Source organism: Cervus elaphus, chromosome X, assembly GCF_910594005.1.
Source record: "Cervus elaphus chromosome X, mCerEla1.1, whole genome shotgun sequence".
NCBI classification, from domain to species: Eukaryota; Metazoa; Chordata; class Mammalia; order Artiodactyla; family Cervidae; genus Cervus; species Cervus elaphus.
Genome location: NC_057848.1, coordinates 66,998,460 through 67,069,543, shown reverse-complemented (window position 1 = coordinate 67,069,543; position 71,084 = coordinate 66,998,460). Strand labels below are relative to the sequence as shown.

General features: G+C 41.2%; 7 protein-coding genes across 7 annotated transcripts; all 7 read left to right on the top strand.

Annotated features, from left to right (window-relative positions):
- The first annotated feature begins 9,070 nt into the window (after nucleotides 1-9,070).
- Nucleotides 9,071-9,780, top strand: LOC122689072 (spermatid nuclear transition protein 3-like). Its single transcript, XM_043895181.1, has 2 exons — nucleotides 9,071-9,217; nucleotides 9,399-9,780. Exons 1-2 carry the CDS (start codon nucleotides 9,101-9,103, stop codon nucleotides 9,612-9,614), a joined length of 333 nt encoding a protein of 110 aa, XP_043751116.1. The 5' UTR covers nucleotides 9,071-9,100; the 3' UTR covers nucleotides 9,615-9,780.
- Nucleotides 9,781-18,942: 9,162 nt separating this feature from the next.
- LOC122689128 (spermatid nuclear transition protein 3-like) lies at nucleotides 18,943-19,487 on the top strand. Its single transcript, XM_043895291.1, has 2 exons — nucleotides 18,943-19,089; nucleotides 19,271-19,487. The coding sequence occupies exons 1-2, from the start codon at nucleotides 18,973-18,975 to the stop codon at nucleotides 19,484-19,486; spliced, it is 333 nt and encodes a 110-aa protein (XP_043751226.1). The 5' UTR covers nucleotides 18,943-18,972; the 3' UTR covers nucleotide 19,487.
- Nucleotides 19,488-28,814: 9,327 nt separating this feature from the next.
- Nucleotides 28,815-29,524, top strand: LOC122689068 (spermatid nuclear transition protein 3-like). The gene is made up of 2 exons (XM_043895177.1): nucleotides 28,815-28,961; nucleotides 29,143-29,524. Exons 1-2 carry the CDS (start codon nucleotides 28,845-28,847, stop codon nucleotides 29,356-29,358), a joined length of 333 nt encoding a protein of 110 aa, XP_043751112.1. The 5' UTR covers nucleotides 28,815-28,844; the 3' UTR covers nucleotides 29,359-29,524.
- Nucleotides 29,525-38,695: 9,171 nt separating this feature from the next.
- LOC122689066 (spermatid nuclear transition protein 3-like) lies at nucleotides 38,696-39,405 on the top strand. The gene is made up of 2 exons (XM_043895175.1): nucleotides 38,696-38,842; nucleotides 39,024-39,405. Exons 1-2 carry the CDS (start codon nucleotides 38,726-38,728, stop codon nucleotides 39,237-39,239), a joined length of 333 nt encoding a protein of 110 aa, XP_043751110.1. The 5' UTR covers nucleotides 38,696-38,725; the 3' UTR covers nucleotides 39,240-39,405.
- Nucleotides 39,406-48,577: 9,172 nt separating this feature from the next.
- LOC122689071 (spermatid nuclear transition protein 3-like) lies at nucleotides 48,578-49,287 on the top strand. The gene is made up of 2 exons (XM_043895180.1): nucleotides 48,578-48,724; nucleotides 48,906-49,287. Exons 1-2 carry the CDS (start codon nucleotides 48,608-48,610, stop codon nucleotides 49,119-49,121), a joined length of 333 nt encoding a protein of 110 aa, XP_043751115.1. The 5' UTR covers nucleotides 48,578-48,607; the 3' UTR covers nucleotides 49,122-49,287.
- A 9,177-nt stretch (nucleotides 49,288-58,464) lies between these two features.
- Nucleotides 58,465-59,174, top strand: LOC122689069 (spermatid nuclear transition protein 3-like). Its single transcript, XM_043895178.1, has 2 exons — nucleotides 58,465-58,611; nucleotides 58,793-59,174. The coding sequence occupies exons 1-2, from the start codon at nucleotides 58,495-58,497 to the stop codon at nucleotides 59,006-59,008; spliced, it is 333 nt and encodes a 110-aa protein (XP_043751113.1). The 5' UTR covers nucleotides 58,465-58,494; the 3' UTR covers nucleotides 59,009-59,174.
- A 9,179-nt stretch (nucleotides 59,175-68,353) lies between these two features.
- Nucleotides 68,354-69,063, top strand: LOC122689070 (spermatid nuclear transition protein 3-like). Its single transcript, XM_043895179.1, has 2 exons — nucleotides 68,354-68,500; nucleotides 68,682-69,063. Exons 1-2 carry the CDS (start codon nucleotides 68,384-68,386, stop codon nucleotides 68,895-68,897), a joined length of 333 nt encoding a protein of 110 aa, XP_043751114.1. The 5' UTR covers nucleotides 68,354-68,383; the 3' UTR covers nucleotides 68,898-69,063.
- The last annotated feature ends 2,021 nt before the right edge of the window (nucleotides 69,064-71,084 follow it).

Genomic DNA, 71,084 nt, shown 5'->3' with positions numbered 1-71,084 from the left:
TGGGATTCTGGATGGTCAACATCCACCAGGAGGTGGAGATCAGATCTCAGCCAGAGATCAGCTCCCCAGAAGAGACACATGGCACACCTGAGAAGGCACACCAGTTGTACACCCAGAAAACCGAGCAGCTGGGATGGGAGAGGTGATAAGACACAGCCCCCAAGTGGGGGCAACTGTGCGCGCCAAGCACCTGGTCACCTAAGCTGCTCCGACCTGGGAAGGGCACAAAACGCAGGCCCAACCAAGTCTGTGCCTTTGTGGAGTACCTGAGAACCTGAACCTGAGTGGCTTAGACCTGGGAAGTGCATGCAACCCAGAGCCTGCCTCAGCTCCCAGCAGAGCAACCTAGAGCCTCAACAGTGTAGACTGGGAAAGCACACATGCCATGAGCGGGGACAAACCCAGTGTGGCCGAGACATTGTGAGCACTCCCCACACATGCCAGTGATATGTTTGCAGTGTTCCTCCCTCCCCACAGCAGGACTGAACAAGAAAACCTAAAAAAGTGACCACCATCGCCCCTTTGTGTCAGAGCAGAAATTAGGCACTGAAGAGACCGGCAAACAGAAAAAGCTAAAATAAACAGAAGGAACCGTTTTGGAAGTGACAGGTGCAATAGATTAAAACCCTGAAGTTAGCACTGACTACATAGGAAGGGGCCTATAGACCTTGAGAATTATAAGCCGGATCAAGGAACTATCCGAAAATGAACTGACCCCACACTGTCCACAAAAACACCAGAGAAAGTCCTAGATATATTTTTACTATTATTTTTTAATTAATTTTTTTATATTTTTAAGTCCTCTATTGCGCCTTCAATTTTTATTTTTATAACCTATTATTACTTTGCAAAAAAGATCCTATTTTTAAAGCAAACTTCATATATATATACACATATATATTATATAATTTTTGTGACTTTGTTTTTTTCTTTAATATAATATTTTTGAGAATCTAAACTCTACTCTAGATTTTTAATGTTTGCTTTTTTGTATTTGTTATCAATTTTGTACCTTTAAGAACCCACTCTTCAGTACCCATTTTTACTTGGGAGCGAGATTACTGGCTTGATTGCTCTCTCCCCCTTTGGACTCTCCTTTTTCTCCACCAGATCAACTCTATCTCCTCCCTCCCCCTTCTATTCTCTAACTAATTCTGTGAATCTCTTTGTGTGTTCTGGGCTGTGGAGAACACTTAGCATACTGATTACTGGCGAGATCTGTCTCTCTCCTTTTGATTCCCCCTTTTATCCTCCTGGCCACCTCTGTCTCCTTCCTCCCTCTTCTCTTCTGTGTGTAACTCTGGGAACATCTCTGAGGGATCCAGACTGTGGAGAGCCCATAGGGAAGTGATTACTGGCTAGCTTGCTCTCTCCCCTTTTGATTCTTCTTCTTCTCGTCCTGGTCACCTCTATCTCCCTCCTCCATGTTCTCCTCTCCAGGTAATTCTGTGTACCTCTCCAGGTGCCCCTCACTGTGGAGAAACATTTCACCATTAACCTAGATGTTTTATCATTGGTGCTGTATAGATGGAGAAGTTTTGAGGTTACTGTAAGAATAAGACTGAAAACCAGAGGCAGGAGGCTTAAGTCCAAATTCTGAGAACACCAGAGAACTTCTGACTCCAGGGAACATTAATTGATAGGAGCTCATCAAATGCCTCCACACCTACACTGAAACCAAGCACCACCCAAGGGCCAACAAGTTTCAGAGGAAGACATACCACGCAAATTCTCCAGCAACACAGGAACATAGCCTTGAGCTTCAACATACAGGTTGCCCAAAGTCACACCAAATCCATTGACATCTCAAAACTCACTACTGGACACTTCACTGCACTCCAGACAGAAGAAATATAGCTCCACCCACCAGAACACCAACACAAGCTTCCCTAACCAGGTGACCTTGACAAGCCACCCGTCCAACCCCACCCACAGTGAGGAACCTCCACAATAAAAAGGAACCACAAACTGCCAGAATACGGAAAGGCCACCTCAAATACAGCAATATAAACAAGGTGAAAAGGCATAGAAATACCCAGCAGGTAAAGGAACAGGATAAATGCTGACAAGACAAAACAAAAGAGGAAGAGATAGGGAATCTACCTGATAAAGAATTTCAAATAATGATACTGAAAATCATCCAAAATCTTGAAAACAAAATAGAGTTAATGATAAATAGCCTGGAGACAAGGATCAAGAAGATGCAAGAAAGGTTTAACAAGGGTCTAGAAGAATGACTGGCTGAATGGATACAAAAACAAGATCCTTATACATGTTGTCTACAAGAGACCCACCTCGAAACAAGGGACACATACAGACTGAAAGTGAAGGGCTGGAAAAAGATATTCCACGGATATAGAGACCAAAAGAAAGCAGGATTAGCAATACTCATATCAGATAAAATAGACTTTAAAACAAAGGCTGTGAGTAGAGACAAAGGACACTACATAATGATCAAAGGATCAATCCAAGAAGAAGATATAACAATTATAAATATATATGTACCCAACATAGGAGCACCGCAATATATAAGACAAATGCTAACAAGTATGAAAGGGGAAATTAACAACAACACAATAATAGTGGGAGACTTTAATACCCCACTCACACCTATGGATAGATCAACTAAACAGAAAATTAACAAGGAAACACAAATTTAAATGATACAATAGACCAATTAGACCTAACTGATATCTATAGGACATTTAACCCCAAAACAATGAATTTCACCTATTTCTCAAGTCCACATGGAATCTTCTCCAGGAGAGATCACATCCTGGGTCATAAATCTAGCCTTGGTAAATTAAAAAAAAAAATCATTTCAAGCATCTTTTCTGAACATAATGCAGTAAGATTAGAGGTCAACTAAAGGAAAAAAAAACTATTAAAAACACAAACATATGGAGGCTAAACAACACACTTCTGAATAACCAACAAATCACAGAAGGAATCAAAATATGCATAGAAATGAGTGAAAATAAAAACACAACAACCCAAAACCTACGGGAGTCAGTAAAAGCAGTGCTAAGGGGAAGGTTCATAGCAATGCAAGCTTACCTCAAGAAACAAGAGAAAAATCAAATAAGTAACCTAACTTTAAACCTAAAGCAACTAGAAAAGAAGAAATTAAGAACTCCAGGGTTAGTAGAAGGAAAGAAGTCATAAATATTACAGCAGAAGTAAATGAAAGAGAAACAAAGGAGACTAGATAAAAAATCAACACAACCAAAAGCTGGTTCTTTGAGAAGATAAATAAAATAGACAAGCTACTAGCCAGACTCATTAAGAAAAAAAGAAGAATCAAATCAACAAAATTAGAAATGAAAATGTAGAGATCACAGAAGACAACACAGAAATACAAAGGATCATAAGAGACTACTATCAGCAACTATAAGCCAATAAAAGGGACAACTTGGAAGAAATGGACAGATTCATAGAAAAGTATAACTTTCCAAAACTGAACCAGGAAGAAATAGAAAATCTGAACAGACCCATCACAAGCACAGAAATTGAAACTGGAATCAGAAATCTTCCAGCAAACAAAAGCCCAGGACCAGATGGCTTCACACCTGAATTCTATGAAAAATTTAGAGAAGAGCTAAAACCTATCCTACTTAAACTCTTCCAGAAAATCTCAGAGGAAGGTAAACTTCCAAACTCATTCTATGAGGCTACCATCACCCTAATACCAAAACCTGACAAACATGCCACACAAAAAAGAAAACTACAAGCCAATATCACTGATGAACATAGATGCAAAAATCCTTACAAAGTTCTAGCAAACAGAGTCCAACAACACATTAAAAAGATCATACATCATGACCAAGTGGGCTTTATCCAAGGGATGCAAGGATTCTTCAATATCCATAAATCAATCAATGTAATACACCACATTAAGAAATTGAAAGATAAAAACCATATGATTATCTAAATAGATGCAGACAAAGCCTTTGACAAAATTCAACATCCATTTATGATAAAAACCCTCCAGAAAGCAGGCATAGAAGGAACCTACCTCAACATAATGAAAGCTATATATGACAAACCCACAGCAAACATTATCCTCAGTGGTGAAAAGTTGAAAGTTTTCCCCTAAAGTCAGGAAAGACAAGGGTGCCCACTCTCACCACTACTATTTAACATAGTTTTGGAAGTTTTAGCTACAGCAATCAGAGCAGAAAAAGAAATAAAAGGAAATCAGTTAGGAAATGAAGAAGTAAAACTCTCACTGTTTGCAGCTGACATGATCCTCTACATAGAAAACCCTAAAGACTCCACAAGAAAATTACTAGAGCTAATCAATGAATATAGTAAAGTTGCAGGATATAAAATTAACACACAGAAAACCCTTGCATTCCTATACACTAACAATGAGACAACAAAAAGAGAAATTAAGGAAACAATCCATTCACCATTGCAACAAAAACAATAAAATACTGAGGAATATATCTGTCTAAAGAAGCAAAAGACCTATATATAGAAAACTATAAAACACTGGTGAAAGAAATCAAAGAGGAGGCAAATAGATGGAGAAACATACCGTGTTCATGGATCAGAAAAATCAATATAGTGAAAATGAGTATACTACCCAAAGCAATCTATAGATTCAATGCAATCCCTATCAAGCTACCAACGGTATTTATCACAGAACTAGAACAAATAATTTCACAACTTGTATGGAAAAAAAAAAAAGAAAAACCCTCGAATGGCCAAAGCAATCTTGAGAAAGAAAAATGAAACTGGAGGAATCAACCTGCCTGACTTCAGACTCTACTACAAAGCCACAGTCATCAAGACAGTATGGTACTGGCACAAAGACAGAAATATAGATCAGTGGAACAGAGTAGAAATCCCAGAGATAAATCCACGAACCTATGGACACCTTATCTTTGACAAAGGAGGCAAGGATATACAATGAAAAAAAAGACAACCTCTTTAACAGAGGTGCTGGGAAAACTAGTCAACCACTTGTAAAAGATTGAAAATAGAACACTTTCTAACACCATACACAAAAGTAAACTCAAAATGAATTAAACATCTAAGCATAAGACCAGAAACTATAAAACTCATAGAGGAAAACATAGTCAAAACACTCTCCGACATGAATCACAGCAGGATCCTCTATGACCCACCTCCCAGAATATTGGAAATAAAAGAAAAAAATAAAGAAATGGACCTAATTAAAATTAAAAGCTTTTGCACAACAAAGGAAGCTATAAGTCAGTTCAATTCAGTCCAGCTGCTCAGTCATCTCTGACTCTTTGCGACCCCATGAATCACAGCATGCCAGGCCTTCCTATCCATCAGCAACTCCTGGAGTTCACTTAAACTCATGTCCATCGGGTCAGTGATGCCATCCAGCCATCTCATCCTCTGTCGTCCCCTTCTCCTCCTGCCCCCAATCCCTCCCAGCATCAGGGTCTTTTCCAATGAGTCAACTCTTCACATGAGGTGGCCAAAGTATTGGAGTTTCAGCTTCAGCATCAGTCCTTCCAATGAACACCCAGGACTGATCTCCTTTAGGGTGGACTGGTTGGATCTGCTTGCAGTCCAAGGGACTCTCAAGAATCTTCTCCAACACCACAGTTCAAAAGCATCAATTCTTCGGCGCTCAGCTTTCTTCACAGTCCAACTATCACATCCATACATGGCCACTGGAAAAACCATAGCCTTGACTAGACGGACCTTTGTTGGCAAACAAAGGTCTCTGCTTTTTAATATGCTATCTAGGTTGGTCATCACTTTCCTTCCAAGGAGTAAGCGTCTTTCAGTTTCATGACTGCAATCACCATCTGCAGTGATTTTGGAGCCCAAGAAAATAAAGTCTGACACTGTTTCCACTATTTCCCCATCTATTTCCCATGAAGTGATGGGACCAGATGCCATGATATTAGTTTTCTGAATGTTGAGCTTTAAGCCAACTTATTCACTCTTCTCTTTCATGTTTATCAAGAGGCTTTTTAGTTCCTCTTCACTTTCTGCCATAAGGGTGGTGTCATCTGCATATCTGAGGTTATTGATATTTCTCCCAGCAATCTTAATTCTAGCTTGGGCTTCTTCCAGCCCAGCGTTTCTCAAGCAAGATGAAAAGACAGCCATCAGGATGAGTGAAAATAATAGCAAATGAAGCAACAGACAAAGAATACAGAAAATATACAAGCAGCTCCTGCAGTTCAATTCCAGAAAAATAAAAAGACCCAATGAAAAAATGGGCCAAAGATCTAAACAAGCATTTCTCCGAAGAAGACATACAGATGACTAACAAACACATGAAAAGATGCTCAGCATCACTCATTATCAGAGAAATGCAAATCAAAACCACAGTGAGGTACCATTTCACGTTGGTCAGAATGGCTCCTATCAAAATGTCTACAAGCAATAAATGCTGGAGAGGGTGTGGAGAAAAGGCAACCTTCTTGCACTGTTGGTGGGAATGCACACTAGTACAGCCACTCTGGAGAACAGTGTGGAGATTCCTTAAAAAATTGGAACTAGAACTGCCATATGGCCGAGCAATCCCACTGCTGTGCATACACACTGAGGAAACCAGAATTGAAAGAGACACGTGTACCCCAACGTTCATTGCAGCACTGTTTATGATAGCCAGAAGATGGAAACAACCTAGACGTCCATCAGCAGATGAAAGGATAAGAAAGCCGTGGTACATATACACAATGTAATATTACTCTGCCATTAAAAATAATACATTTGAATCAGTTCTAATAAGGTGGATGAAACTGGAACCTATTATACAGAGTGAAGTAAGCCGGAAAGAAAAACACCAATACATTATGCTAAGGTATATATATGGAATTTAGAAAGATGGTAACAATAAACCTGTATACCAGATAGCAAAAGAGATATAGATGTATAGAACAGTCTTTTGGACTCTGTGGGAGAGATTGAGTGTGGGATGATTTGGGAGAATGGCATTGAAACATGTATATTATCATATGTGAAATGAATCACCAGTCCAAGTTCAATGCATGATACAGGAATCTCGGGGCTGTTGCACTGGGATGACCCAGAGGGATGGGATGGGGAGGGAGGTGGGAGAGGGGGTTCAGGATGGGGAACACATGTACACCCGTGGCAGATTCATGTCAATATGGCAAAACCAATACAATAATGTAAAATAAGTAGCCTCCCATTAAAATAAATAAATTTATATTAAAAAATAAAATAAAGTAAATTTTGGACTACTAGGCTGTCACTGATTGTATACTCTGCTTGACAGCTAGTTTAAATTAATGTAGACTGTTGTTGCCTCCTTCCTTATTCATTCTCTCCAATAAAATACTTGCCTTTTAAAGTTGATAAACCTACTGGAAAAAGACGAAAGCATAACACATTCCTTCAAAAATGATGTCAGGTTAATTCACTTTCCTTATCAGTTGGTATGTTGAGAAACATATAAGCAAGTTAATTACAGCTAAATATTTTTCATAAGCTTTAATTAATTCATTAGTGATTTGGAGAGTGTAGCCAGCACACCCACTGCTTTAACAATTAAAAATTAACGCAAGTCTTTTAAAACATATATCCTAGAGAATTAAATGGAGATATAGCTTTACATATCACCTCTATCTCTTTAAAATATATACAGCATACTAACACATATATATGGAATTTAGAAAGATGGTAACGATAACCCTATACGCAAAATAGAAAAAGAGACACAGAAATACACAACAGACTTTTGAACTCTGTGGGAGAATGTGAGGGTGGGATATTTCAAAAGAACAGCATGTATACTATCTATGGTGAAACAGATCACCAGCCCAGGTGGGATGCATGAGACAAGTGCTCGGGCCTGGTGCACTGGGAAGACCCAGAGGAATCGGGTGGAGAGGGAGGTGGGAGGGGGGATTGGGATGGGGAATACGTGTAAATCTATGGCTGATTCATATCAATGTATGACAAAACCCACTGAAATGTTGTGAAGTAATTAGCCTCCAACTAAAAAAAAAAAAAAAAAAAAAAAATCTGAGGTTGGAAAGGAGTCAGTCAAAAAGATGCCGGCACACTGGACCCAAAGTGTCCTTATGTAACAGAGCAACATGGGCAGAGCCCTTCGCAGGTAGCCCTTGCTGTGCCGTATTACTCCGCCTCCTGTTACTAGGCAACAGGACTTGCTCAGCCGTTGGTCAGTGCCTCACTGGCCCCACCCACAAGCAACCAACCATCAATGAGCTACCTACAGGTCCTTGCCCTGCTCAGCTATTGGTCAGCACTGCCATGGGCCCTACCTACTGATAACGGTGAAGGAGGAGTGACTAGGGAATTGATTCAGTCAAGAGTCAGTGGTGCACTGGTGAACTGACTCTTGACTTTGAGCACCTTCCTTTTTCAAAAAGCAAAAATCAGGAATTGATTTCTGCTAGATGGGGCCAGTTGAGATTCCCTACTCAATATGAGAGTTGAAGTGTCCCCAAAAATTTTAGTGGAGGAGACATTTAAAACTGTCTTTGCTCTGATGTGTAATCTTATGGAGACTGTGTATTGACCTTTGGGGAACAGACTGAGGATTCACCAAGTCTGGGGGTCGCTGAAGCTCATCACAGTAGATAAAATATCCAACTGTTCTTAATTACCTTTGTCCACTTAAAGTGCTTTCTCTTAAGTTCCCTAAGCCCTTCAAGAACCCCCAACAGGCAGAAGGTGATCTAGAGATGAAGTGCTTAGAGGACTCTGAAGGGATGAAGTGGGACAGAAAGGGTTCGGCAGATGTTCATGAAGGGATGAAAGAGGCATGAGTGTTGAAGTGGCACATATAAGTCAAAGGATAAAGGGAACGGAAAGGAAGTTTGAAAGTCATGAGGAGGAGCACCATGCCCCTGAATCACCACTCCCCAGAATCAGACACACAGCCATGTCAGCAGTGGGAAAGTTATATCACAGCCTCCCTCAGCATCCACTAGCCCATGTTGATGGGCACAGTGGTGCACTGTGATGTCTAAGCCCCCCAAACTACTATTGGCTGGCGCAGTGCCTAACGGACCAATCAGACTGAAGGGTGTGGCTCCTCATTGTCCTCAAAGGGTATAAATAGGGAGGTCAGAGGCTGAAAGTCTGGGTTAGGCCACTTCTTGGCACCATCATGACTAACGCAACCAGGAAGCCACGGCAGTCAAGAGGAGTTGCCATGCGGTTTGCTTCAAGGAAGAATGGAACAAAGAAGACCCTTTGTCAAAGGAGGGGCAGAGGCGGTGTCAAGGTAAGAAGATTCCAACTAAGCTTCCCATGTTCTCCATTGACTTTGCTGCCCAAGACCTCTACCCTGCCCATGCCTGCCACAAAAGCCCTCATTAGCCCACATCCCTTTCTCATGAAATCTCCCTTCCACCTCAGTTTTTATGTCCTTTCCTCAAAACTAATACCCTTGTCTTGTCTTCCAGGCACGAAATATGACCATGAGGGTCAGAAGACCTCTACAAGGTACCTTCAGAAAGAAAATCCGATCGTATGCTACTCAATCGACAAAGCTGAAGAAGACAAGAAAGGCAAACTGTTTCTTCTCTCGCTGTGGACGTAAGAAATCGAATCGAAGCCGGAAAAGCTACCAAACTGTGAGGCAGAGTCAAGGAAGGAGGCAGAATCCAAAGAGAAAATAAGCTCAGCCGCCGCCAAAGAAGAGACCCTGGAGAAGTACAACGTGGGCAGCCAGTAAGTGAATAGCAAATGTCAGACAGTTTAGAATTGTGGCTCCAGAGGTCTGCTTTGTTAGCAATGGCCAACCAAGAAAAGACTCTCACACTAACATAGTAAGCCGATGGCTGCAAATAAAAGAAACATCAAATGGTGAAAAGATGATACGTGTGTGTGTGTGAATTTTCTGATGGAAGGGAGGGAGAGAAGAGAAGAGGTGGGCACTGGAAACGGGAGGGATATGTGGTCCTGAGAGGTTGGGGAACAGACCCTGGGGTCCCCAGTTAGCCAGAGAGTAGAGGTGTGGAGTGGATCAGGAGTCTGCACTGATGATGGATAACTCTGCCTAACACTTGATTTCAAGGGCAAGGAGTAGTGGTGTGGTGTTCCTCCCTTTGTCTGGGGTGTGGAAAGACATTAGGGTCTAGATGCCAGACCCAGATGGGAAGGGGTTTTCACATGGGGGTGGAGAATGTGAAACTCCCCCTGAGAAAGGCAGGCAGAAATCACCTCCTGGCCACCTACCTCATAATGGGGTTTGTTGCATCACTCACCTATGCTGTCAGCTAAAGGGGCTCAGAAGGCACAAAGTGCTGATACAACTAAAACCCACAACTAGCACTCCCAGGGACTCAAATAATGTTTGGAGGGAACTAACCAAATATTGCTTAGGCCACATATTTGCTAACAAATTTCTGGGAGCATTGTATTCCCAAAGAAGGGCAGTGGTGGTGGCCCAATGCCGGTGCACGTTACAAACGGGATCACCCTGCACACAGAACTTTTTTTTTTTTTTTTTTGGTATGGGGGGCGGCTCTAGGTAGGTTTTGAAAGCGTAGTTCCCTGAACAGGGGTTGTATCTGCGCCATTCTAGTGTACCATGGAGTTCTATCCATTGGACAGACATGGAAGTCTGTACAGAGAATTTCCACATAAATACTAATATAAGACTGAGTGAAAATTGGTCTTGTAATTATCACCATATCCTAGGATTTCTAAACAACTACAGTCGTAAAACATTCTTCCCCAATAAAGTCTTTTGTTAGTCCAACTTCTACAAGTTTATCATGGTTTAAAAGAAAGAGTATGAAATATTTAATTTGGTGTTAACTTTCATTTTGAAAGGTTTTAAAAATTCCAAGGAGAAGTTAAACAAATATGGAGACATATAAGGCAGAGGCTCTGACGATGAGGATCCTGTGTGTCTTCAGAAAACTTTTTAGAAGCAACCAAAACACAGAGTTTCCCCAACAGCATCCAAAGAGTTGAGTTCAAAGTATAACTCAAAGATATGTTATCTTTGATCTGGACTGCAGCTGCCTAACTCAATCTTTCTGGCACTGTAACGCCTGGGAGACCCCATTGATGATTCAAAGTCAGTCACTGAATGTGATTTAAAATCTGTAAGAGTGAAAGACCCCCTGGGTGTGCTGCCCTTTATTTTTTTTTTTTAAGTTCTTTTATTTTCATTGATTTATTTCAATTGGAGGCTAATTACTTTACAATATGATAGTGGTTTTGCCATACATTGTCATGAGTAAGCCATGGGTGTACATGTGTTCCCCATCCTGTACCCCCTCCCACCTCCCTCCCCATCCCATCCCTCAGGATCGTCCCACCACAACAGCCCTGAGCACCCTGCCTCATGCATCCAAGCTGGACTGGAAATCTGTTTCACATACATGTTTCAATGCTCTTTGCTCAAATCGTTCCACTCTCGCCTTCTCTCACAGAGTCCAAGAGTCTGTTTTTACCTTTGTGTCTCTGTTGCTGTCTCACATATAGGGTCATTGTTACCATCTTTCTAAATTCCATTTATATGCCTTAATATACTGTATTGGTGTTTTTCTTTCTGACTTCCTTCACTCTATAATAGGCTCCAGCTTCATCCACCTCATTAGAACTGATGCAAATGCATTCTTTTTAATAGCTGAGTAATATTCCATTGTGCATATGTAGCACGGCTTGCTTATCCATTCGTCTGCCCATGGATATCTAGGTTGCTTCCATGTCCTGGCTATTATAAACAGTATTGTGATGAATATTGGGGTACACGCATCTCTTTCAATTCTGGTTTCCTTAGTGTGTATGCCCAGCAGTGGGATTCCTGGGTCGTAGGGAAGTTCCAATTCAAATTTCTGAGGAATCTCCACACTGTTCCTCCCCAGCATTTATTCTTTGTAGACTTTTTGATAGGAGCCGTTCTGACCAACGTGAGATGGTCCCTCATCGTGGATTTGATTTGCATTTCTCTGATAGTGAGTGATGTTGAGCATCTTTCTCTGTGTTTGTTAGCCATCTGTATGTCTTCTTTGGAGAAATGTCTGTTTAGTTCTTTGGCCCGTTTCTTGAGTGGATCGTTTGTTTTTCTGGAACTGAGCTGCAGGAGCTGCTTGCATATTTTTTAGATTAGTTCATTGTTCATTGCTTCATTTGCTATTATTTTCTCCCATTCTGAAGGCTGTCTTTTCACCTTGCTTATACTTTCTTTGTTGTGCAACAGCTTTTAAGTTAACTTGTGTCCTATTCATTTATGTTTTGCTTTTATTTCCATTCCTCTGGGAGGTGGGTCATAGAGGATCCTGCTGTGATTTATGTCAGAGAGTGTTTTGCCTATGTTTTCCTCTTGGAGTTGTATAGTTTCTCATCTTACATTTAGATCTTTAATCCATTTTGATTTTATTCTTGTACATGGGGTTAGAAAGTGTTCTAGTTTCATTCTTTACAAGTAGTTCACCAGCTTTCCCAGCACCACTTGTTAAAGAGATTGTCTTTTCTCCATTGTATGTTCTTGCCTCCTTTGTCAAAGATAAGGTGTCCATAGGTGGGTGCATTTATCTCAGGGCTTTCCATTTTGTTCCATTGATCTGTATTTCTGTCTTTGTGCCGGTATACTATACTGTCTTGATGACTGTAGCTTTGTAGTATAGCCTGAAGTCAGGCACGTTGGTTCCTCCAATTCCATTCTTCCTTCACAAAATTGCTTTGGCTATCCAAGGTTTTTTGGTTTTCCATACAAATTATGAAATTGTTCTAGTTCTGTGATCTCTATAGAACTTTCAGAATGTGTCCTCAGTCATGATGGAGCAAGTGAAAGGATGAAATACTTTCCCTTCTTACTAGTCCTCAGTTCCATTTGTCACTAAAAGGTTCTTCATTTCTGAAGAGCTATCATGGCTAAAATGGAAGACAGATTTCTTGTTTGTGATATATAATGTAGACATCAATGTTTTTTTCCTGCAGACTTCAATCTATTTTTAATTATACTGATACAACTACTGATGAATAATTTCTTTTTCTATGTAGATCAATACTAAGAATGATATGGATCCTTTCCATAATCTCATCCCCAACCTTTGAAACACTGCAGTTCTATACAGTATTGATGAAAGTCTGCTCCAACCTGAAATTACACCAATATCATCAGTATATTCCATGATTTTCTGATTGAACATTTCTCCAAAGCTCTTAATATAGGAATTTAATATGTGATAACACTTTCCTATTTATAGAAGCTCCATACCTAAGCATTAATTTTAAAAAAAAATCTTTAGATTTATAAAATGCTTACATTCAGCTCTACAAACATACCAGTACTTGACAGACGTGTGGCTGGCTGTCTTACCAAGAAACCCTGTCTATTCTGTAAATCAGTAGTCGAATTCCATGCATTTCTTTATGAAAATTATTTTTCAGAGATAGGGTCTTTTTCAAAGAGCAAAACAAGTAGAATATTTTCTATAGATGTATCCTATATATAGGATAAGGCCTATGTATACTATCTTGACTTACACAGAGATACTTATAAATGTATATATTGGCATATATATGGAAAACCAAACGTACATAGAAAAAGTAAAAACATCATATAGTTCTAGAAGAAAGCCATGCAGAAACTAATGTTCCTCAAACTTAGGCTCTCAAAAAGACATGTACTTTATGATTCCATGTACATGTGATTCTCAAAATGACAAAATTAGAGACATGGAAAAGAAATCAGTAGTCACAAGGGATTATGGAATAAGAATATAAGACTGTGGTATTAGGGAATTCCTTTAAGGTTACAGAACAGTTCTCTATCTTGAGGTGGTTATGCAAATACACATATATTTTTCATATATATATATATATATAAACACATACACACACATATACATCAATATTCATATAAAATATATTATAACCATAATACATAAGAGCTCTCAAACTCACTAATAAGAGAACAAGTAAACCAATTAAAATGTGGGAAAATATTTGAATAGCAATTGGTTGACATCAGATATGACATAAGTTGTACAGATGACTCATAAACACATACAATTTATTAAAATAATGAATAATTAGTACTGAATGCATATTAAGTTTGCAAATTGCATCTTGGATAAAAGGAATAAAATAATTGAGAACATAAACAACGCTCAGGAAAAGAGAGAAACTTAAACTCTCCTCAGTGACTCATAAGAATGCAAAATGATAAAGACACTTTGGGAAATGTTTTTCATTACTCATAAATATCTGCACACTGGAAAACTGTGTAATCCCATTCCTAAATAACTCCCACATAAAACATGAATTTCTGTTCACATAAAACCCTTCATGCCAATGGTTATTGTGGCTCTATTAATAATAGCCCCAAACTGGCAATAACTCAAATGTTATTCAACTGGTAAGCCAATATACAAATGGTGCATCCATCCGATGGAATACTATTCAACAAGAAAAAGGGACATGCTATTGATGATTGTAAGAACTTGAAAGTTTTTCAACTTAACAAGAACCAGATCAGAAAGACTACTGACAGTATGAGGTAATAGGCACATGGAAAAACACTGACCATCACTAATACTTAGAGAAATAGAAATCAAAATCACTAGGAGATATCACCTCACAGCTGTCAGAATGGCTATCATCAAGTCAAAAAGTCTGAAAATAACATATGGCAGCAAGGATGTGGACAAAAGGAAGCCCTTGTACATAATTGGTGGGAATGTAAATTTGTGCACTCACCTTGGAACACAACGTGGAAGTTTCTTAAAAACACTAAAAATAGAACTACCATGTGACCCAGCTATTCCACGCCTAGCTATACATCAGAAGAAAATGAACACTAATTTGAAAAGATACATGAACCCCAAAGTTTATTACAGCCTTGTTTACAATAGAAAAGATATGGAGGCAACCCGTGAGCAAGATGCACATGGTTCCTGTCCTCATAGCACTTGCCTGGAATATGAGATAAGCAAGCATTTGAACACCACAGTAATCCTCAGAAATACTGGTAGTTACATGTTTGTTGAGGTGGAAACATTCTCCCAGCATATGATATAGAAAAGGAAGGCTACAATATAGCATATAGATTGATTCAATCTGTATAAATTTTAAAAAAAAAATCACTGATGTACATATGCTCATCCAAAAATATGTGTATCATATGTATACATTTAGCATTATATAACATATAGAATATATATGTTATAAACATTTAGGTAGAACAACAAAGACAGAATATGAACAGTATACATGTCTATTGACACACTTATTGGTGTTCTCTAATTTCATTTGTATACTCCTTTTTGCAGTTTCCATACTGCTTTGCCTCGAGTATATATTTACAATTAGAAAACATTAATAATGCTCTTGCGAAGCAGGGTAACCCAGACATTAAATTAACATATGCCCAGGTGCCCCTTCAAGTTCTTCCCTCTTCCTCCAAGGCCATGTTTCTTCACAATTTCCCCATCATACCTTAGATTCCAGTTATATGCAAGGCATGTATAACCAGCTTTCTTGGGTCTCGGTGCCTTTGCAGGTTCTCCCCCACTGTCTGGGAAACACTTTCACAGCTTTCCACTTGCTGATCTATCTACTTTAGGTGGCTCAGGATTCATCTCGGGTGTCTTTACTGAAAAGTACCCCTCCCCCACCTCCTTGCCATCAGGCTATGACAAATGCCTCTCCTCTTTACCGCCACAGCCCTGTGTGGTTTGTGCACGGTGAACCAACTCATCATGTAAATGGAGAGATAAGTTTACTATTACATTCCTCCTTTTCCTGCCCTGTTCTCTCTCATCAGCAGCTCATCACTTTTTGGTCTCGTCCTCACTCACCTGGTCCCACTTGCACCAGCCTCTTGTTTTATTGAAAGGACATAGACAATGCCTTTTGGGGGCTTTTGCCCTGGCCATTTCCTTTCCCCAGTCTTTATTGCCCAAGATAGCCACAAAGTCACTCCCTCTTTTCTTTAATTAAGTCTTTGCTCAGATGTCCTGGATTCATAAGGCCTTCCGTCATTATTCTCTGGGGAGGAAAATCTCCCCATTTCTCATAACTCCTAAGGTTCTCTCTATAGTGTATAATTGACTATTTGTGGTTAGTATTAACCTTCCATCCTCACTGACTAGAATGTAAGCCCCATGAAACCAGGGTCCTGTGTATTGGCTCCCGTTGTGCACCGAGCACCCACAACAGTGCCCGAAATACCGCAGGGGGTGAATGAATACCTGTGAAGTGGGAAGTAAGCATTACACCAAAGAATTTATGTCCATTTTTGCAATTAAATAAAACAAATCCAGACTAATGTAAGAAGGAACTTGATTTGAGATGACTATGGCGATAGGGTCGTCTCACACACTACCTAAAAAATGCTGAGAATTCTCCAAGCTAGGCTTCAACCATACATGAACCAAGAATTTCCAGATGTTCAAGCTTGACTAAGAAAAGGCAGAGGAACAAGAGATCAGATGGACAGCATCCGTTGGATCATAGAAAAAGCAAGACAATTCCAGAAAAGCATCTGCTTCACTGACTAGGCTCAAGCACTGTCCTGTGTGGATCACAACAAACTCTGGGAAATCCTTAAAGAGATGGGAATACCAGACCCTCTTACCTGCCTCCTGAGAACTCGGTATGCAGGGAAAGCAGCACGAGTTAGAACCGGACATGAAACCTCAGACTGGTTCCAACATGGGAAAGGGGTATGTTAAGGCTGTATATTGTCATCCTGCTTATTTAACTTATATGCAGAGTACATCGTGAGAAATGCAAGACTGGATGAAGCACAAGCTGGAAGACTGCCGGGAGAACTATCAATAACTTCAGATATGCAGGTGACACCACCCTTAAGGCAGACACAAAGAGGAACTAAAGAGCGCTACAGCATGCAGTCCCCAGGCTATTCCGTGGGCCCTCCAGCTCACCCAACGGCCCAAGTCTGCGTGAGCTCCAGGGCCTCTGGAAGAAGGCCTGAATCTGCCTCTAATCTCAGTCTCCTCTTGATTGCCACCACACCACCCATGACTTAATCACTTCCCCAATGGTCCCTCACTGACAGTAACCTGTGGGCATTGCCCACTGCAGTGCTGCCCAATAGCTAAGCCAACAGTCACTCATTTACAACTGTTTGCTTGTGGCTGGGGCCCTCTGAGGCACCAAGCAATGGTTGGGCAACACCTGTTGCCTAGGAACAGGGTGGGTTGAAATGGAACACACCAATGGCTACCTGTCAAGGCTGTGCTCATCCTGCTCTGTTACACTGTAAAGAGAAAAAGAATCACTGTGAATTTAAGGTTTGTGAAAGTAGTTTTCAACGTGGGCTGGCCTGCACATTCTTGTTGGCTTTGAACTATTTATACTATATGCTGAACATGTGATCAAGTGGCAGTGGTTGGAGGGGCACAGAGATAAGTGCTGGTGACAGGAACGCCTGGGAATATAAGAAAAGGAATGATAGGCAAAAGTTAAATAAGTATGTGAAATAATCAGTCCTAATGTGATGGATGAAACTGGAGCCCCTTATACAGAGTGAAGTAAGCCAGAAAGATAAAGAACATTACAGCATACTCACACATATATATGGAATTTAGAAAGATGGTAACGATAACCCTATATGCAAAACAGAAAAAGAGACACAGAAATACACAACAGACTTTTGAACTCTGTGGGAGAATGTGAGGGTGGGATATTTCAAAAGAACAGCATGTATACTATCTATGGTGAAACAGATCACCAGCCCAGGTGGGATGCATGAGACAAGTGCTCGGGCCTGGTGCACTGGAAAGACCCAGAGGAATCGGGTGGAGAGGGAGGTGGGAGCGGGGATCGGGATGGGGAATACGTGTAAATCTATGGCTGATTCATATCAATGTATGGCAAAACCCACTGAAATGTTGTGAAGTAATTAGCCTCCAACTAAAAAAAAAAAAAAAAAAAATCTGAGGTTGGAAAGGAGTCAGTCAAAAAGATGCCGGCACACTGGACCCAAAGTGTCCTTATGTAACAGAGCAACATGGGCAGAGCCCTTCGCAGGTAGCCCTTGCTGTGCCGTATTACTCCGCCTCCTGTTACTAGGCAACAGGACTTGCTCAGCCATTGGTCAGTGCCTCACTGGCCCCACCCACAAGCAACCAACCATCAATGAGCTACCTACAGGTCCTTGCCCTGCTCAGCTATTGGTCAGCACTGCCATGGGCCCTACCTACTGATAACGGTCAAGGAGGGGTGACTGGGGAATTGATTCAGTCAAGAGTCAGTGGTGCACTGGTGAACTGACTCTTGACTTTGAGCACCTTCCTTTTTCAAAAAGCAAAAATCAGGAATTGATTTCTGCTAGATGGGGCCAGTTGAGTTTCCCTACTCAATATGAGAGTTGAAGTGTCCCCAAAAATTTTAGTGGAGGAGACATTTAAAACTGTCTTTGCTCTGATGTGTAATCTTATGGAGACTGTGTATTGACCTTTGGGGAACAGACTGAGGATTCACCAAGTCTGGGGGTCGCTGAAGCTCATCACAGTAGATAAAATATCCAACTGTTCTTAATTACCTTTGTCCACTTAAAGTGCTTTCTCTTAAGTTCCCTAAGCCCTTCAAGAACCCCCAACAGGCAGAAGGTGATCTAGAGATGAAGTGCTTAGAGGACTCTGAAGGGATGAAGTGGGACAGAAAGGGTTCGGCAGATGTTCATGGAGGGATGAAAGAGGCATGAGTGTTGAAGTGGCACATATAAGTCAAAGGATAAAGGGAACGGAAAGGAAGTTTGAAAGTCATGAGGAGGAGCACCATGCCCCTGAATCACCACTCCCCAGAATCAGACACACAGCCATGTCAGCAGTGGGAAAGTTATATCACAGCCTCCCTCAGCATCCACTAGCCCATGTTGATGGGCACAGTGGTGCACTGTGATGTCTAAGCCCCCCAAACTACTATTGGCTGGCGCAGTGCCTAACGGACCAATCAGACTGAAGGGTGTGGCTCCTCATTGTCCTCAAAGGGTATAAATAGGGAGGTCAGAGGCTGAAAGTCTGGGTTAGGCCACTTCTTGGCACCATCATGACTAACGCAACCAGGAAGCCACGGCAGTCAAGAGGAGTTGCCATGCGGTTTGCTTCAAGGAAGAATGGAACAAAGAAGACCCTTTGTCAAAGGAGGGGCAGAGGCGGTGTCAAGGTAAGAAGATTCCAACTAAGCTTCCCATGTTCTCCATTGACTTTGCTGCCCAAGACCTCTACCCTGCCCATGCCTGCCACAAAAGCCCTCATTAGCCCACATCCCTTTCTCATGAAATCTCCCTTCCACCTCAGTTTTTATGTCCTTTCCTCAAAACTAATACCCTTGTCTTGTCTTCCAGGCACGAAATATGACCATGAGGGTCAGAAGACCTCTACAAGGTACCTTCAGAAAGAAAATCCGATCGTATGCTACTCAATCGACAAAGCTGAAGAAGACAAGAAAGGCAAACTGTTTCTTCTCTCGCTGTGGACGTAAGAAATCGAATCGAAGCCGGAAAAGCTACCAAACTGTGAGGCAGAGTCAAGGAAGGAGGCAGAATCCAAAGAGAAAATAAGCTCAGCCGCCGCCAAAGAAGAGACCCTGGAGAAGTACAACGTGGGCAGCCAATAAGTGAATAGCAAATGTCAGACAGTTTAGAATTGTGGCTCCAGAGGTCTGCTTTGTTAGCAATGGCCAACCAAGAAAAGACTCTCACACTAACATAGTAAGCCGATGGCTGCAAATAAAAGAAACATCAAATGGTGAAAAGATGATACGTGTGTGTGTGTGAATTTTCTGATGGAAGGGAGGGAGAGAAGAGAAGAGGTGGGCACTGGAAACGGGAGGGATATGTGGTCCTGAGAGGTTGGGGAACAGACCCTGGGGTCCCCAGTTAGCCAGAGAGTAGAGGTGTGGAGTGGATCAGGAGTCTGCACTGATGATGGATAACTCTGCCTAACACTTGATTTCAAGGGCAAGGAGTAGTGGTGTGGTGTTCCTCCCTTTGTCTGGGGTGTGGAAAGACATGAGGGTCTAGATGCCAGACCCAGATGGGAAGGGATTTTCACATGGGGGTGGAGAATGTGAAACTCCCCCTGAGAAAGGCAGGCAGAAATCACCTCCTGGCCACCTACCTCATAATGGGGTTTGTTGCATCACTCACCTATGCTGTCAGCTAAAGGGGCTCAGAAGGCACAAAGTGCTGATACAACTAAAACCCACAACTAGCACTCCCAGGGACTCAAATAATGTTTGGAGGGAACTAACCAAATATTGCTTAGGCCACATATTTGCTAACAAATTTCTGGGAGCATTGTATTCCCAAAGAAGGGCAGTGGTGGTGGCCCAATGCCGGTGCACGTTACAAACGGGATCACCCTGCACACAGAACTTTTTTTTTTTTTTTTTTGGTATGGGGGGCGGCTCTAGGTAGGTTTTGAAAGCGTAGTTCCCTGAACAGGGGTTGTATCTGCGCCATTCTAGTGTACCATGGAGTTCTATCCATTGGACAGACATGGAAGTCTGTACAGAGAATTTCCACATAAATACTAATATAAGACTGAGTGAAAATTGGTCTTGTAATTATCACCATATCCTAGGATTTCTAAACAACTACAGTCGTAAAACATTCTTCCCCAATAAAGTCTTTTGTTAGTCCAACTTCTACAAGTTTATCATGGTTTAAAAGAAAGAGTATGAAATATTTAATTTGGTGTTAACTTTCATTTTGAAAGGTTTTAAAAATTCCAAGGAGAAGTTAAACAAATATGGAGACATATAAGGCAGAGGCTCTGACGATGAGGATCCTGTGTGTCTTCAGAAAACTTTTTAGAAGCAACCAAAACACAGAGTTTCCCCAACAGCATCCAAAGAGTTGAGTTCAAAGTATAACTCAAAGATATGTTATCTTTGATCTGGACTGCAGCTGCCTAACTCAATCTTTCTGGCACTGTAACGCCTGGGAGACCCCATTGATGATTCAAAGTCAGTCACTGAATGTGATTTAAAATCTGTAAGAGTGAAAGACCCCCTGGGTGTGCTGCCCTTTATTTTTTTTTTTTAAGTTCTTTTATTTTCATTGATTTATTTCAATTGGAGGCTAATTACTTTACAATATGATAGTGGTTTTGCCATACATTGTCATGAGTAAGCCATGGGTGTACATGTGTTCCCCATCCTGTACCCCCTCCCACCTCCCTCCCCATCCCATCCCTCAGGATCGTCCCACCACAACAGCCCTGAGCACCCTGCCTCATGCATCCAAGCTGGACTGGAAATCTGTTTCACATACATGTTTCAATGCTCTTTGCTCAAATCGTTCCACTCTCGCCTTCTCTCACAGAGTCCAAGAGTCTGTTTTTACCTTTGTGTCTCTGTTGCTGTCTCACATATAGGGTCATTGTTACCATCTTTCTAAATTCCATTTATATGCCTTAATATACTCTATTGGTGTTTTTCTTTCTGACTTCCTTCACTCTATAATAGGCTCCAGCTTCATCCACCTCATTAGAACTGATGCAAATGCATTCTTTTTAATAGCTGAGTAATATTCCATTGTGCATATGTAGCACGGCTTGCTTATCCATTCGTCTGCCCATGGATATCTAGGTTGCTTCCATGTCCTGGCTATTATAAACAGTATTGTGATGAATATTGGGGTGCACGCATCTCTTTCAATTCTGGTTTCCTTAGTGTGTATGCCCAGCAGTGGGATTCCTGGGTCGTAGGGAAGTTCCAATTCAAATTTCTGAGGAATCTCCACACTGTTCCTCCCCAGCATTTATTCTTTGTAGACTTTTTGATAGGAGCCGTTCTGACCAACGTGAGATGGTCCCTCATCGTGGATTTGATTTGCATTTCTCTGATAGTGAGTGATGTTGAGCATCTTTCTCTGTGTTTGTTAGCCATCTGTATGTCTTCTTTGGAGAAATGTCTGTTTAGTTCTTTGGCCCGTTTCTTGAATGGATCGTTTGTTTTTCTGGAACTGAGCTGCAGGAGCTGCTCGCATATTTTTTAGATTAGTTCATTGTTCATTGCTTCATTTGCTATTATTTTCTCCCATTCTGAAGGCTGTCTTTTCACCTTGCTTATACTTTCTTTGTTGTGCAAAAGCTTTTAAGTTAACTTGTGTCCTATTCATTTATGTTTTGCTTTTATTTCCATTCCTCTGGGAGGTGGGTCATAGAGGATCCTGCTGTGATTTATGTCAGAGAGTGTTTTGCCTATGTTTTCCTCTTGGAGTTGTATAGTTTCTCATCTTACATTTAGATCTTTAATCCATTTTGATTTTATTCTTGTACATGGGGTTAGAAAGTGTTCTAGTTTCATTCTTTACAAGTAGTTCACCAGCTTTCCCAGCACCACTTGTTAAAGAGATTGTCTTTTCTCCATTGTATGTTCTTGCCTCCTTTGTCAAAGATAAGGTGTCCATAGGTGGGTGCATTTATCTCAGGGCTTTCCATTTTGTTCCATTGATCTGTATTTCTGTCTTTGTGCCAGTATACTATACTGTCTTGATGACTGTAGCTTTGTAGTATAGCCTGAAGTCAGGCACGTTGGTTCCTCCAATTCCATTCTTCCTTCACAAAATTGCTTTGGCTATCCAAGGTTTTTTGGTTTTCCATACAAATTATGAAATTGTTCTAGTTCTGTGATCTCTATAGAACTTTCAGAATGTGTCCTCAGTCATGATGGAGCAAGTGAAAGGATGAAATACTTTCCCTTCTTACTAGTCCTCAGTTCCATTTGTCACTAAAAGGTTCTTCATTTCTGAAGAGCTATCATGGCTAAAATGGAAGACAGATTTCTTGTTTGTGATATATAATGTAGACATCAATGTTTTTTTCCTGCAGACTTCAATCTATTTTTAATTATACTGATACAACTACTGATGAATAATTTCTTTTTCTATGTAGCTCAATACTAAGAATGATATGGATCCTTTCCATAATCTCATCCCCAACCTTTGAAACACTGCAGTTCTATACAGTATTGATGAAAGTCTGCTCCAACCTGAAATTACACCAATATCATCAGTATATTCCATGATTTTCTGATTGAACATTTCTCCAAAGCTCTTAATATAGGAATTTAATATGTGATAACACTTTCCTATTTATAGAAGCTCCATACCTAAGCATTAATTTAAAAAAAAAAAAGCTTTAGATTTATAAAATGCTTACATTCAGCTCTACAACCATACCAGTACTTGACAGACGTTTGGCTGGCTGTCTTACCAAGAAACCCTGTCTATTCTGTAAATCAGTAGTCGAATTCCATGCATTTCTTTATGAAAATTATTTTTCAGAGATAGGGTCTTTTTCAAAGAGCAAAACAAGTAGAATATTTCCTATATATAGGATAAGGCCTATGTATACTATCTTGACTTACACAGAGATACTTATAAATGTATATATTGGCATATATATGGAAAACCAAACGTACATAGAAAAAGTAAAAACATCATATAGTTCTAGAAGAAAGCCATGCAGAAACTAATGTTCCTCAAACTTAGGCTCTCAAAAAGACATGTACTTTATGATTCCGTGTACATGTGATTCTCAAAATGACAAAATTAGAGACATGGAAAAGAAATCAGTAGTCACAAGGGATTATGGAATAAGAATATAAGACTGTGGTATTAGGGAATTCCTTTAAGGTTACAGAACAGTTCTCTATCTTGAGGTGGTTATGCAAATACACATATATTTTTCATATATATATATATATATAAACACATACACACACATATACATCAATATTCATATAAAATATATTATAACCATAATACATAAGAGCTCTCAAACTCACTAATAAGAGAACAAGTAAACCAATTAAAATGTGGGAAAATATTTGAATAGCAATTGGTTGACATCAGATATGACATAAGTTGTACAGATGACTCATAAACACATACAATTTATTAAAATAATGAATAATTAGTACTGAATGCATATTAAGTTTGCAAATTGCATCTTGGATAAAAGGAATAAAATAATTGAGAACATAAACAACGCTCAGGAAAAGAGAGAAACTTAAACTCTCCTCAGTGACTCATAAGAATGCAAAATGATAAAGACACTTTGGGAAATGTTTTTCATTACTCATAAATATCTGCACACTGGAAAACTGTGTAATCCCATTCCTAAATAACTCCCACATAAAACATGAATTTCTGTTCACATAAAACCCTTCATGCCAATGGTTATTGTGGCTCTATTAATAATAGCCCCAAACTGGCAATAACTCAAATGTTATTCAACTGGTAAGCCAATATACAAATGGTGCATCCATCCGATGGAATACTATTCAACAAGAAAAAGGGACATGCTATTGATGATTGTAAGAACTTGAAAGTTTTTCAACTTAACAAGAACCAGATCAGAAAGACTACTGACAGTATGAGGTAATAGGCACATGGAAAAACACTGACCATCACTAATACTTAGAGAAATAGAAATCAAAATCACTAGGAGATATCACCTCACAGCTGTCAGAATGGCTATCATCAAGTCAAAAAGTCTGAAAATAACATATGGCAGCAAGGATGTGGACAAAAGGAAGCCCTTGTACATAATTGGTGGGAATGTAAATTTGTGCACTCACCTTGGAACACAACGTGGAAGTTTCTTAAAAACACTAAAAATAGAACTACCATGTGACCCAGCTATTCCACGCCTAGCTATACATCAGAAGAAAATGAACACTAATTTGAAAAGATACATGAACCCCAAAGTTTATTACAGCCTTGTTTACAATAGAAAAGATATGGAGGCAACCCGTGAGCAAGATGCACATGGTTCCTGTCCTCATAGCACTTGCCTGGAATATGAGATAAGCAAGCATTTGAACACCACAGTAATCCTCAGAAATACTGGTAGTTACATGTTTGTTGAGGTGGAAACATTCTCCCAGCATATGATATAGAAAAGGAAGGCTACAATATAGCATATAGATTGATTCAATCTGTATAAATTTTAAAAAAAAAATCACTGATGTACATATGCTCATCCAAAAATATGTGTATCATATGTATACATTTAGCATTATACAACATATAGAATATATATGTTATAAACATTTAGGTAGAACAACAAAGACAGAATATGAACAGTATACATGTCTATTGACACACTTATTGGTGTTCTCTAATTTCATTTGTATACTCCTTTTTGCAGTTTCCATACTGCTTTGCCTCGAGTATATATTTACAATTAGAAAACATTAATAATGCTCTTGCGAAGCAGGGTAACCCAGACATTAAATTAACATATGCCCAGGTGCCCCTTCAAGTTCTTCCCTCTTCCTCCAAGGCCATGTTTCTTCACAATTTCCCCATCATACCTTAGATTCCAGTTATATGCAAGGCATGTATAACCAGCTTTCTTGGGTCTCGGTGCCTTTGCAGGTTCTCCCCCACTGTCTGGGAAACACTTTCACAGCTTTCCACTTGCTGATCTATCTACTTTAGGTGGCTCAGGATTCATCTCGGGTGTCTTTACTGAAAAGTACCCCTCCCCCACCTCCTTGCCATCAGGCTATGACAAATGCCTCTCCTCTTTACCGCCACAGCCCTGTGTGGTTTGTGCACGGTGAACCAACTCATCATGTAAATGGAGAGATAAGTTTACTATTACATTCCTCCTTTTCCTGCCCTGTTCTCTCTCATCAGCAGCTCATCACTTTTTGGTCTCGTCCTCACTCACCTGGTCCCACTTGCACCAGCCTCTTGTTTTATTGAAAGGACATAGACAATGCCTTTTGGGGGCTTTTGCCCTGGCCATTTCCTTTCCCCAGTCTTTATTGCCCAAGATAGCCACAAAGTCACTCCCTCTTTTCTTTAATTAAGTCTTTGCTCAGATGTCCTGGATTCATAAGGCCTTCCGTCATTATTCTCTGGGGAGGAAAATCTCCCCATTTCTCATAACTCCTAAGGTTCTCTCTATAGTGTATAATTGACTATTTGTGGTTAGTATTAACCTTCCATCCTCACTGACTAGAATGTAAGCCCCATGAAACCAGGGTCCTGTGTATTGGCTCCCGTTGTGCACCGAGCACCCACAACAGTGCCCGAAATACCGCAGGGGGTGAATGAATACCTGTGAAGTGGGAAGTAAGCATTACACCAAAGAATTTATGTCCATTTTTGCAATTAAATAAAACAAATCCAGACTAATGTAAGAAGGAACTTGATTTGAGATGACTATGGCGATAGGGTCGTCTCACACACTACCTAAAAAATGCTGAGAATTCTCCAAGCTAGGCTTCAACCATACATGAACCAAGAATTTCCAGATGTTCAAGCTTGACTAAGAAAAGGCAGAGGAACAAGAGATCAGATGGACAGCATCCGTTGGATCATAGAAAAAGCAAGACAATTCCAGAAAAGCATCTGCTTCACTGACTAGGCTCAAGCACTGTCCTGTGTGGATCACAACAAACTCTGGGAAATCCTTAAAGAGATGGGAATACCAGACCCTCTTACCTGCCTCCTGAGAACTCGGTATGCAGGGAAAGCAGCACGAGTTAGAACCGGACATGAAACCTCAGACTGGTTCCAACATGGGAAAGGGGTATGTTAAGGCTGTATATTGTCATCCTGCTTATTTAACTTATATGCAGAGTACATCGTGAGAAATGCAAGACTGGATGAAGCACAAGCTGGAAGACTGCCGGGAGAACTATCAATAACTTCAGATATGCAGGTGACACCACCCTTAAGGCAGACACAAAGAGGAACTAAAGAGCGCTACAGCATGCAGTCCCCAGGCTATTCCGTGGGCCCTCCAGCTCACCCAACGGCCCAAGTCTGCGTGAGCTCCAGGGCCTCTGGAAGAAGGCCTGAATCTGCCTCTAATCTCAGTCTCCTCTTGATTGCCACCACACCACCCATGACTTAATCACTTCCCCAATGGTCCCTCACTGACAGTAACCTGTGGGCATTGCCCACTGCAGTGCTGCCCAATAGCTAAGCAGGACAGCCAACAGTCACTCATTTACAACTGTTTGCTTGTGGCTGGGGCCCTCTGAGGCACCAAGCAATGGTTGGGCAACACCTGTTGCCTAGGAACAGGGTGGGTTGAAATGGAACACACCAATGGCTACCTGTCAAGGCTGTGCTCATCCTGCTCTGTTACACTGTAAAGAGAAAAAGAATCACTGTGAATTTAAGGTTTGTGAAAGTAGTTTTCAACGTGGGCTGGCCTGCACATTCTTGTTGGCTTTGAACTATTTATACTATATGCTGAACATGTGATCAAGTGGCAGTGGTTGGAGGGGCACAGAGATAAGTGCTGGTGACAGGAACGCCTGGGAATATAAGAAAAGGAATGATAGGCAAAAGTTAAATAAGTATGTGAAATAATCAGTCCTAATGTGATGGATGAAACTGGAGCCCCTTATACAGAGTGAAGTAAGCCAGAAAGATAAAGAACACTACAGCATACTCACACATATATATGGAATTTAGAAAGATGGTAACGATAACCCTATATGCAAAACAGAAAAAGAGACACAGAAATACACAACAGACTTTTGAACTCTGTGGGAGAATGTGAGGGTGGGATATTTCAAAAGAACAGCATGTATACTATCTATGGTGAAACAGATCCCCAGCCCAGGTGGGATGCATGAGACAAGTGCTCGGGCCTGGTGCACTGGAAAGACCCAGAGGAATCGGGTGGAGAGGGAGGTGGGAGCGGGGATCGGGATGGGGAATACGTGTAAATCTATGGCTGATTCATATCAATGTATGACAAAACCCACTGAAATGTTGTGAAGTAATTAGCCTCCAACTAAAAAAAAAAAAAAAAAAAAAAATCTGAGGTTGGAAAGGAGTCAGTCAAAAAGATGCCGGCACACTGGACCCAAAGTGTCCTTATGTAACAGAGCAACATGGGCAGAGCCCTTCGCAGGTAGCCCTTGCTGTGCCGTATTACTCTGCCTCCTGTTACTAGGCAACAGGACTTGCTCAGCCATTGGTCAGTGCCTCACTGGCCCCACCCACAAGCAACCAACCATCAATGAGCTACCTACAGGTCCTTGCCCTGCTCAGCTATTGGTCAGCACTGCCATGGGCCCTACCTACTGATAACGGTCAAGGAGGGGTGACTGGGGAATTGATTCAGTCAAGAGTCAGTGGTGCACTGGTGAACTGACTCTTGACTTTGAGCACCTTCCTTTTTCAAAAAGCAAAAATCAGGAATTGATTTCTGCTAGATGGGGCCAGTTGAGTTTCCCTACTCAATATGAGAGTTGAAGTGTCCCCAAAAATTTTAGTGGAGGAGACATTTAAAACTGTCTTTGCTCTGATGTGTAATCTTATGGAGACTGTGTATTGACCTTTGGGGAACAGACTGAGGATTCACCAAGTCTGGGGGTCGCTGAAGCTCATCACAGTAGATAAAATATCCAACTGTTCTTAATTACCTTTGTCCACTTAAAGTGCTTTCTCTTAAGTTCCCTAAGCCCTTCAAGAACCCCCAACAGGCAGAAGGTGATCTAGAGATGAAGTGCTTAGAGGACTCTGAAGGGATGAAGTGGGACAGAAAGGGTTCGGCAGATGTTCATGGAGGGATGAAAGAGGCATGAGTGTTGAAGTGGCACATATAAGTCAAAGAATAAAGGGAACGGAAAGGAAGTTTGAAAGTCATGAGGAGGAGCACCATGCCCCTGAATCACCACTCCCCAGAATCAGACACACAGCCATGTCAGCAGTGGGAAAGTTATATCACAGCCTCCCTCAGCATCCACTAGCCCATGTTGATGGGCACAGTGGTGCACTGTGATGTCTAAGCCCCCCAAACTACTATTGGCTGGCGCAGTGCCTAACGGACCAATCAGACTGAAGGGTGTGGCTCCTCATTGTCCTCAAAGGGTATAAATAGGGAGGTCAGAGGCTGAAAGTCTGGGTTAGGCCACTTCTTGGCACCATCATGACTAACGCAACCAGGAAGCCACGGCAGTCAAGAGGAGTTGCCATGCGGTTTGCTTCAAGGAAGAATGGAACAAAGAAGACCCTTTGTCAAAGGAGGGGCAGAGGCGGTGTCAAGGTAAGAAGATTCCAACTAAGCTTCCCATGTTCTCCATTGACTTTGCTGCCCAAGACCTCTACCCTGCCCATGCCTGCCACAAAAGCCCTCATTAGCCCACATCCCTTTCTCATGAAATCTCCCTTCCACCTCAGTTTTTATGTCCTTTCCTCAAAACTAATACCCTTGTCTTGTCTTCCAGGCACGAAATATGACCATGAGGGTCAGAAGACCTCTACAAGGTACCTTCAGAAAGAAAATCCGATCGTATGCTACTCAATCGACAAAGCTGAAGAAGACAAGAAAGGCAAACTGTTTCTTCTCTCGCTGTGGACGTAAGAAATCGAATCGAAGCCGGAAAAGCTACCAAACTGTGAGGCAGAGTCAAGGAAGGAGGCAGAATCCAAAGAGAAAATAAGCTCAGCCGCCGCCAAAGAAGAGACCCTGGAGAAGTACAACGTGGGCAGCCAGTAAGTGAATAGCAAATGTCAGACAGTTTAGAATTGTGGCTCCAGAGGTCTGCTTTGTTAGCAATGGCCAACCAAGAAAAGACTCTCACACTAACATAGTAAGCCGATGGCTGCAAATAAAAGAAACATCAAATGGTGAAAAGATGATACGTGTGTGTGTGTGAATTTTCTGATGGAAGGGAGGGAGAGAAGAGAAGAGGTGGGCACTGGAAACGGGAGGGATATGTGGTCCTGAGAGGTTGGGGAACAGACCCTGGGGTCCCCAGTTAGCCAGAGAGTAGAGGTGTGGAGTGGATCAGGAGTCTGCACTGATGATGGATAACTCTGCCTAACACTTGATTTCAAGGGCAAGGAGTAGTGGTGTGGTGTTCCTGCCTTTGTCTGGGGTGTGGAAAGACATGAGGGTCTAGATGTCAGACCCAGATGGGAAGGGGTTTTCACATGGGGGTGGAGAATGTGAAACTCCCCCTGAGAAAGGCAGGCAGAAATCACCTCCTGGCCACCTACCTCATAATGGGGTTTGTTGCATCACTCACCTATGCTGTCAGCTAAAGGGGCTCAGAAGGCACAAAGTGCTGATACAACTAAAACCCACAACTAGCACTCCCAGGGACTCAAATAATGTTTGGAGGGAACTAACCAAATATTGCTTAGGCCACATATTTGCTAACAAATTTCTGGGAGCATTGTATTCCCAAAGAAGGGCAGTGGTGGTGGCCCAATGCCGGTGCACGTTACAAACGGGATCACCCTGCACACAGAACTTTTTTTTTTTTTTTTTTTGGTATGGGGGGCGGCTCTAGGTAGGTTTTGAAAGCGTAGTTCCCTGAACAGGGGTTGTATCTGCGCCATTCTAGTGTACCATGGAGTTCTATCCATTGGACAGACATGGAAGTCTGTACAGAGAATTTCCACATAAATACTAATATAAGACTGAGTGAAAATTGGTCTTGTAATTATCACCATATCCTAGGATTTCTAAACAACTACAGTCGTAAAACATTCTTCCCCAATAAAGTCTTTTGTTAGTCCAACTTCTACAAGTTTATCATGGTTTAAAAGAAAGAGTATGAAATATTTAATTTGGTGTTAACTTTCATTTTGAAAGGTTTTAAAAATTCCAAGGAGAAGTTAAACAAATATGGAGACATATAAGGCAGAGGCTCTGACGATGAGGATCCTGTGTGTCTTCAGAAAACTTTTTAGAAGCAACCAAAACACAGAGTTTCCCCAACAGCATCCAAAGAGTTGAGTTCAAAGTATAACTCAAAGATATGTTATCTTTGATCTGGACTGCAGCTGCCTAACTCAATCTTTCTGGCACTGTAACGCCTGGGAGACCCCATTGATGATTCAAAGTCAGTCACTGAATGTGATTTAAAATCTGTAAGAGTGAAAGACCCCCTGGGTGTGCTGCCCTTTATTTTTTTTTTTTAAGTTCTTTTATTTTCATTGATTTATTTCAATTGGAGGCTAATTACTTTACAATATGATAGTGGTTTTGCCATACATTGTCATGAGTAAGCCATGGGTGTACATGTGTTCCCCATCCTGTACCCCCTCCCACCTCCCTCCCCATCCCATCCCTCAGGATCGTCCCACCACAACAGCCCTGAGCACCCTGCCTCATGCATCCAAGCTGGACTGGAAATCTGTTTCACATACATGTTTCAATGCTCTTTGCTCAAATCGTTCCACTCTCGCCTTCTCTCACAGAGTCCAAGAGTCTGTTTTTACCTTTGTGTCTCTGTTGCTGTCTCACATATAGGGTCATTGTTACCATCTTTCTAAATTCCATTTATATGCCTTAATATACTCTATTGGTGTTTTTCTTTCTGACTTCCTTCACTCTATAATAGGCTCCAGCTTCATCCACCTCATTAGAACTGATGCAAATGCATTCTTTTTAATAGCTGAGTAATATTCCATTGTGCATATGTAGCACGGCTTGCTTATCCATTCGTCTGCCCATGGATATCTAGGTTGCTTCCATGTCCTGGCTATTATAAACAGTATTGTGATGAATATTGGGGTGCACGCATCTCTTTCAATTCTGGTTTCCTTAGTGTGTATGCCCAGCAGTGGGATTCCTGGGTCGTAGGGAAGTTCCAATTCAAATTTCTGAGGAATCTCCACACTGTTCCTCCCCAGCATTTATTCTTTGTAGACTTTTTGATAGGAGCCGTTCTGACCAACGTGAGATGGTCCCTCATCGTGGATTTGATTTGCATTTCTCTGATAGTGAGTGATGTTGAGCATCTTTCTCTGTGTTTGTTAGCCATCTGTATGTCTTCTTTGGAGAAATGTCTGTTTAGTTCTTTGGCCCGTTTCTTGAGTGGATCGTTTGTTTTTCTGGAACTGAGCTGCAGGAGCTGCTTGCATATTTTTTAGATTAGTTCATTGTTCATTGCTTCATTTGCTATTATTTTCTCCCATTCTGAAGGCTGTCTTTTCACCTTGCTTATACTTTCTTTGTTGTGCAACAGCTTTTAAGTTAACTTGTGTCCTATTCATTTATGTTTTGCTTTTATTTCCATTCCTCTGGGAGGTGGGTCATAGAGGATCCTGCTGTGATTTATGTCAGAGAGTGTTTTGCCTATGTTTTCCTCTTGGAGTTGTATAGTTTCTCATCTTACATTTAGATCTTTAATCCATTTTGATTTTATTCTTGTACATGGGGTTAGAAAGTGTTCTAGTTTCATTCTTTACAAGTAGTTCACCAGCTTTCCCAGCACCACTTGTTAAAGAGATTGTCTTTTCTCCATTGTATGTTCTTGCCTCCTTTGTCAAAGATAAGGTGTCCATAGGTGGGTGCATTTATCTCAGGGCTTTCCATTTTGTTCCATTGATCTGTATTTCTGTCTTTGTGCCAGTATACTATACTGTCTTGATGACTGTAGCTTTGTAGTATAGCCTGAAGTCAGGCACGTTGGTTCCTCCAATTCCATTCTTCCTTCACAAAATTGCTTTGGCTATCCAAGGTTTTTTGGTTTTCCATACAAATTATGAAATTGTTCTAGTTCTGTGATCTCTATAGAACTTTCAGAATGTGTCCTCAGTCATGATGGAGCAAGTGAAAGGATGAAATACTTTCCCTTCTTACTAGTCCTCAGTTCCATTTGTCACTAAAAGGTTCTTCATTTCTGAAGAGCTATCATGGCTAAAATGGAAGACAGATTTCTTGTTTGTGATATATAATGTAGACATCAATGTTTTTTTCCTGCAGACTTCAATCTATTTTTAATTATACTGATACAACTACTGATGAATAATTTCTTTTTCTATGTAGATCAATACTAAGAATGATATGGATCCTTTCCATAATCTCATCCCCAACCTTTGAAACACTGCAGTTCTATACAGTATTGATGAAAGTCTGCTCCAACCTGAAATTACACCAATATCATCAGTATATTCCATGATTTTCTGATTGAACATTTCTCCAAAGCTCTTAATACAGGAATTTAATATGTGATAACACTTTCCTATTTATAGAAGCTCCATACCTAAGCATTAATTTTAAAAAAAAATCTTTAGATTTATAAAATGCTTACATTCAGCTCTACAAACATACCAGTACTTGACAGACGTTTGGCTGGCTGTCTTACCAAGAAACCCTGTCTATTCTGTAAATCAGTAGTCGAATTCCATGCATTTCTTTATGAAAATTATTTTTCAGAGATAGGGTCTTTTTCAAAGAGCAAAACAAGTAGAATATTTTCTATAGATGTATCCTATATATAGGATAAGGCCTATGTATACTATCTTGACTTACACAGAGATACTTATAAATGTATATATTGGCATATATATGGAAAACCAAACGTACATAGAAAAAGTAAAAACATCATATAGTTCTAGAAGAAAGCCATGCAGAAACTAATGTTCCTCAAACTTAGGCTCTCAAAAAGACATGTACTTTATGATTCCATGTACATGTGATTCTCAAAATGACAAAATTAGAGACATGGAAAAGAAATCAGTAGTCACAAGGGATTATGGAATAAGAATATAAGACTGTGGTATTAGGGAATTCCTTTAAGGTTACAGAACAGTTCTCTATCTTGAGGTGGTTATGCAAATACACATATATTTTTCATATATATATATATATATAAACACATACACACACATATACATCAATATTCATATAAAATATATTATAACCATAATACATAAGAGCTCTCAAACTCACTAATAAGAGAACAAGTAAACCAATTAAAATGTGGGAAAATATTTGAATAGCAATTGGTTGACATCAGATATGACATAAGTTGTACAGATGACTCATAAACACATACAATTTATTAAAATAATGAATAATTAGTACTGAATGCATATTAAGTTTGCAAATTGCATCTTGGATAAAAGGAATAAAATAATTGAGAACATAAACAACGCTCAGGAAAAGAGAGAAACTTAAACTCTCCTCAGTGACTCATAAGAATGCAAAATGATAAAGACACTTTGGGAAATGTTTTTCATTACTCATAAATATCTGCACACTGGAAAACTGTGTAATCCCATTCCTAAATAACTCCCACATAAAACATGAATTTCTGTTCACATAAAACCCTTCATGCCAATGGTTATTGTGGCTCTATTAATAATAGCCCCAAACTGGCAATAACTCAAATGTTATTCAACTGGTAAGCCAATATACAAATGGTGCATCCATCCGATGGAATACTATTCAACAAGAAAAAGGGACATGCTATTGATGATTGTAAGAACTTGAAAGTTTTTCAACTTAACAAGAACCAGATCAGAAAGACTACTGACAGTATGAGGTAATAGGCACATGGAAAAACACTGACCATCACTAATACTTAGAGAAATAGAAATCAAAATCACTAGGAGATATCACCTCACAGCTGTCAGAATGGCTATCATCAAGTCAAAAAGTCTGAAAATAACATATGGCAGCAAGGATGTGGACAAAAGGAAGCCCTTGTACATAATTGGTGGGAATGTAAATTTGTGCACTCACCTTGGAACACAACGTGGAAGTTTCTTAAAAACACTAAAAATAGAACTACCATGTGACCCAGCTATTCCACGCCTAGCTATACATCAGAAGAAAATGAACACTAATTTGAAAAGATACATGAACCCCAAAGTTTATTACAGCCTTGTTTACAATAGAAAAGATATGGAGGCAACCCGTGAGCAAGATGCACATGGTTCCTGTCCTCATAGCACTTGCCTGGAATATGAGATAAGCAAGCATTTGAACACCACAGTAATCCTCAGAAATACTGGTAGTTACATGTTTGTTGAGGTGGAAACATTCTCCCAGCATATGATATAGAAAAGGAAGGCTACAATATAGCATATAGATTGATTCAATCTGTATAAATTTTAAAAAAAAAATCACTGATGTACATATGCTCATCCAAAAATATGTGTATCATATGTATACATTTAGCATTATATAACATATAGAATATATATGTTATAAACATTTAGGTAGAACAACAAAGACAGAATATGAACAGTATACATGTCTATTGACACACTTATTGGTGTTCTCTAATTTCATTTGTATACTCCTTTTTGCAGTTTCCATACTGCTTTGCCTCGAGTATATATTTACAATTAGAAAACATTAATAATGCTCTTGCGAAGCAGGGTAACCCAGACATTAAATTAACATATGCCCAGGTGCCCCTTCAAGTTCTTCCCTCTTCCTCCAAGGCCATGTTTCTTCACAATTTCCCCATCATACCTTAGATTCCAGTTATATGCAAGGCATGTATAACCAGCTTTCTTGGGTCTCGGTGCCTTTGCAGGTTCTCCCCCACTGTCTGGGAAACACTTTCACAGCTTTCCACTTGCTGATCTATCTACTTTAGGTGGCTCAGGATTCATCTCGGGTGTCTTTACTGAAAAGTACCCCTCCCCCACCTCCTTGCCATCAGGCTATGACAAATGCCTCTCCTCTTTACCGCCACAGCCCTGTGTGGTTTGTGCACGGTGAACCAACTCATCATGTAAATGGAGAGATAAGTTTACTATTACATTCCTCCTTTTCCTGCCCTGTTCTCTCTCATCAGCAGCTCATCACTTTTTGGTCTCGTCCTCACTCACCTGGTCCCACTTGCACCAGCCTCTTGTTTTATTGAAAGGACATAGACAATGCCTTTTGGGGGCTTTTGCCCTGGCCATTTCCTTTCCCCAGTCTTTATTGCCCAAGATAGCCACAAAGTCACTCCCTCTTTTCTTTAATTAAGTCTTTGCTCAGATGTCCTGGATTCATAAGGCCTTCCGTCATTATTCTCTGGGGAGGAAAATCTCCCCATTTCTCATAACTCCTAAGGTTCTCTCTATAGTGTATAATTGACTATTTGTGGTTAGTATTAACCTTCCATCCTCACTGACTAGAATGTAAGCCCCATGAAACCAGGGTCCTGTGTATTGGCTCCCGTTGTGCACCGAGCACCCACAACAGTGCCCGAAATACCGCAGGGGGTGAATGAATACCTGTGAAGTGGGAAGTAAGCATTACACCAAAGAATTTATGTCCATTTTTGCAATTAAATAAAACAAATCCAGACTAATGTAAGAAGGAACTTGATTTGAGATGACTATGGCGATAGGGTCGTCTCACACACTACCTAAAAAATGCTGAGAATTCTCCAAGCTAGGCTTCAACCATACATGAACCAAGAATTTCCAGATGTTCAAGCTTGACTAAGAAAAGGCAGAGGAACAAGAGATCAGATGGACAGCATCCGTTGGATCATAGAAAAAGCAAGACAATTCCAGAAAAGCATCTGCTTCACTGACTAGGCTCAAGCACTGTCCTGTGTGGATCACAACAAACTCTGGGAAATCCTTAAAGAGATGGGAATACCAGACCCTCTTACCTGCCTCCTGAGAACTCGGTATGCAGGGAAAGCAGCACGAGTTAGAACCGGACATGAAACCTCAGACTGGTTCCAACATGGGAAAGGGGTATGTTAAGGCTGTATATTGTCATCCTGCTTATTTAACTTATATGCAGAGTACATCGTGAGAAATGCAAGACTGGATGAAGCACAAGCTGGAAGACTGCCGGGAGAACTATCAATAACTTCAGGTATGCAGGTGACACCACCCTTAAGGCAGACACAAAGAGGAACTAAAGAGCGCTACAGCATGCAGTCCCCAGGCTATTCCGTGGGCCCTCCAGCTCACCCAACGGCCCAAGTCTGCGTGAGCTCCAGGGCCTCTGGAAGAAGGCCTGAATCTGCCTCTAATCTCAGTCTCCTCTTGATTGCCACCACACCACCCATGACTTAATCACTTCCCCAATGGTCCCTCACTGACAGTAACCTGTGGGCATTGCCCACTGCAGTGCTGCCCAATAGCTAAGCAGGACAGCCAACAGTCACTCATTTACAACTGTTTGCTTGTGGCTGGGGCCCTCTGAGGCACCAAGCAATGGTTGGGCAACACCTGTTGCCTAGGAACAGGGTGGGTTGAAATGGAACACACCAATGGCTACCTGTCAAGGCTGTGCTCATCCTGCTCTGTTACACTGTAAAGAGAAAAAGAATCACTGTGAATTTAAGGTTTGTGAAAGTAGTTTTCAACGTGGGCTGGCCTGCACATTCTTGTTGGCTTTGAACTATTTATACTATATGCTGAACATGTGATCAAGTGGCAGCGGTTGGAGGGGCACAGAGATAAGTGCTGGTGACAGGAACGCCTGGGAATATAAGAAAAGGAATGATAGGCAAAAGTTAAATAAGTATGTGAAATAATCAGTCCTAATGAGATGGATGAAACTGGAGCCCCTTATACAGAGTGAAGTAAGCCAGAAAGATAAAGAACATTACAGCATACTCACACATATATATGGAATTTAGAAAGATGGTAATGATAACCCTATATGCAAAACAGAAAAAGAGACACAGAAATACACAACAGACTTTTGAACTCTGTGGGAGAATGTGAGGGTGGGATATTTCAAAAGAACAGCATGTATACTATCTATGGTGAAACAGATCCCCAGCCCAGGTGGGATGCATGAGACAAGTGCTCGGGCCTGGTGCACTGGAAAGACCCAGAGGAATCGGGTGGAGAGGGAGGTGGGAGCGGGGATCGGGATGGGGAATACGTGTAAATCTATGGCTGATTCATATCAATGTATGACAAAACCCACTGAAATGTTGTGAAGTAATTAGCCTCCAACTAAAAAAAAAAAAAAAAAAAATCTGAGGTTGGAAAGGAGTCAGTCAAAAAGATGCCGGCACACTGGACCCAAAGTGTCCTTATGTAACAGAGCAACATGGGCAGAGCCCTTCGCAGGTAGCCCTTGCTGTGCCGTATTACTCCGCCTCCTGTTACTAGGCAACAGGACTTGCTCAGCCATTGGTCAGTGCCTCACTGGCCCCACCCACAAGCAACCAACCATCAATGAGCTACCTACAGGTCCTTGCCCTGCTCAGCTATTGGTCAGCACTGCCATGGGCCCTACCTACTGATAACGGTCAAGGAGGGGTGACTGGGGAATTGATTCAGTCAAGAGTCAGTGGTGCACTGGTGAACTGACTCTTGACTTTGAGCACCTTCCTTTTTCAAAAAGCAAAAATCAGGAATTGATTTCTGCTAGATGGGGCCAGTTGAGTTTCCCTACTCAATATGAGAGTTGAAGTGTCCCCAAAAATTTTAGTGGAGGAGACATTTAAAACTGTCTTTGCTCTGATGTGTAATCTTATGGAGACTGTGTATTGACCTTTGGGGAACAGACTGAGGATTCACCAAGTCTGGGGGTCGCTGAAGCTCATCACAGTAGATAAAATATCCAACTGTTCTTAATTACCTTTGTCCACTTAAAGTGCTTTCTCTTAAGTTCCCTAAGCCCTTCAAGAACCCCCAACAGGCAGAAGGTGATCTAGAGATGAAGTGCTTAGAGGACTCTGAAGGGATGAAGTGGGACAGAAAGGGTTCGGCAGATGTTCATGGAGGGATGAAAGAGGCATGAGTGTTGAAGTGGCACATATAAGTCAAAGGATAAAGGGAACGGAAAGGAAGTTTGAAAGTCATGAGGAGGAGCACCATGCCCCTGAATCACCACTCCCCAGAATCAGACACACAGCCATGTCAGCAGTGGGAAAGTTATATCACAGCCTCCCTCAGCATCCACTAGCCCATGTTGATGGGCACAGTGGTGCACTGTGATGTCTAAGCCCCCCAAACTACTATTGGCTGGCGCAGTGCCTAACGGACCAATCAGACTGAAGGGTGTGGCTCCTCATTGTCCTCAAAGGGTATAAATAGGGAGGTCAGAGGCTGAAAGTCTGGGTTAGGCCACTTCTTGGCACCATCATGACTAACGCAACCAGGAAGCCACGGCAGTCAAGAGGAGTTGCCATGCGGTTTGCTTCAAGGAAGAATGGAACAAAGAAGACCCTTTGTCAAAGGAGGGGCAGAGGCGGTGTCAAGGTAAGAAGATTCCAACTAAGCTTCCCATGTTCTCCATTGACTTTGCTGCCCAAGACCTCTACCCTGCCCATGCCTGCCACAAAAGCCCTCATTAGCCCACATCCCTTTCTCATGAAATCTCCCTTCCACCTCAGTTTTTATGTCCTTTCCTCAAAACTAATACCCTTGTCTTGTCTTCCAGGCACGAAATATGACCATGAGGGTCAGAAGACCTCTACAAGGTACCTTCAGAAAGAAAATCCGATCGTATGCTACTCAATCGACAAAGCTGAAGAAGACAAGAAAGGCAAACTGTTTCTTCTCTCGCTGTGGACGTAAGAAATCGAATCGAAGCCGGAAAAGCTACCAAACTGTGAGGCAGAGTCAAGGAAGGAGGCAGAATCCAAAGAGAAAATAAGCTCAGCCGCCGCCAAAGAAGAGACCCTGGAGAAGTACAACGTGGGCAGCCAGTAAGTGAATAGCAAATGTCAGACAGTTTAGAATTGTGGCTCCAGAGGTCTGCTTTGTTAGCAATGGCCAACCAAGAAAAGACTCTCACACTAACATAGTAAGCCGATGGCTGCAAATAAAAGAAACATCAAATGGTGAAAAGATGATACGTGTGTGTGTGTGAATTTTCTGATGGAAGGGAGGGAGAGAAGAGAAGAGGTGGGCACTGGAAACGGGAGGGATATGTGGTCCTGAGAGGTTGGGGAACAGACCCTGGGGTCCCCAGTTAGCCAGAGAGTAGAGGTGTGGAGTGGATCAGGAGTCTGCACTGATGATGGATAACTCTGCCTAACACTTGATTTCAAGGGCAAGGAGTAGTGGTGTGGTGTTCCTCCCTTTGTCTGGGGTGTGGAAAGACATTAGGGTCTAGATGCCAGACCCAGATGGGAAGGGGTTTTCACATGGGGGTGGAGAATGTGAAACTCCCCCTGAGAAAGGCAGGCAGAAATCACCTCCTGGCCACCTACCTCATAATGGGGTTTGTTGCATCACTCACCTATGCTGTCAGCTAAAGGGGCTCAGAAGGCACAAAGTGCTGATACAACTAAAACCCACAACTAGCACTCCCAGGGACTCAAATAATGTTTGGAGGGAACTAACCAAATATTGCTTAGGCCACATATTTGCTAACAAATTTCTGGGAGCATTGTATTCCCAAAGAAGGGCAGTGGTGGTGGCCCAATGCCGGTGCACGTTACAAACGGGATCACCCTGCACACAGAACTTTTTTTTTTTTTTTTTTTGGTATGGGGGGCGGCTCTAGGTAGGTTTTGAAAGCGTAGTTCCCTGAACAGGGGTTGTATCTGCGCCATTCTAGTGTACCATGGAGTTCTATCCATTGGACAGACATGGAAGTCTGTACAGAGAATTTCCACATAAATACTAATATAAGACTGAGTGAAAATTGGTCTTGTAATTATCACCATATCCTAGGATTTCTAAACAACTACAGTCGTAAAACATTCTTCCCCAATAAAGTCTTTTGTTAGTCCAACTTCTACAAGTTTATCATGGTTTAAAAGAAAGAGTATGAAATATTTAATTTGGTGTTAACTTTCATTTTGAAAGGTTTTAAAAATTCCAAGGAGAAGTTAAACAAATATGGAGACATATAAGGCAGAGGCTCTGACGATGAGGATCCTGTGTGTCTTCAGAAAACTTTTTAGAAGCAACCAAAACACAGAGTTTCCCCAACAGCATCCAAAGAGTTGAGTTCAAAGTATAACTCAAAGATATGTTATCTTTGATCTGGACTGCAGCTGCCTAACTCAATCTTTCTGGCACTGTAACGCCTGGGAGACCCCATTGATGATTCAAAGTCAGTCACTGAATGTGATTTAAAATCTGTAAGAGTGAAAGACCCCCTGGGTGTGCTGCCCTTTATTTTTTTTTTTTAAGTTCTTTTATTTTCATTGATTTATTTCAATTGGAGGCTAATTACTTTACAATATGATAGTGGTTTTGCCATACATTGTCATGAGTAAGCCATGGGTGTACATGTGTTCCCCATCCTGTACCCCCTCCCACCTCCCTCCCCATCCCATCCCTCAGGATCGTCCCACCACAACAGCCCTGAGCACCCTGCCTCATGCATCCAAGCTGGACTGGAAATCTGTTTCACATACATGGTTCAATGCTCTTTGCTCAAATCGTTCCACTCTCGCCTTCTCTCACAGAGTCCAAGAGTCTGTTTTTACCTTTGTGTCTCTGTTGCTGTCTCACATATAGGGTCATTGTTACCATCTTTCTAAATTCCATTTATATGCCTTAATATACTCTATTGGTGTTTTTCTTTCTGACTTCCTTCACTCTATAATAGGCTCCAGCTTCATCCACCTCATTAGAACTGATGCAAATGCATTCTTTTTAATAGCTGAGTAATATTCCATTGTGCATATGTAGCACGGCTTGCTTATCCATTCGTCTGCCCATGGATATCTAGGTTGCTTCCATGTCCTGGCTATTATAAACAGTATTGTGATGAATATTGGGGTGCACGCATCTCTTTCAATTCTGGTTTCCTTAGTGTGTATGCCCAGCAGTGGGATTCCTGGGTCGTAGGGAAGTTCCAATTCAAATTTCTGAGGAATCTCCACACTGTTCCTCCCCAGCATTTATTCTTTGTAGACTTTTTGATAGGAGCCGTTCTGACCAACGTGAGATGGTCCCTCATCGTGGATTTGATTTGCATTTCTCTGATAGTGAGTGATGTTGAGCATCTTTCTCTGTGTTTGTTAGCCATCTGTATGTCTTCTTTGGAGAAATGTCTGTTTAGTTCTTTGGCCCGTTTCTTGAATGGATCGTTTGTTTTTCTGGAACTGAGCTGCAGGAGCTGCTTGCATATTTTTTAGATTAGTTCATTGTTCATTGCTTCATTTGCTATTATTTTCTCCCATTCTGAAGGCTGTCTTTTCATCTTGCTTATACTTTCTTTGTTGTGCAAAAGCTTTTAAGTTAACTTGTGTCCTATTCATTTATGTTTTGCTTTTATTTCCATTCCTCTGGGAGGTGGGTCATAGAGGATCCTGCTGTGATTTATGTCAGAGAGTGTTTTGCCTATGTTTTCCTCTTGGAGTTGTATAGTTTCTCATCTTACATTTAGATCTTTAATCCATTTTGATTTTATTCTTGTACATGGGGTTAGAAAGTGTTCTAGTTTCATTCTTTACAAGTAGTTCACCAGCTTTCCCAGCACCACTTGTTAAAGAGATTGTCTTTTCTCCATTGTATGTTCTTGCCTCCTTTGTCAAAGATAAGGTGTCCATAGGTGGGTGCATTTATCTCAGGGCTTTCCATTTTGTTCCATTGATCTGTATTTCTGTCTTTGTGCCGGTATACTATACTGTCTTGATGACTGTAGCTTTGTAGTATAGCCTGAAGTCAGGCACGTTGGTTCCTCCAATTCCATTCTTCCTTCACAAAATTGCTTTGGCTATCCAAGGTTTTTTGGTTTTCCATACAAATTATGAAATTGTTCTAGTTCTGTGATCTCTATAGAACTTTCAGAATGTGTCCTCAGTCATGATGGAGCAAGTGAAAGGATGAAATACTTTCCCTTCTTACTAGTCCTCAGTTCCATTTGTCACTAAAAGGTTCTTCATTTCTGAAGAGCTATCATGGCTAAAATGGAAGACAGATTTCTTGTTTGTGATATATAATGTAGACATCAATGTTTTTTTCCTGCAGACTTCAATCTATTTTTAATTATACTGATACAACTACTGATGAATAATTTCTTTTTCTATGTAGCTCAATACTAAGAATGATATGGATCCTTTCCATAATCTCATCCCCAACCTTTGAAACACTGCAGTTCTATACAGTATTGATGAAAGTCTGCTCCAACCTGAAATTACACCAATATCATCAGTATATTCCATGATTTTCTGATTGAACATTTCTCCAAAGCTCTTAATACAGGAATTTAATATGTGATAACACTTTCCTATTTATAGAAGCTCCATACCTAAGCATTAATTTTAAAAAAAAATCTTTAGATTTATAAAATGCTTACATTCAGCTCTACAAACATACCAGTACTTGACAGACGTTTGGCTGGCTGTCTTACCAAGAAACCCTGTCTATTCTGTAAATCAGTAGTCGAATTCCATGCATTTCTTTATGAAAATTATTTTTCAGAGATAGGGTCTTTTTCAAAGAGCAAAACAAGTAGAATATTTTCTATAGATGTATCCTATATATAGGATAAGGCCTATGTATACTATCTTGACTTACACAGAGATACTTATAAATGTATATATTGGCATATATATGGAAAACCAAACGTACATAGAAAAAGTAAAAACATCATATAGTTCTAGAAGAAAGCCATGCAGAAACTAATGTTCCTCAAACTTAGGCTCTCAAAAAGACATGTACTTTATGATTCCATGTACATGTGATTCTCAAAATGACAAAATTAGAGACATGGAAAAGAAATCAGTAGTCACAAGGGATTATGGAATAAGAATATAAGACTGTGGTATTAGGGAATTCCTTTAAGGTTACAGAACAGTTCTCTATCTTGAGGTGGTTATGCAAATACACATATATTTTTCATATATATATATATATATAAACACATACACACACATATACATCAATATTCATATAAAATATATTATAACCATAATACATAAGAGCTCTCAAACTCACTAATAAGAGAACAAGTAAACCAATTAAAATGTGGGAAAATATTTGAATAGCAATTGGTTGACATCAGATATGACATAAGTTGTACAGATGACTCATAAACACATACAATTTATTAAAATAATGAATAATTAGTACTGAATGCATATTAAGTTTGCAAATTGCATCTTGGATAAAAGGAATAAAATAATTGAGAACATAAACAACGCTCAGGAAAAGAGAGAAACTTAAACTCTCCTCAGTGACTCATAAGAATGCAAAATGATAAAGACACTTTGGGAAATGTTTTTCATTACTCATAAATATCTGCACACTGGAAAACTGTGTAATCCCATTCCTAAATAACTCCCACATAAAACATGAATTTCTGTTCACATAAAACCCTTCATGCCAATGGTTATTGTGGCTCTATTAATAATAGCCCCAAACTGGCAATAACTCAAATGTTATTCAACTGGTAAGCCAATATACAAATGGTGCATCCATCCGATGGAATACTATTCAACAAGAAAAAGGGACATGCTATTGATGATTGTAAGAACTTGAAAGTTTTTCAACTTAACAAGAACCAGATCAGAAAGACTACTGACAGTATGAGGTAATAGGCACATGGAAAAACACTGACCATCACTAATACTTAGAGAAATAGAAATCAAAATCACTAGGAGATATCACCTCACAGCTGTCAGAATGGCTATCATCAAGTCAAAAAGTCTGAAAATAACATATGGCAGCAAGGATGTGGACAAAAGGAAGCCCTTGTACATAATTGGTGGGAATGTAAATTTGTGCACTCACCTTGGAACACAACGTGGAAGTTTCTTAAAAACACTAAAAATAGAACTACCATGTGACCCAGCTATTCCACGCCTAGCTATACATCAGAAGAAAATGAACACTAATTTGAAAAGATACATGAACCCCAAAGTTTATTACAGCCTTGTTTACAATAGAAAAGATATGGAGGCAACCCGTGAGCAAGATGCACATGGTTCCTGTCCTCATAGCACTTGCCTGGAATATGAGATAAGCAAGCATTTGAACACCACAGTAATCCTCAGAAATACTGGTAGTTACATGTTTGTTGAGGTGGAAACATTCTCCCAGCATATGATATAGAAAAGGAAGGCTACAATATAGCATATAGATTGATTCAATCTGTATAAATTTAAAAAAAAAAATCACTGATGTACATATGCTCATCCAAAAATATGTGTATCATATGTATACATTTAGCATTATACAACATATAGAATATATATGTTATAAACATTTAGGTAGAACAACAAAGACAGAATATGAACAGTATACATGTCTATTGACACACTTATTGGTGTTCTCTAATTTCATTTGTATACTCCTTTTTGCAGTTTCCATACTGCTTTGCCTCGAGTATATATTTACAATTAGAAAACATTAATAATGCTCTTGCGAAGCAGGGTAACCCAGACATTAAATTAACATATGCCCAGGTGCCCCTTCAAGTTCTTCCCTCTTCCTCCAAGGCCATGTTTCTTCACAATTTCCCCATCATACCTTAGATTCCAGTTATATGCAAGGCATGTATAACCAGCTTTCTTGGGTCTCGGTGCCTTTGCAGGTTCTCCCCCACTGTCTGGGAAACACTTTCACAGCTTTCCACTTGCTGATCTATCTACTTTAGGTGGCTCAGGATTCATCTCGGGTGTCTTTACTGAAAAGTACCCCTCCCCCACCTCCTTGCCATCAGGCTATGACAAATGCCTCTCCTCTTTACCGCCACAGCCCTGTGTGGTTTGTGCACGGTGAACCAACTCATCATGTAAATGGAGAGATAAGTTTACTATTACATTCCTCCTTTTCCTGCCCTGTTCTCTCTCATCAGCAGCTCATCACTTTTTGGTCTCGTCCTCACTCACCTGGTCCCACTTGCACCAGCCTCTTGTTTTATTGAAAGGACATAGACAATGCCTTTTGGGGGCTTTTGCCCTGGCCATTTCCTTTCCCCAGTCTTTATTGCCCAAGATAGCCACAAAGTCACTCCCTCTTTTCTTTAATTAAGTCTTTGCTCAGATGTCCTGGATTCATAAGGCCTTCCGTCATTATTCTCTGGGGAGGAAAATCTCCCCATTTCTCATAACTCCTAAGGTTCTCTCTATAGTGTATAATTGACTATTTGTGGTTAGTATTAACCTTCCATCCTCACTGACTAGAATGTAAGCCCCATGAAACCAGGGTCCTGTGTATTGGCTCCCGTTGTGCACCGAGCACCCACAACAGTGCCCGAAATACCGCAGGGGGTGAATGAATACCTGTGAAGTGGGAAGTAAGCATTACACCAAAGAATTTATGTCCATTTTTGCAATTAAATAAAACAAATCCAGACTAATGTAAGAAGGAACTTGATTTGAGATGACTATGGCGATAGGGTCGTCTCACACACTACCTAAAAAATGCTGAGAATTCTCCAAGCTAGGCTTCAACCATACATGAACCAAGAATTTCCAGATGTTCAAGCTTGACTAAGAAAAGGCAGAGGAACAAGAGATCAGATGGACAGCATCCGTTGGATCATAGAAAAAGCAAGACAATTCCAGAAAAGCATCTGCTTCACTGACTAGGCTCAAGCACTGTCCTGTGTGGATCACAACAAACTCTGGGAAATCCTTAAAGAGATGGGAATACCAGACCCTCTTACCTGCCTCCTGAGAACTCGGTATGCAGGGAAAGCAGCACGAGTTAGAACCGGACATGAAACCTCAGACTGGTTCCAACATGGGAAAGGGGTATGTTAAGGCTGTATATTGTCATCCTGCTTATTTAACTTATATGCAGAGTACATCGTGAGAAATGCAAGACTGGATGAAGCACAAGCTGGAAGACTGCCGGGAGAACTATCAATAACTTCAGATATGCAGGTGACACCACCCTTAAGGCAGACACAAAGAGGAACTAAAGAGCGCTACAGCATGCAGTCCCCAGGCTATTCCGTGGGCCCTCCAGCTCACCCACCGGCCCAAGTCTGCGTGAGCTCCAGGGCCTCTGGAAGAAGGCCTGAATCTGCCTCTAATCTCAGTCTCCTCTTGATTGCCACCACACCACCCATGACTTAATCACTTCCCCAATGGTCCCTCACTGACAGTAACCTGTGGGCATTGCCCACTGCAGTGCTGCCCAATAGCTAAGCAGGACAGCCAACAGTCACTCATTTACAACTGTTTGCTTGTGGCTGGGGCCCTCTGAGGCACCAAGCAATGGTTGGGCAACACCTGTTGCCTAGGAACAGGGTGGGTTGAAATGGAACACACCAATGGCTACCTGTCAAGGCTGTGCTCATCCTGCTCTGTTACACTGTAAAGAGAAAAAGAATCACTGTGAATTTAAGGTTTGTGAAAGTAGTTTTCAACGTGGGCTGGCCTGCACATTCTTGTTGGCTTTGAACTATTTATACTATATGCTGAACATGTGATCAAGTGGCAGTGGTTGGAGGGGCACAGAGATAAGTGCTGGTGACAGGAACGCCTGGGAATATAAGAAAAGGAATGATAGGCAAAAGTTAAATAAGTATGTGAAATAATCAGTCCTAATGTGATGGATGAAACTGGAGCCCCTTATACAGAGTGAAGTAAGCCAGAAAGATAAAGAACACTACAGCATACTCACACATATATATGGAATTTAGAAAGATGGTAACGATAACCCTATATGCAAAACAGAAAAAGAGACACAGAAATACACAACAGACTTTTGAACTCTGTGGGAGAATGTGAGGGTGGGATATTTCAAAAGAACAGCATGTATACTATCTATGGTGAAACAGATCCCCAGCCCAGGTGGGATGCATGAGACAAGTGCTCGGGCCTGGTGCACTGGAAAGACCCAGAGGAATCGGGTGGAGAGGGAGGTGGGAGCGGGGATCGGGATGGGGAATACGTGTAAATCTATGGCTGATTCATATCAATGTATGACAAAACCCACTGAAATGTTGTGAAGTAATTAGCCTCCAACTAAAAAAAAAAAAAAAAAAAAATCTGAGGTTGGAAAGGAGTCAGTCAAAAAGATGCCGGCACACTGGACCCAAAGTGTCCTTATGTAACAGAGCAACATGGGCAGAGCCCTTCGCAGGTAGCCCTTGCTGTGCCGTATTACTCCGCCTCCTGTTACTAGGCAACAGGACTTGCTCAGCCATTGGTCAGTGCCTCACTGGCCCCACCCACAAGCAACCAACCATCAATGAGCTACCTACAGGTCCTTGCCCTGCTCAGCTATTGGTCAGCACTGCCATGGGCCCTACCTACTGATAACGGTCAAGGAGGGGTGACTGGGGAATTGATTCAGTCAAGAGTCAGTGGTGCACTGGTGAACTGACTCTTGACTTTGAGCACCTTCCTTTTTCAAAAAGCAAAAATCAGGAATTGATTTCTGCTAGATGGGGCCAGTTGAGTTTCCCTACTCAATATGAGAGTTGAAGTGTCCCCAAAAATTTTAGTGGAGGAGACATTTAAAACTGTCTTTGCTCTGATGTGTAATCTTATGGAGACTGTGTATTGACCTTTGGGGAACAGACTGAGGATTCACCAAGTCTGGGGGTCGCTGAAGCTCATCACAGTAGATAAAATATCCAACTGTTCTTAATTACCTTTGTCCACTTAAAGTGCTTTCTCTTAAGTTCCCTAAGCCCTTCAAGAACCCCCAACAGGCAGAAGGTGATCTAGAGATGAAGTGCTTAGAGGACTCTGAAGGGATGAAGTGGGACAGAAAGGGTTCGGCAGATGTTCATGGAGGGATGAAAGAGGCATGAGTGTTGAAGTGGCACATATAAGTCAAAGGATAAAGGGAACGGAAAGGAAGTTTGAAAGTCATGAGGAGGAGCACCATGCCCCTGAATCACCACTCCCCAGAATCAGACACACAGCCATGTCAGCAGTGGGAAAGTTATATCACAGCCTCCCTCAGCATCCACTAGCCCATGTTGATGGGCACAGTGGTGCACTGTGATGTCTAAGCCCCCCAAACTACTATTGGCTGGCGCAGTGCCTAACGGACCAATCAGACTGAAGGGTGTGGCTCCTCATTGTCCTCAAAGGGTATAAATAGGGAGGTCAGAGGCTGAAAGTCTGGGTTAGGCCACTTCTTGGCACCATCATGACTAACGCAACCAGGAAGCCACGGCAGTCAAGAGGAGTTGCCATGCGGTTTGCTTCAAGGAAGAATGGAACAAAGAAGACCCTTTGTCAAAGGAGGGGCAGAGGCGGTGTCAAGGTAAGAAGATTCCAACTAAGCTTCCCATGTTCTCCATTGACTTTGCTGCCCAAGACCTCTACCCTGCCCATGCCTGCCACAAAAGCCCTCATTAGCCCACATCCCTTTCTCATGAAATCTCCCTTCCACCTCAGTTTTTATGTCCTTTCCTCAAAACTAATACCCTTGTCTTGTCTTCCAGGCACGAAATATGACCATGAGGGTCAGAAGACCTCTACAAGGTACCTTCAGAAAGAAAATCCGATCGTATGCTACTCAATCGACAAAGCTGAAGAAGACAAGAAAGGCAAACTGTTTCTTCTCTCGCTGTGGACGTAAGAAATCGAATCGAAGCCGGAAAAGCTACCAAACTGTGAGGCAGAGTCAAGGAAGGAGGCAGAATCCAAAGAGAAAATAAGCTCAGCCGCCGCCAAAGAAGAGACCCTGGAGAAGTACAACGTGGGCAGCCAGTAAGTGAATAGCAAATGTCAGACAGTTTAGAATTGTGGCTCCAGAGGTCTGCTTTGTTAGCAATGGCCAACCAAGAAAAGACTCTCACACTAACATAGTAAGCCGATGGCTGCAAATAAAAGAAACATCAAATGGTGAAAAGATGATACGTGTGTGTGTGTGAATTTTCTGATGGAAGGGAGGGAGAGAAGAGAAGAGGTGGGCACTGGAAACGGGAGGGATATGTGGTCCTGAGAGGTTGGGGAACAGACCCTGGGGTCCCCAGTTAGCCAGAGAGTAGAGGTGTGGAGTGGATCAGGAGTCTGCACTGATGATGGATAACTCTGCCTAACACTTGATTTCAAGGGCAAGGAGTAGTGGTGTGGTGTGCCTGCCTTTGTCTGGGGTGTGGAAAGACATGAGGGTCTAGATGCCAGACCCAGATGGGAAGGGGTTTTCACATGGGGGTGGAGAATGTGAAACTCCCCCTGAGAAAGGCAGGCAGAAATCACCTCCTGGCCACCTACCTCATAATGGGGTTTGTTGCATCACTCACCTATGCTGTCAGCTAAAGGGGCTCAGAAGGCACAAAGTGCTGATACAACTAAAACCCACAACTAGCACTCCCAGGGACTCAAATAATGTTTGGAGGGAACTAACCAAATATTGCTTAGGCCACATATTTGCTAACAAATTTCTGGGAGCATTGTATTCCCAAAGAAGGGCAGTGGTGGTGGCCCAATGCCGGTGCACGTTACAAACGGGATCACCCTGCACACAGAACTTTTTTTTTTTTTTTTTTTTTGGTATGGGGGGCGGCTCTAGGTAGGTTTTGAAAGCGTAGTTCCCTGAACAGGGGTTGTATCTGCGCCATTCTAGTGTACCATGGAGTTCTATCCATTGGACAGACATGGAAGTCTGTACAGAGAATTTCCACATAAATACTAATATAAGACTGAGTGAAAATTGGTCTTGTAATTATCACCATATCCTAGGATTTCTAAACAACTACAGTCGTAAAACATTCTTCCCCAATAAAGTCTTTTGTTAGTCCAACTTCTACAAGTTTATCATGGTTTAAAAGAAAGAGTATGAAATATTTAATTTGGTGTTAACTTTCATTTTGAAAGGTTTTAAAAATTCCAAGGAGAAGTTAAACAAATATGGAGACATATAAGGCAGAGGCTCTGACGATGAGGATCCTGTGTGTCTTCAGAAAACTTTTTAGAAGCAACCAAAACACAGAGTTTCCCCAACAGCATCCAAAGAGTTGAGTTCAAAGTATAACTCAAAGATATGTTATCTTTGATCTGGACTGCAGCTGCCTAACTCAATCTTTCTGGCACTGTAACGCCTGGGAGACCCCATTGATGATTCAAAGTCAGTCACTGAATGTGATTTAAAATCTGTAAGAGTGAAAGACCCCCTGGGTGTGCTGCCCTTTATTTTTTTTTTTTTAAGTTCTTTTATTTTCATTGATTTATTTCAATTGGAGGCTAATTACTTTACAATATGATAGTGGTTTTGCCATACATTGTCATGAGTAAGCCATGGGTGTACATGTGTTCCCCATCCTGTACCCCCTCCCACCTCCCTCCCCATCCCATCCCTCAGGATCGTCCCACCACAACAGCCCTGAGCACCCTGCCTCATGCATCCAAGCTGGACTGGAAATCTGTTTCACATACATGTTTCAATGCTCTTTGCTCAAATCGTTCCACTCTCGCCTTCTCTCACAGAGTCCAAGAGTCTGTTTTTACCTTTGTGTCTCTGTTGCTGTCTCACATATAGGGTCATTGTTACCATCTTTCTAAATTCCATTTATATGCCTTAATATACTGTATTGGTGTTTTTCTTTCTGACTTCCTTCACTCTATAATAGGCTCCAGCTTCATCCACCTCATTAGAACTGATGCAAATGCATTCTTTTTAATAGCTGAGTAATATTCCATTGTGCATATGTAGCACGGCTTGCTTATCCATTCGTCTGCCCATGGATATCTAGGTTGCTTCCATGTCCTGGCTATTATAAACAGTATTGTGATGAATATTGGGGTGCACGCATCTCTTTCAATTCTGGTTTCCTTAGTGTGTATGCCCAGCAGTGGGATTCCTGGGTCGTAGGGAAGTTCCAATTCAAATTTCTGAGGAATCTCCACACTGTTCCTCCCCAGCATTTATTCTTTGTAGACTTTTTGATAGGAGCCGTTCTGACCAACGTGAGATGGTCCCTCATCGTGGATTTGATTTGCATTTCTCTGATAGTGAGTGATGTTGAGCATCTTTCTCTGTGTTTGTTAGCCATCTGTATGTCTTCTTTGGAGAAATGTCTGTTTAGTTCTTTGGCCCGTTTCTTGAGTGGATCGTTTGTTTTTCTGGAACTGAGCTGCAGGAGCTGCTTGCATATTTTTTAGATTAGTTCATTGTTCATTGCTTCATTTGCTATTATTTTCTCCCATTCTGAAGGCTGTCTTTTCACCTTGCTTATACTTTCTTTGTTGTGCAACAGCTTTTAAGTTAACTTGTGTCCTATTCATTTATTTTTTGCTTTTATTTCCATTCCTCTGGGAGGTGGGTCATAGAGGATCCTGCTGTGATTTATGTCAGAGAGTGTTTTGCCTATGTTTTCCTCTTGGAGTTGTATAGTTTCTCATCTTACATTTAGATCTTTAATCCATTTTGATTTTATTCTTGTACATGGGGTTAGAAAGTGTTCTAGTTTCATTCTTTACAAGTAGTTCACCAGCTTTCCCAGCACCACTTGTTAAAGAGATTGTCTTTTCTCCATTGTATGTTCTTGCCTCCTTTGTCAAAGATAAGGTGTCCATAGGTGGGTGCATTTATCTCAGGGCTTTCCATTTTGTTCCATTGATCTGTATTTCTGTCTTTGTGCCAGTATACTATACTGTCTTGATGACTGTAGCTTTGTAGTATAGCCTGAAGTCAGGCACGTTGGTTCCTCCAATTCCATTCTTCCTTCACAAAATTGCTTTGGCTATCCAAGGTTTTTTGGTTTTCCATACAAATTATGAAATTGTTCTAGTTCTGTGATCTCTATAGAACTTTCAGAATGTGTCCTCAGTCATGATGGAGCAAGTGAAAGGATGAAATACTTTCCCTTCTTACTAGTCCTCAGTTCCATTTGTCACTAAAAGGTTCTTCATTTCTGAAGAGCTATCATGGCTAAAATGGAAGACAGATTTCTTGTTTGTGATATATAATGTAGACATCAATGTTTTTTTCCTGCAGACTTCAATCTATTTTTAATTATACTGATACAACTACTGATGAATAATTTCTTTTTCTATGTAGCTCAATACTAAGAATGATATGGATCCTTTCCATAATCTCATCCCCAACCTTTGAAACACTGCAGTTCTATACAGTATTGATGAAAGTCTGCTCCAACCTGAAATTACACCAATATCATCAGTATATTCCATGATTTTCTGATTGAACATTTCTCCAAAGCTCTTAATATAGGAATTTAATATGTGATAACACTTTCCTATTTATAGAAGCTCCATACCTAAGCATTAATTTAAAAAAAAAAAAGCTTTAGATTTATAAAATGCTTACATTCAGCTCTACAACCATACCAGTACTTGACAGACGTTTGGCTGGCTGTCTTACCAAGAAACCCTGTCTATTCTGTAAATCAGTAGTCGAATTCCATGCATTTCTTTATGAAAATTATTTTTCAGAGATAGGGTCTTTTTCAAAGAGCAAAACAAGTAGAATATTTTCTATAGATGTATCCTATATATAGGATAAGGCCTATGTATACTATCTTGACTTACACAGAGATACTTATAAATGTATATATTGGCATATATATGGAAAACCAAACGTACATAGAAAAAGTAAAAACATCATATAGTTCTAGAAGAAAGCCATGCAGAAACTAATGTTCCTCAAACTTAGGCTCTCAAAAAGACATGTACTTTATGATTCCGTGTACATGTGATTCTCAAAATGACAAAATTAGAGACATGGAAAAGAAATCAGTAGTCACAAGGGATTATGGAATAAGAATATAAGACTGTGGTATTAGGGAATTCCTTTAAGGTTACAGAACAGTTCTCTATCTTGAGGTGGTTATGCAAATACACATATATTTTTCATATATATATATATATATAAACACATACACACACATATACATCAATATTCATATAAAATATATTATAACCATAATACATAAGAGCTCTCAAACTCACTAATAAGAGAACAAGTAAACCAATTAAAATGTGGGAAAATATTTGAATAGCAATTGGTTGACATCAGATATGACATAAGTTGTACAGATGACTCATAAACACATACAATTTATTAAAATAATGAATAATTAGTACTGAATGCATATTAAGTTTGCAAATTGCATCTTGGATAAAAGGAATAAAATAATTGAGAACATAAACAACGCTCAGGAAAAGAGAGAAACTTAAACTCTCCTCAGTGACTCATAAGAATGCAAAATGATAAAGACACTTTGGGAAATGTTTTTCATTACTCATAAATATCTGCACACTGGAAAACTGTGTAATCCCATTCCTAAATAACTCCCACATAAAACATGAATTTCTGTTCACATAAAACCCTTCATGCCAATGGTTATTGTGGCTCTATTAATAATAGCCCCAAACTGGCAATAACTCAAATGTTATTCAACTGGTAAGCCAATATACAAATGGTGCATCCATCCGATGGAATACTATTCAACAAGAAAAAGGGACATGCTATTGATGATTGTAAGAACTTGAAAGTTTTTCAACTTAACAAGAACCAGATCAGAAAGACTACTGACAGTATGAGGTAATAGGCACATGGAAAAACACTGACCATCACTAATACTTAGAGAAATAGAAATCAAAATCACTAGGAGATATCACCTCACAGCTGTCAGAATGGCTATCATCAAGTCAAAAAGTCTGAAAATAACATATGGCAGCAAGGATGTGGACAAAAGGAAGCCCTTGTACATAATTGGTGGGAATGTAAATTTGTGCACTCACCTTGGAACACAACGTGGAAGTTTCTTAAAAACACTAAAAATAGAACTACCATGTGACCCAGCTATTCCACGCCTAGCTATACATCAGAAGAAAATGAACACTAATTTGAAAAGATACATGAACCCCAAAGTTTATTACAGCCTTGTTTACAATAGAACAGATATGGAGGCAACCCGTGAGCAAGATGCACATGGTTCCTGTCCTCATAGCACTTGCCTGGAATATGAGATAAGCAAGCATTTGAACACCACAGTAATCCTCAGAAATACTGGTAGTTACATGTTTGTTGAGGTGGAAACATTCTCCCAGCATATGATATAGAAAAGGAAGGCTACAATATAGCATATAGATTGATTCAATCTGTATAAATTTAAAAAAAAAAATCACTGATGTACATATGCTCATCCAAAAATATGTGTATCATATGTATACATTTAGCATTATACAACATATAGAATATATATGTTATAAACATTTAGGTAGAACAACAAAGACAGAATATGAACAGTATACATGTCTATTGACACACTTATTGGTGTTCTCTAATTTCATTTGTATACTCCTTTTTGCAGTTTCCATACTGCTTTGCCTCGAGTATATATTTACAATTAGAAAACATTAATAATGCTCTTGCGAAGCAGGGTAACCCAGACATTAAATTAACATATGCCCAGGTGCCCCTTCAAGTTCTTCCCTCTTCCTCCAAGGCCATGTTTCTTCACAATTTCCCCATCATACCTTAGATTCCAGTTATATGCAAGGCATGTATAACCAGCTTTCTTGGGTCTCGGTGCCTTTGCAGGTTCTCCCCCACTGTCTGGGAAACACTTTCACAGCTTTCCACTTGCTGATCTATCTACTTTAGGTGGCTCAGGATTCATCTCGGGTGTCTTTACTGAAAAGTACCCCTCCCCCACCTCCTTGCCATCAGGCTATGACAAATGCCTCTCCTCTTTACCGCCACAGCCCTGTGTGGTTTGTGCACGGTGAACCAACTCATCATGTAAATGGAGAGATAAGTTTACTATTACATTCCTCCTTTTCCTGCCCTGTTCTCTCTCATCAGCAGCTCATCACTTTTTGATCTCGTCCTCACTCACCTGGTCCCACTTGCACCAGCCTCTTGTTTTATTGAAAGGACATAGACAATGCCTTTTGGGGGCTTTTGCCCTGGCCATTTCCTTTCCCCAGTCTTTATTGCCCAAGATAGCCACAAAGTCACTCCCTCTTTTCTTTAATTAAGTCTTTGCTCAGATGTCCTGGATTCATAAGGCCTTCCGTCATTATTCTCTGGGGAGGAAAATCTCCCCATTTCTCATAACTCCTAAGGTTCTCTCTATAGTGTATAATTGACTATTTGTGGTTAGTATTAACCTTCCATCCTCACTGACTAGAATGTAAGCCCCATGAAACCAGGGTCCTGTGTATTGGCTCCCGTTGTGCACCGAGCACCCACAACAGTGCCCGAAATACCGCAGGGGGTGAATGAATACCTGTGAAGTGGGAAGTAAGCATTACACCAAAGAATTTATGTCCATTTTTGCAATTAAATAAAACAAATCCAGACTAATGTAAGAAGGAACTTGATTTGAGATGACTATGGCGATAGGGTCGTCTCACACACTACCTAAAAAATGCTGAGAATTCTCCAAGCTAGGCTTCAACCATACATGAACCAAGAATTTCCAGATGTTCAAGCTTGACTAAGAAAAGGCAGAGGAACAAGAGATCAGATGGACAGCATCCGTTGGATCATAGAAAAAGCAAGACAATTCCAGAAAAGCATCTGCTTCACTGACTAGGCTCAAGCACTGTCCTGTGTGGATCACAACAAACTCTGGGAAATCCTTAAAGAGATGGGAATACCAGACCCTCTTACCTGCCTCCTGAGAACTCGGTATGCAGGGAAAGCAGCACGAGTTAGAACCGGACATGAAACCTCAGACTGGTTCCAACATGGGAAAGGGGTATGTTAAGGCTGTATATTGTCATCCTGCTTATTTAACTTATATGCAGAGTACATCGTGAGAAATGCAAGACTGGATGAAGCACAAGCTGGAAGACTGCCGGGAGAACTATCAATAACTTCAGATATGCAGGTGACACCACCCTTAAGGCAGACACAAAGAGGAACTAAAGAGCGCTACAGCATGCAGTCCCCAGGCTATTCCGTGGGCCCTCCAGCTCACCCACCGGCCCAAGTCTGCGTGAGCTCCAGGGCCTCTGGAAGAAGGCCTGAATCTGCCTCTAATCTCAGTCTCCTCTTGATTGCCACCACACCACCCATGACTTAATCACTTCCCCAATGGTCCCTCACTGACAGTAACCTGTGGGCATTGCCCACTGCAGTGCTGCCCAATAGCTAAGCAGGACAGCCAACAGTCACTCATTTACAACTGTTTGCTTGTGGCTGGGGCCCTCTGAGGCACCAAGCAATGGTTGGGCAACACCTGTTGCCTAGGAACAGGGTGGGTTGAAATGGAACACACCAATGGCTACCTGTCAAGGCTGTGCTCATCCTGCTCTGTTACACTGTAAAGAGAAAAAGAATCACTGTGAATTTAAGGTTTGTGAAAGTAGTTTTCAACGTGGGCTGGCCTGCACATTCTTGTTGGCTTTGAACTATTTATACTATATGCTGAACATGTGATCAAGTGGCAGTGGTTGGAGGGGCACAGAGATAAGTGCTGGTGACAGGAACGCCTGGGAATATAAGAAAAGGAATGATAGGCAAAAGTTAAATAAGTATGTGAAATAATCAGTCCTAATGTGATGGATGAAACTGGAGCCCCTTATACAGAGTGAAGTAAGCCAGAAAGATAAAGAACACTACAGCATACTCACACATATATATGGAATTTAGAAAGATGGTAACGATAACCCTATATGCAAAACAGAAAAAGAGACACAGAAATACACAACAGACTTTTGAACTCTGTGGGAGAATGTGAGGGTGGGATATTTCAAAAGAACAGCATGTATACTATCTATGGTGAAACAGATCCCCAGCCCAGGTGGGATGCATGAGACAAGTGCTCGGGCCTGGTGCACTGGAAAGACCCAGAGGAATCGGGTGGAGAGGGAGGTGGGAGCGGGGATCGGGATGGGGAATACGTGTAAATCTATGGCTGATTCATATCAATGTATGACAAAACCCACTGAAATGTTGTGAAGTAATTAGCCTCCAACTAAAAAAAAAAAAAAAAAAAAATCTGAGGTTGGAAAGGAGTCAGTCAAAAAGATGCCGGCACACTGGACCCAAAGTGTCCTTATGTAACAGAGCAACATGGGCAGAGCCCTTCGCAGGTAGCCCTTGCTGTGCCGTATTACTCCGCCTCCTGTTACTAGGCAACAGGACTTGCTCAGCCATTGGTCAGTGCCTCACTGGCCCCACCCACAAGCAACCAACCATCAATGAGCTACCTACAGGTCCTTGCCCTGCTCAGCTATTGGTCAGCACTGCCATGGGCCCTACCTACTGATAACGGTCAAGGAGGGGTGACTGGGGAATTGATTCAGTCAAGAGTCAGTGGTGCACTGGTGAACTGACTCTTGACTTTGAGCACCTTCCTTTTTCAAAAAGCAAAAATCAGGAATTGATTTCTGCTAGATGGGGCCAGTTGAGTTTCCCTACTCAATATGAGAGTTGAAGTGTCCCCAAAAATTTTAGTGGAGGAGACATTTAAAACTGTCTTTGCTCTGATGTGTAATCTTATGGAGACTGTGTATTGACCTTTGGGGAACAGACTGAGGATTCACCAAGTCTGGGGGTCGCTGAAGCTCATCACAGTAGATAAAATATCCAACTGTTCTTAATTACCTTTGTCCACTTAAAGTGCTTTCTCTTAAGTTCCCTAAGCCCTTCAAGAACCCCCAACAGGCAGAAGGTGATCTAGAGATGAAGTGCTTAGAGGACTCTGAAGGGATGAAGTGGGACAGAAAGGGTTCGGCAGATGTTCATGGAGGGATGAAAGAGGCATGAGTGTTGAAGTGGCACATATAAGTCAAAGGATAAAGGGAACGGAAAGGAAGTTTGAAAGTCATGAGGAGGAGCACCATGCCCCTGAATCACCACTCCCCAGAATCAGACACACAGCCATGTCAGCAGTGGGAAAGTTATATCACAGCCTCCCTCAGCATCCACTAGCCCATGTTGATGGGCACAGTGGTGCACTGTGATGTCTAAGCCCCCCAAACTACTATTGGCTGGCGCAGTGCCTAACGGACCAATCAGACTGAAGGGTGTGGCTCCTCATTGTCCTCAAAGGGTATAAATAGGGAGGTCAGAGGCTGAAAGTCTGGGTTAGGCCACTTCTTGGCACCATCATGACTAACGCAACCAGGAAGCCACGGCAGTCAAGAGGAGTTGCCATGCGGTTTGCTTCAAGGAAGAATGGAACAAAGAAGACCCTTTGTCAAAGGAGGGGCAGAGGCGGTGTCAAGGTAAGAAGATTCCAACTAAGCTTCCCATGTTCTCCATTGACTTTGCTGCCCAAGACCTCTACCCTGCCCATGCCTGCCACAAAAGCCCTCATTAGCCCACATCCCTTTCTCATGAAATCTCCCTTCCACCTCAGTTTTTATGTCCTTTCCTCAAAACTAATACCCTTGTCTTGTCTTCCAGGCACGAAATATGACCATGAGGGTCAGAAGACCTCTACAAGGTACCTTCAGAAAGAAAATCCGATCGTATGCTACTCAATCGACAAAGCTGAAGAAGACAAGAAAGGCAAACTGTTTCTTCTCTCGCTGTGGACGTAAGAAATCGAATCGAAGCCGGAAAAGCTACCAAACTGTGAGGCAGAGTCAAGGAAGGAGGCAGAATCCAAAGAGAAAATAAGCTCAGCCGCCGCCAAAGAAGAGACCCTGGAGAAGTACAACGTGGGCAGCCAGTAAGTGAATAGCAAATGTCAGACAGTTTAGAATTGTGGCTCCAGAGGTCTGCTTTGTTAGCAATGGCCAACCAAGAAAAGACTCTCACACTAACATAGTAAGCCGATGGCTGCAAATAAAAGAAACATCAAATGGTGAAAAGATGATACGTGTGTGTGTGTGAATTTTCTGATGGAAGGGAGGGAGAGAAGAGAAGAGGTGGGCACTGGAAACGGGAGGGATATGTGGTCCTGAGAGGTTGGGGAACAGACCCTGGGGTCCCCAGTTAGCCAGAGAGTAGAGGTGTGGAGTGGATCAGGAGTCTGCACTGATGATGGATAACTCTGCCTAACACTTGATTTCAAGGGCAAGGAGTAGTGGTGTGGTGTTCCTCCCTTTGTCTGGGGTGTGGAAAGACATGAGGGTCTAGATGCCAGACCCAGATGGGAAGGGGTTTTCACATGGGGGTGGAGAATGTGAAACTCCCCCTGAGAAAGGCAGGCAGAAATCACCTCCTGGCCACCTACCTCATAATGGGGTTTGTTGCATCACTCACCTATGCTGTCAGCTAAAGGGGCTCAGAAGGCACAAAGTGCTGATACAACTAAAACCCACAACTAGCACTCCCAGGGACTCAAATAATGTTTGGAGGGAACTAACCAAATATTGCTTAGGCCACATATTTGCTAACAAATTTCTGGGAGCATTGTATTCCCAAAGAAGGGCAGTGGTGGTGGCCCAATGCCGGTGCACGTTACAAACGGGATCACCCTGCACACAGAACTTTTTTTTTTTTTTTTTTTTTTGGTATGGGGGGCGGCTCTAGGTAGGTTTTGAAAGCGTAGTTCCCTGAACAGGGGTTGTATCTGCGCCATTCTAGTGTACCATGGAGTTCTATCCATTGGACAGACATGGAAGTCTGTACAGAGAATTTCCACATAAATACTAATATAAGACTGAGTGAAAATTGGTCTTGTAATTATCACCATATCCTAGGATTTCTAAACAACTACAGTCGTAAAACATTCTTCCCCAATAAAGTCTTTTGTTAGTCCAACTTCTACAAGTTTATCATGGTTTAAAAGAAAGAGTATGAAATATTTAATTTGGTGTTAACTTTCATTTTGAAAGGTTTTAAAAATTCCAAGGAGAAGTTAAACAAATATGGAGACATATAAGGCAGAGGCTCTGACGATGAGGATCCTGTGTGTCTTCAGAAAACTTTTTAGAAGCAACCAAAACACAGAGTTTCCCCAACAGCATCCAAAGAGTTGAGTTCAAAGTATAACTCAAAGATATGTTATCTTTGATCTGGACTGCAGCTGCCTAACTCAATCTTTCTGGCACTGTAACGCCTGGGAGACCCCATTGATGATTCAAAGTCAGTCACTGAATGTGATTTAAAATCTGTAAGAGTGAAAGACCCCATGGGTGTGCTGCCCTTTATTTTTTTTTTTTTAAGTTCTTTTATTTTCATTGATTTATTTCAATTGGAGGCTAATTACTTTACAATATGATAGTGGTTTTGCCATACATTGTCATGAGTAAGCCATGGGTGTACATGTGTTCCCCATCCTGTACCCCCTCCCACCTCCCTCCCCATCCCATCCCTCAGGATCGTCCCACCACAACAGCCCTGAGCACCCTGCCTCATGCATCCAAGCTGGACTGGAAATCTGTTTCACATACATGTTTCAATGCTCTTTGCTCAAATCGTTCCACTCTCGCCTTCTCTCACAGAGTCCAAGAGTCTGTTTTTACCTTTGTGTCTCTGTTGCTGTCTCACATATAGGGTCATTGTTACCATCTTTCTAAATTCCATTTATATGCCTTAATATACTCTATTGGTGTTTTTCTTTCTGACTTCCTTCACTCTATAATAGGCTCCAGCTTCATCCACCTCATTAGAACTGATGCAAATGCATTCTTTTTAATAGCTGAGTAATATTCCATTGTGCATATGTAGCACGGCTTGCTTATCCATTCGTCTGCCCATGGATATCTAGGTTGCTTCCATGTCCTGGCTATTATAAACAGTATTGTGATGAATATTGGGGTGCACGCATCTCTTTCAATTCTGGTTTCCTTAGTGTGTATGCCCAGCAGTGGGATTCCTGGGTCGTAGGGAAGTTCCAATTCAAATTTCTGAGGAATCTCCACACTGTTCCTCCCCAGCATTTATTCTTTGTAGACTTTTTGATAGGAGCCGTTCTGACCAACGTGAGATGGTCCCTCATCGTGGATTTGATTTGCATTTCTCTGATAGTGAGTGATGTTGAGCATCTTTCTCTGTGTTTGTTAGCCATCTGTATGTCTTCTTTGGAGAAATGTCTGTTTAGTTCTTTGGCCCGTTTCTTGAGTGGATCGTTTGTTTTTCTGGAACTGAGCTGCAGGAGCTGCTTGCATATTTTTTAGATTAGTTCATTGTTCATTGCTTCATTTGCTATTATTTTCTCCCATTCTGAAGGCTGTCTTTTCACCTTGCTTATACTTTCTTTGTTGTGCAACAGCTTTTAAGTTAACTTGTGTCCTATTCATTTATGTTTTGCTTTTATTTCCATTCCTCTGGGAGGTGGGTCATAGAGGATCCTGCTGTGATTTATGTCAGAGAGTGTTTTGCCTATGTTTTCCTCTTGGAGTTGTATAGTTTCTCATCTTACATTTAGATCTTTAATCCATTTTGATTTTATTCTTGTACATGGGGTTAGAAAGTGTTCTAGTTTCATTCTTTACAAGTAGTTCACCAGCTTTCCCAGCACCACTTGTTAAAGAGATTGTCTTTTCTCCATTGTATGTTCTTGCCTCCTTTGTCAAAGATAAGGTGTCCATAGGTGGGTGCATTTATCTCAGGGCTTTCCATTTTGTTCCATTGATCTGTATTTCTGTCTTTGTGCCGGCATACTATACTGTCTTGATGACTGTAGCTTTGTAGTATAGCCTGAAGTCAGGCACGTTGGTTCCTCCAATTCCATTCTTCCTTCACAAAATTGCTTTGGCTATCCAAGGTTTTTTGGTTTTCCATACAAATTATGAAATTGTTCTAGTTCTGTGATCTCTATAGAACTTTCAGAATGTGTCCTCAGTCATGATGGAGCAAGTGAAAGGATGAAATACTTTCCCTTCTTACTAGTCCTCAGTTCCATTTGTCACTAAAAGGTTCTTCATTTCTGAAGAGCTATCATGGCTAAAATGGAAGACAGATTTCTTGTTTGTGATATATAATGTAGACATCAATGTTTTTTTCCTGCAGACTTCAATCTATTTTTAATTATACTGATACAACTACTGATGAATAATTTCTTTTTCTATGTAGCTCAATACTAAGAATGATATGGATCCTTTCCATAATCTCATCCCCAACCTTTGAAACACTGCAGTTCTATACAGTATTGATGAAAGTCTGCTCCAACCTGAAATTACACCAATATCATCAGTATATTCCATGATTTTCTGATTGAACATTTCTCCAAAGCTCTTAATATAGGAATTTAATATGTGATAACACTTTCCTATTTATAGAAGCTCCATACCTAAGCATTAATTTTTAAAAAAAAAAGCTTTAGATTTATAAAATGCTTACATTCAGCTCTACAAACATACCAGTACTTGACAGACGTTTGGCTGGCTGTCTTACCAAGAAACCCTGTCTATTCTGTAAATCAGTAGTCGAATTCCATGCATTTCTTTATGAAAATTATTTTTCAGAGATAGGGTCTTTTTCAAAGAGCAAAACAAGTAGAATATTTTCTATAGATGTATCCTATATATAGGATAAGGCCTATGTATACTATCTTGACTTACACAGAGATACTTATAAATGTATATATTGGCATATATATGGAAAACCAAACGTACATAGAAAAAGTAAAAACATCATATAGTTCTAGAAGAAAGCCATGCAGAAACTAATGTTCCTCAAACTTAGGCTCTCAAAAAGACATGTACTTTATGATTCCATGTACATGTGATTCTCAAAATGACAAAATTAGAGACATGGAAAAGAAATCAGTAGTCACAAGGGATTATGGAATAAGAATATAAGACTGTGGTATTAGGGAATTCCTTTAAGGTTACAGAACAGTTCTCTATCTTGAGGTGGTTATGCAAATACACATATATTTTTCATATATATATATATATATATAAACATATACACACACATATACATCAATATTCATATAAAATATATTATAACCATAATACATAAGAGCTCTCAAACTCACTAATAAGAGAACAAGTAAACCAATTAAAATGTGGGAAAATATTTGAATAGCAATTGGTTGACATCAGATATGACATAAGTTGTACAGATGACTCATAAACACATACAATTTATTAAAATAATGAATAATTAGTACTGAATGCATATTAAGTTTGCAAATTGCATCTTGGATAAAAGGAATAAAATAATTGAGAACATAAACAACGCTCAGGAAAAGAGAGAAACTTAAACTCTCCTCAGTGACTCATAAGAATGCAAAATGATAAAGACACTTTGGGAAATGTTTTTCATTACTCATAAATATCTGCACACTGGAAAACTGTGTAATCCCATTCCTAAATAACTCCCACATAAAACATGAATTTCTGTTCACATAAAACCCTTCATGCCAATGGTTATTGTGGCTCTATTAATAATAGCCCCAAACTGGCAATAACTCAAATGTTATTCAACTGGTAAGCCAATATACAAATGGTGCATCCATCCGATGGAATACTATTCAACAAGAAAAAGGGACATGCTATTGATGATTGTAAGAACTTGAAAGTTTTTCAACTTAACAAGAACCAGATCAGAAAGACTACTGACAGTATGAGGTAATAGGCACATGGAAAAACACTGACCATCACTAATACTTAGAGAAATAGAAATCAAAATCACTAGGAGATATCACCTCACAGCTGTCAGAATGGCTATCATCAAGTCAAAAAGTCTGAAAATAACATATGGCAGCAAGGATGTGGACAAAAGGAAGCCCTTGTACATAATTGGTGGGAATGTAAATTTGTGCACTCACCTTGGAACACAACGTGGAAGTTTCTTAAAAACACTAAAAATAGAACTACCATGTGACCCAGCTATTCCACGCCTAGCTATACATCAGAAGAAAATGAACACTAATTTGAAAAGATACATGAACCCCAAAGTTTATTACAGCCTTGTTTACAATAGAAAAGATATGGAGGCAACCCGTGAGCAAGATGCACATGGTTCCTGTCCTCATAGCACTTGCCTGGAATATGAGATAAGCAAGCATTTGAACACCACAGTAATCCTCAGAAATACTGGTAGTTACATGTTTGTTGAGGTGGAAACATTCTCCCAGCATATGATATAGAAAAGGAAGGCTACAATATAGCATATAGATTGATTCAATCTGTATAAATTTAAAAAAAAAATCACTGATGTACATATGCTCATCCAAAAATATGTGTATCATATGTATACATTTAGCATTATATAACATATAGAATATATATGTTATAAACATTTAGGTAGAACAACAAAGACAGAATATGAACAGTATACATGTCTATTGACACACTTATTGGTGTTCTCTAATTTCATTTGTATACTCCTTTTTGCAGTTTCCATACTGCTTTGCCTCGAGTATATATTTACAATTAGAAAACATTAATAATGCTCTTGCGAAGCAGGGTAACCCAGACATTAAATTAACATATGCCCAGGTGCCCCTTCAAGTTCTTCCCTCTTCCTCCAAGGCCATGTTTCTTCACAATTTCCCCATCATACCTTAGATTCCAGTTATATGCAAGGCATGTATAACCAGCTTTCTTGGGTCTCGGTGCCTTTGCAGGTTCTCCCCCACTGTCTGGGAAACACTTTCACAGCTTTCCACTTGCTGATCTATCTACTTTAGGTGGCTCAGGATTCATCTCGGGTGTCTTTACTGAAAAGTACCCCTCCCCCACCTCCTTGCCATCAGGCTATGACAAATGCCTCTCCTCTTTACCGCCACAGCCCTGTGTGGTTTGTGCACGGTGAACCAACTCATCATGTAAATGGAGAGATAAGTTTACTATTACATTCCTCCTTTTCCTGCCCTGTTCTCTCTCATCAGCAGCTCATCACTTTTTGGTCTCGTCCTCACTCACCTGGTCCCACTTGCACCAGCCTCTTGTTTTATTGAAAGGACATAGACAATGCCTTTTGGGGGCTTTTGCCCTGGCCATTTCCTTTCCCCAGTCTTTATTGCCCAAGATAGCCACAAAGTCACTCCCTCTTTTCTTTAATTAAGTCTTTGCTCAGATGTCCTGGATTCATAAGGCCTTCCGTCATTATTCTCTGGGGAGGAAAATCTCCCCATTTCTCATAACTCCTAAGGTTCTCTCTATAGTGTATAATTGACTATTTGTGGTTAGTATTAACCTTCCATCCTCACTGACTAGAATGTAAGCCCCATGAAACCAGGGTCCTGTGTATTGGCTCCCGTTGTGCACCGAGCACCCACAACAGTGCCCGAAATACCGCAGGGGGTGAATGAATACCTGTGAAGTGGGAAGTAAGCATTACACCAAAGAATTTATGTCCATTTTTGCAATTAAATAAAACAAATCCAGACTAATGTAAGAAGGAACTTGATTTGAGATGACTATGGCGATAGGGTCGTCTCACACACTACCTAAAAAATGCTGAGAATTCTCCAAGCTAGGCTTCAACCATACATGAACCAAGAATTTCCAGATGTTCAAGCTTGACTAAGAAAAGGCAGAGGAACAAGAGATCAGATGGACAGCACCCGTTGGATCATAGAAAAAGCAAGACAATTCCAGAAAAGCATCTGCTTCACTGACTAGGCTCAAGCACTGTCCTGTGTGGATCACAACAAACTCTGGGAAATCCTTAAAGAGATGGGAATACCAGACCCTCTTACCTGCCTCCTGAGAACTCGGTATGCAGGGAAAGCAGCACGAGTTAGAACCGGACATGAAACCTCAGACTGGTTCCAACATGGGAAAGGGGTATGTTAAGGCTGTATATTGTCATCCTGCTTATTTAACTTATATGCAGAGTACATCGTGAGAAATGCAAGACTGGATGAAGCACAAGCTGGAAGACTGCCGGGAGAACTATCAATAACTTCAGATATGCAGGTGACACCACCCTTAAGGCAGACACAAAGAGGAACTAAAGAGCGCTACAGCATGCAGTCCCCAGGCTATTCCGTGGGCCCTCCAGCTCACCCACCGGCCCAAGTCTGCGTGAGCTCCAGGGCCTCTGGAAGAAGGCCTGAATCTGCCTCTAATCTCAGTCTCCTCTTGATTGCCACCACACCACCCATGACTTAATCACTTCCCCAATGGTCCCTCACTGACAGTAACCTGTGGGCATTGCCCACTGCAGTGCTGCCCAATAGCTAAGCAGGACAGCCAACAGTCACTCATTTACAACTGTTTGCTTGTGGCTGGGGCCCTCTGAGGCACCAAGCAATGGTTGGGCAACACCTGTTGCCTAGGAACAGGGTGGGTTGAAATGGAACACACCAATGGCTACCTGTCAAGGCTGTGCTCATCCTGCTCTGTTACACTGTAAAGAGAAAAAGAATCACTGTGAATTTAAGGTTTGTGAAAGTAGTTTTCAACGTGGGCTGGCCTGCACATTCTTGTTGGCTTTGAACTATTTATACTATATGCTGAACATGTGATCAAGTGGCAGTGGTTGGAGGGGCACAGAGATAAGTGCTGGTGACAGGAACGCCTGGGAATATAAGAAAAGGAATGATAGGCAAAAGTTAAATAAGTATGTGAAATAATCAGTCCTAATGTGATGGATGAAACTGGAGCCCCTTATACAGAGTGAAGTAAGCCAGAAAGATAAAGAACACTACAGCATACTCACACATATATATGGAATTTAGAAAGATGGTAACGATAACCCTATATGCAAAACAGAAAAAGAGACACAGAAATACACAACAGACTTTTGAACTCTGTGGGAGAATGTGAGGGTGGGATATTTCAAAAGAACAGCATGTATACTATCTATGGTGAAACAGATCCCCAGCCCAGGTGGGATGCATGAGACAAGTGCTCGGGCCTGGTGCACTGGAAAGACCCAGAGGAATCGGGTGGAGAGGGAGGTGGGAGCGGGGATCGGGATGGGGAATACGTGTAAATCTATGGCTGATTCATATCAATGTATGACAAAACCCACTGAAATGTTGTGAAGTAATTAGCCTCCAACTAAAAAAAAAAAAAAAAAAAAATCTGAGGTTGGAAAGGAGTCAGTCAAAAAGATGCCGGCACACTGGACCCAAAGTGTCCTTATGTAACAGAGCAACATGGGCAGAGCCCTTCGCAGGTAGCCCTTGCTGTGCCGTATTACTCCGCCTCCTGTTACTAGGCAACAGGACTTGCTCAGCCATTGGTCAGTGCCTCACTGGCCCCACCCACAAGCAACCAACCATCAATGAGCTACCTACAGGTCCTTGCCCTGCTCAGCTATTGGTCAGCACTGCCATGGGCCCTACCTACTGATAACGGTCAAGGAGGGGTGACTGGGGAATTGATTCAGTCAAGAGTCAGTGGTGCACTGGTGAACTGACTCTTGACTTTGAGCACCTTCCTTTTTCAAAAAGCAAAAATCAGGAATTGATTTCTGCTAGATGGGGCCAGTTGAGTTTCCCTACTCAATATGAGAGTTGAAGTGTCCCCAAAAATTTTAGTGGAGGAGACATTTAAAACTGTCTTTGCTCTGATGTGTAATCTTATGGAGACTGTGTATTGACCTTTGGGGAACAGACTGAGGATTCACCAAGTCTGGGGGTCGCTGAAGCTCATCACAGTAGATAAAATATCCAACTGTTCTTAATTACCTTTGTCCACTTAAAGTGCTTTCTCTTAAGTTCCCTAAGCCCTTCAAGAACCCCCAACAGGCAGAAGGTGATCTAGAGATGAAGTGCTTAGAGGACTCTGAAGGGATGAAGTGGGACAGAAAGGGTTCGGCAGATGTTCATGGAGGGATGAAAGAGGCATGAGTGTTGAAGTGGCACATATAAGTCAAAGGATAAAGGGAACGGAAAGGAAGTTTGAAAGTCATGAGGAGGAGCACCATGCCCCTGAATCACCACTCCCCAGAATCAGACACACAGCCATGTCAGCAGTGGGAAAGTTATATCACAGCCTCCCTCAGCATCCACTAGCCCATGTTGATGGGCACAGTGGTGCACTGTGATGTCTAAGCCCCCCAAACTACTATTGGCTGGCGCAGTGCCTAACGGACCAATCAGACTGAAGGGTGTGGCTCCTCATTGTCCTCAAAGGGTATAAATAGGGAGGTCAGAGGCTGAAAGTCTGGGTTAGGCCACTTCTTGGCACCATCATGACTAACGCAACCAGGAAGCCACGGCAGTCAAGAGGAGTTGCCATGCGGTTTGCTTCAAGGAAGAATGGAACAAAGAAGACCCTTTGTCAAAGGAGGGGCAGAGGCGGTGTCAAGGTAAGAAGATTCCAACTAAGCTTCCCATGTTCTCCATTGACTTTGCTGCCCAAGACCTCTACCCTGCCCATGCCTGCCACAAAAGCCCTCATTAGCCCACATCCCTTTCTCATGAAATCTCCCTTCCACCTCAGTTTTTATGTCCTTTCCTCAAAACTAATACCCTTGTCTTGTCTTCCAGGCACGAAATATGACCATGAGGGTCAGAAGACCTCTACAAGGTACCTTCAGAAAGAAAATCCGATCGTATGCTACTCAATCGACAAAGCTGAAGAAGACAAGAAAGGCAAACTGTTTCTTCTCTCGCTGTGGACGTAAGAAATCGAATCGAAGCCGGAAAAGCTACCAAACTGTGAGGCAGAGTCAAGGAAGGAGGCAGAATCCAAAGAGAAAATAAGCTCAGCCGCCGCCAAAGAAGAGACCCTGGAGAAGTACAACGTGGGCAGCCAGTAAGTGAATAGCAAATGTCAGACAGTTTAGAATTGTGGCTCCAGAGGTCTGCTTTGTTAGCAATGGCCAACCAAGAAAAGACTCTCACACTAACATAGTAAGCCGATGGCTGCAAATAAAAGAAACATCAAATGGTGAAAAGATGATACGTGTGTGTGTGTGAATTTTCTGATGGAAGGGAGGGAGAGAAGAGAAGAGGTGGGCACTGGAAACGGGAGGGATATGTGGTCCTGAGAGGTTGGGGAACAGACCCTGGGGTCCCCAGTTAGCCAGAGAGTAGAGGTGTGGAGTGGATCAGGAGTCTGCACTGATGATGGATAACTCTGCCTAACACTTGATTTCAAGGGCAAGGAGTAGTGGTGTGGTGTGCCTGCCTTTGTCTGGGGTGTGGAAAGACATGAGGGTCTAGATGCCAGACCCAGATGGGAAGGGGTTTTCACATGGGGGTGGAGAATGTGAAACTCCCCCTGAGAAAGGCAGGCAGAAATCACCTCCTGGCCACCTACCTCATAATGGGGTTTGTTGCATCACTCACCTATGCTGTCAGCTAAAGGGGCTCAGAAGGCACAAAGTGCTGATACAACTAAAACCCACAACTAGCACTCCCAGGGACTCAAATAATGTTTGGAGGGAACTAACCAAATATTGCTTAGGCCACATATTTGCTAACAAATTTCTGGGAGCATTGTATTCCCAAAGAAGGGCAGTGGTGGTGGCCCAATGCCGGTGCACGTTACAAACGGGATCACCCTGCACACAGAACTTTTTTTTTTTTTTTTTTTTTTGGTATGGGGGGCGGCTCTAGGTAGGTTTTGAAAGCGTAGTTCCCTGAACAGGGGTTGTATCTGCGCCATTCTAGTGTACCATGGAGTTCTATCCATTGGACAGACATGGAAGTCTGTACAGAGAATTTCCACATAAATACTAATATAAGACTGAGTGAAAATTGGTCTTGTAATTATCACCATATCCTAGGATTTCTAAACAACTACAGTCGTAAAACATTCTTCCCCAATAAAGTCTTTTGTTAGTCCAACTTCTACAAGTTTATCATGGTTTAAAAGAAAGAGTATGAAATATTTAATTTGGTGTTAACTTTCATTTTGAAAGGTTTTAAAAATTCCAAGGAGAAGTTAAACAAATATGGAGACATATAAGGCAGAGGCTCTGACGATGAGGATCCTGTGTGTCTTCAGAAAACTTTTTAGAAGCAACCAAAACACAGAGTTTCCCCAACAGCATCCAAAGAGTTGAGTTCAAAGTATAACTCAAAGATATGTTATCTTTGATCTGGACTGCAGCTGCCTAACTCAATCTTTCTGGCACTGTAACGCCTGGGAGACCCCATTGATGATTCAAAGTCAGTCACTGAATGTGATTTAAAATCTGTAAGAGTGAAAGACCCCCTGGGTGTGCTGCCCTTTATTTTTTTTTTTTTAAGTTCTTTTATTTTCATTGATTTATTTCAATTGGAGGCTAATTACTTTACAATATGATAGTGGTTTTGCCATACATTGTCATGAGTAAGCCATGGGTGTACATGTGTTCCCCATCCTGTACCCCCTCCCACCTCCCTCCCCATCCCATCCCTCAGGATCGTCCCACCACAACAGCCCTGAGCACCCTGCCTCATGCATCCAAGCTGGACTGGAAATCTGTTTCACATACATGTTTCAATGCTCTTTGCTCAAATCGTTCCACTCTCGCCTTCTCTCACAGAGTCCAAGAGTCTGTTTTTACCTTTGTGTCTCTGTTGCTGTCTCACATATAGGGTCATTGTTACCATCTTTCTAAATTCCATTTATATGCCTTAATATACTCTATTGGTGTTTTTCTTTCTGACTTCCTTCACTCTATAATAGGCTCCAGCTTCATCCACCTCATTAGAACTGATGCAAATGCATTCTTTTTAATAGCTGAGTAATATTCCATTGTGCATATGTAGCACGGCTTGCTTATCCATTCGTCTGCCCATGGATATCTAGGTTGCTTCCATGTCCTGGCTATTATAAACAGTATTGTGATGAATATTGGGGTGCACGCATCTCTTTCAATTCTGGTTTCCTTAGTGTGTATGCCCAGCAGTGGGATTCCTGGGTCGTAGGGAAGTTCCAATTCAAATTTCTGAGGAATC

Bases quoted from the DNA above. Each gene is read 5' to 3' on its own strand.
- LOC122689128 (XM_043895291.1), top strand. From the start codon at position 18,973: ATGACTAACGCAACCAGGAAGCCACGGCAGTCAAGAGGAGTTGCCATG. The intron at 19,090-19,270 runs GTAAGAAGATTC...CTTGTCTTCCAG, and splicing joins GGGGCAGAGGCGGTGTCAAG to GCACGAAATATGACCATGAG.
- LOC122689066 (XM_043895175.1), top strand. From the start codon at position 38,726: ATGACTAACGCAACCAGGAAGCCACGGCAGTCAAGAGGAGTTGCCATG. The intron at 38,843-39,023 runs GTAAGAAGATTC...CTTGTCTTCCAG, and splicing joins GGGGCAGAGGCGGTGTCAAG to GCACGAAATATGACCATGAG.
- LOC122689071 (XM_043895180.1), top strand. From the start codon at position 48,608: ATGACTAACGCAACCAGGAAGCCACGGCAGTCAAGAGGAGTTGCCATG. The intron at 48,725-48,905 runs GTAAGAAGATTC...CTTGTCTTCCAG, and splicing joins GGGGCAGAGGCGGTGTCAAG to GCACGAAATATGACCATGAG.
- LOC122689072 (XM_043895181.1), top strand. From the start codon at position 9,101: ATGACTAACGCAACCAGGAAGCCACGGCAGTCAAGAGGAGTTGCCATG. The intron at 9,218-9,398 runs GTAAGAAGATTC...CTTGTCTTCCAG, and splicing joins GGGGCAGAGGCGGTGTCAAG to GCACGAAATATGACCATGAG.
- LOC122689068 (XM_043895177.1), top strand. From the start codon at position 28,845: ATGACTAACGCAACCAGGAAGCCACGGCAGTCAAGAGGAGTTGCCATG. The intron at 28,962-29,142 runs GTAAGAAGATTC...CTTGTCTTCCAG, and splicing joins GGGGCAGAGGCGGTGTCAAG to GCACGAAATATGACCATGAG.
- LOC122689070 (XM_043895179.1), top strand. From the start codon at position 68,384: ATGACTAACGCAACCAGGAAGCCACGGCAGTCAAGAGGAGTTGCCATG. The intron at 68,501-68,681 runs GTAAGAAGATTC...CTTGTCTTCCAG, and splicing joins GGGGCAGAGGCGGTGTCAAG to GCACGAAATATGACCATGAG.
- LOC122689069 (XM_043895178.1), top strand. From the start codon at position 58,495: ATGACTAACGCAACCAGGAAGCCACGGCAGTCAAGAGGAGTTGCCATG. The intron at 58,612-58,792 runs GTAAGAAGATTC...CTTGTCTTCCAG, and splicing joins GGGGCAGAGGCGGTGTCAAG to GCACGAAATATGACCATGAG.